The sequence below is a fragment of the Denticeps clupeoides genome, chromosome 5, assembly GCF_900700375.1.
Source record: "Denticeps clupeoides chromosome 5, fDenClu1.1, whole genome shotgun sequence".
Classification (NCBI taxonomy): domain Eukaryota; kingdom Metazoa; phylum Chordata; class Actinopteri; order Clupeiformes; family Denticipitidae; genus Denticeps; species Denticeps clupeoides.
Genome location: NC_041711.1, coordinates 2,900,177 through 2,971,280, shown reverse-complemented (window position 1 = coordinate 2,971,280; position 71,104 = coordinate 2,900,177). Strand labels below are relative to the sequence as shown.

The following is a 71,104-nucleotide window of genomic DNA, read 5'->3' as shown; positions in this document are numbered from 1 at the left end:
ACAATATGTATGGATGTGTCATGACAATACATGCGTGTTTAGTCTCATTCTCATTGGCTCATGTCCCTTGTCACATAAATTAAATGGATCTAAGATGTAACAAATATTTTATTGCTAAACCCAAACCATAGCAACATCAAAGGTCCCCCCCCCCCCCATCCTTGCCAAAGTGATCCAGATCTAGGATACAAAAGGGAAGGTAACATGCCACTCAGGGAGTCACTGCATTCAGTTCTCCCACACATGCAGCGGTTATTAAGAACTCTGCTACTTGTCTTTTTATCCACTTTTTATCCATGCTGTGTGTTACATCTGTTGGGTATGTTGAATTGATTTTTTTTTATCTTGTATTTGGAAAAATTAGGGAATCTTATTTACTATCGCTGTAAAACTGTGAAGATTATGTATGATAAGAATTGGAAATATTGATAATCTCCAGTCTTATTATAGAAGATTTTCATTATTATAGAAGATTGTAAGTGGTGGTGGTCACTCTGGATAAGGGAATCTGCCAAATGTTCTGTTCATCATAGATTAAACCCCTTTCGTGACGTTGTGCAAATGAGTCCTTCTTCTTCGTCATGTCTTGTCATCATCTCAGATCACCTGCCTCACCATCCCAAACGGCAGAGACAAAATGTATCATACTAAAGCAGAATCTCAACTTGGTTTACTGACAAGAAGGCAAATGCATTTATAAACAAAAATATATTTTAACTTTTCCTGGAAAGGAAAATCTGACTGGCCTATGGAGGTTCAAGATAAGGAGTCCCTGTGGACTCCATTTCTTTCCATCAATACGTTATTACCCAGTTGAGCAATCAATCCCCCTTGTCCATACACTATAATTCCCATAATAAGTTCAGCTTCTTCTATCGGTGGTGGACAGGGGTCTGCTGGGGGATCAAACCAGGTATCCTAGCCTTTATAACCTAATCTATGACAGGTTATTTTTTTTCACTGAGCAATTCCTTTCACAAATTTAGTTCATATTGATAGAGTGCACACAATGTGAGAACAAGTTTAATTAAAAACAAGTAATAATTTCAAGAAAATGAAAGTCTAAAGATTCTGAACATCACAACCCATTCCATGAATCATCCCTTGCAGTATCTCATTATTGCCCAGTTTGTCACAAATGACTCTACCTTTCACTATGTATATACTGTATACTATAAATCTAAAGAAGCCACAGAATATTACATTTTTCACCTGTTATAATAAAGGAATGGTCCTGGTTACTTACAGCATTATGATAGCATGATGATACTTTGCTGACTTACTCCAAAAGAATATGTCAACCATAACATCATCTAATGACCTGCTTCTGGTTGTCACATGCTTGAAATCCCAGGGCCGATTAATGCTTTTGCAGCTATAGCACTGAATCTCTGGAACTCTTTACCACTGTACATCAAACACTCTCCATCCATCTTAGCCTTTCAAAACAGCTGAAAACACACCTTTACACACAGGCATTCTGAGATTGAGTTTGTTTATTTTTTTTATTGTTAATAATTAGTATTATTAGTATTTTTTGTTCATCAATTTTTATTACTGGTTCTATCATTTAACTTTTTTTTTTTTAATTACTTGTTTTTACTGTTTTACTTTTATCCTCACCCATTGCTTTTATTCAGTGTATTATTACAGTTCTCTTTTTTTGAAACTGTGCTTTATAAATAAATGTATTATTATTATTGTAATATTATGTAGGTGATGTGTTAAGCGTATAATGTATAAGTACAGGTTATGTAAAAGTACATGTAATCGCTGGACGTCAGTGCACCATGGCCAACATTCAGCAGACGTTCTGGTGGCCAGGCCTGACCTCAGATGTACAGGCATACGTCGCCGCTTGTAACACCTGCGCCTCACACAAGGCTGACATGCAACAACCCCAAGGCCTTCTCCTCACCCCCATCACCCATGGTCCCAAGTCTCCATGGATTTCATCATGGGACTGCCACGATCTCTTGGGATGACCACCATTATGGTACTCGTGGACCATTTTTCCAAAATGGCCTGGTTCGTTGCCCATCTGGGACTCCCTACAGCTGCCCGAACCACCGACGTCGTCCTCCAAGAAGTGGTGCGGCAGTTTGGAGCTCCAGTAGACCTCCTCTCTGACTGCGGCCCCCAGTTCATCGGCAGGTTCTGGCGTCACTTCTGGGGACAACTGGGGGTGTCGTTCAGTCTGTCACCGGGGTACCACCCCAGTCCAATTGCCAGACCAAGAGAGTCAACCAGGAGGTGGAGACCTACCTTCGCTGCTACTGCTCGGCCCGACCCACCTCCTGGTCCCAACACCTCCTCTTGGTGGAGCTCGCACGGAACCAGCACAGTTCCTCGGCCACAGAGCGTTCCCCATTCGAGGTGGTCAGTGGAATATTTGGTGGACTGGGAGGGTCCTGGGTTCCCCGGCAGGCTATCCTGGATCCCTGCTCCTGAAGTCAGATCGGGGCAGATCAGGATTCGGACTGGCAACCTTCTGATTACGGGGCCGCTTCCTTAAACGCTAGGCCACCACTGACCACGACCCTCGTCCGGCTGTACTCGCTCTCGCTTCCCAAGCGAAAGGCGATGGACGTGGCGATGACATTGAGTTTGCCTTCCCCTTTTGCCCAGACGATCTCCCATGTTACCCCACCTTCCTGCCACCCCCGACGTCCTCCAGATTAGCCTCCTTTTCTTCGCCTCCTTCCCTGCTACCCCCACGGAGCCCAGGTTCCCTCCCCGCCGCCCTGCGGCGCATCCACGGCTACACTCCCGTCCCAATTCACCTCCGTCCTCCCTCTCCTCGACCAAACACCTCCAGTCCTCCTCCCCAGCTCATCCAGTGTCTACTCCCCGTACGACGACTTGTCCCCTTGCTCCAAGCATGCCTGAAAATGCGTCCCCGAACTCGGCCAGTGACAACTGGATATGTGATCACTTCTAAGAGTGACAAACCATTCAGAATGCACTGATTTGTTGATCTAAATAAAAGTGAGTTATATGTGATGTTAGTGATGTTATATGGCATTTAGATGTTATATGATGGAGAATAAAACATTCAGGAGATAGAATGCAGTTCCAGGTAGTTTGTGTATTTGCATGTTCTCAGTACATTCCTCCCACCGTCCAAAGGTATGTACACCTCATAATAAATGTGATATCTTTTTTCATTCTATTGAACGTTGCTCCAGGGGGGACTGTCCCTGTAACTACTGATTGTAAGTCGCTGTGGATAAGGGAGTCTGATGAATGCTGTAAATGTTAAATGATGTCACTGGATTCTGATGGAACGCCTAGAACAAACAACTTGCTACCCCACAACCAATTCCTCAAACTGAAGGTGGATGAAGGTTCCAATAAAGGCAGCGATGCTTTAAAAGGGTTTTTAGGGTTTAGGGTTTTTGGCCACACCCTCTGTTATGTACAGTTCAGACACACCCAGATCATGTGATTTTCAGAAATCCACAGTGTGATAATTTCAGGTGAAAGCATACCACGTTTGCCCTGCCCAGAAGGAGAAAAAAACAACATGCTTTTTAAAATTATTTTGATGTATTGCAGGAATTCGTCATATAATAACCTAATAATTACAAATATTCAGTCACCATTAGCAGTATAAGCAATGTCCATGGATGGATAAGATGCATGGGTGCTTAGTGTGGCTTTTGTGCATGGACAGATTATGAAGCAATGTGCAAATGTAAATACTATTTCTTCAGGAAATAGAAGTCAATGAGTGAGACTCTTTATTTCTTAAATACACTTAAAATGTAAGATACTAAAGCAGATCTTCTCCATGCATCAGAATCTCAACTTGGTTTACTGACCAGAAGGCAAATGCATTTATAAACAAAAAAATATATTTTAACTTTTCCTGGAACATGTAAATATTCATGAAAGGAAAATCTGACAGGCCTATGGAGGTTCTAGATAAGGAGTCCCCGTGGACTCCATTTCCTTCCATCAATACATTCACCCTTGTCCCTACGCTATGATGCCCATCATCAGTTCAGATTCTTCTATCGTAAGAAAAGCATCTGATGAAAAAGATCTGAAACAATCAAAGTCGTGAAACATATGCCTGAAGCCAGATTCTTCACCATGATGATACTGATGGAATTTCCTTCTGTTGTGCAACACCTAGAACAAACAACATGCTCACCCACAACCAGTTCTTCAAACTAAAGGTGGGTGAAGGTATAAATAAGGAGGCAGTGATGCTTTAAGCAACTTTAGGAAGTTGTTTCTGATCTGGACCATCACCCAGAGATAAAAAAGTTCTTGGAAGATGGAAGACACTGACAAGAATAAATCATCTCAGCAACCAGCTGCTAGTTACAAAGACCAAGGCTCTCAGACTAGCCCCGGTGGCACGGATTCATTACGAGACAGTATACTGGCCCGCCTGAGAGGTATCGATACATCTTTATGTGCCCTCAACGATATGAAATCATCCTTTTCTTCCATCAGTGATTCTATGTCTTGCCTGTCCAATACTGTGATGGGAGTGGAGAAATGCTTAGAGAAGGCAGAAGGCAGGATTTCATCGTATGAGGCGGTGCGCGAAGCTGCCGAGCTCTCCTCTCTACAGAACACCGTGGACCAGCTGCGCGCAAAAGTGGATGATCTGGAGAAACGGGATCGGCGCAAAAATCTAAGAATCGTGGGATTAGCAGAGGGAGAGGAGAAGAACATCCCTCTAGCTGTCCTGCTGGAAAAAATGCTGCCCTATTGGCTGAGCCTTCCATACGACTATATACCGCTGAAAATCGAATATGCATACAGATCCCACCCCACCATGCCGGCGCCTGGTAATCCACCGAGAAGCGTCTTGGTGCGGTTTTTCAGCTATCCACAAAAAGTGGCAGTTCTGAGGGCAGCGCGGGAGAAAGGTAACATTTCCCACAATGGCTCCTGGCTACGCTTCTACTCGGATCTTTCTAATGAAGTGGTCAGAAGGAGAAAGGAGTTTGATGAAGCCGTTAAAGCCTTTTCCAATCGGAACATGTACAGAGGATTCGCATATCCAGCGCAGCTCCGCTGCCTGCATGAGGGCAGGTTTTACCTGTTCCAAAGTCCCGAGGATGCGAAAGCTTTTCTGGAATCCATCCCATAATTGCCGCGTTGTGGAACCTTGTGCATTTTTGACGGTGGCCAGTCGCTTTTCGGACTGGGATGTAGTGCAGTTTACCGAAGCCAAGTCCAGATATATTTGTATAATCGGGGGGTTGTTTTAGCTGCAGTCTGGTCTTTTACAATTTTGGAAAGTTTCAGAATCTTTTCTGATCTTTTATTTCTGGGAGCACTAGTGCAGCCAACCAAATATATCCATACCTTAATATATTGTCCTACTTCTGCTACTTGTCTGCCTGGTTTGTCTAGTTTGTCTTGGCCATTTGGTGCACAATGTCCTTTTTCATGATTTGTTTTGTGTGTTATTGCATTTGAACTGTCTTTTTGCACACTTTGTACACTGTGAATTCCTGTGTCTCTGTGTACTTGTATATGACAATAAAGTTGACTTTGACTTGAGTTGTGATGGAAATTATCTTACAGAGGGAACAACTGGCTCTTAGTAACAAATTCCATGAACGTGTGGAAAATGGTGTGTTCTTTAAATTGTGAAATGGTCAGCAGCTCTTCTTTTGCACTCATATCTCCAATAACCATTCTGATCAACACACAGAGCTGCCCACTGCATGTCCATCCATGATCTCTATTTTATTTTGAGCCAGTGAACTTTAACAACCTCACAATCCTTTAAAAATGTCCTGATTTAGCAAGACACATTTACATTTACATTCACAGCCTTATCCAGAGCAACTTTCAATCAGTAGTTACAGGAACAGTCCCCCCCTGGACACACTCAGGGTTAAATGTCTTGCTCAGGGACACAATGTTAGTAAGTGGGATTTGAACCTGAGGTTTCTGATCATAGTTGAGTGTGTTACCCACTAGGCTACTACCACCCTATCTACTACCACCATGTGACTATTGTGTTGGCTATTGTACTGCTGTGCTGCTAATTGACTTTTCACACTTTTCTTCTGCGATTGTCTGTTTTAGAAGCGGGAAAATCGGGTCCCATAGCTTTTGAGCATCATTTTAAAATGCCGCTCCTTCTTCAGTAAAACCTCACATTGCATATAAGACACACGGACTTTGAATTTGAGAGGAAAAAAATTAACAATATTCAGCGCCACTGATTTAACCCTTTAGTAAATGCATTTGGTGGCAGGATACAGCATGCTGGAAGTCCTGCGGCAAAATAACATTTACAAAAAAAAATTGTACTAACAAAATTTGTACACACAAGGTACCAAAGGATTCGGGCCCTCACTGCCAGACTGTGCAATAGCTTATTTCCAGGGGCCATTAGACACCTGAACACTCAGGAACTTTCCACTCTGGTCTGACACATACACATTACACATCTGTTATATTGACTAATATTATCTATCTACTGGCCAGATTTTGTACTGGAAGTTCCAGAGTTAGTTATCTGCCCTACACCATGGTCATGTAAAAGGGCCAGATATGAACTGCAAAAAGATGACTCGCTCAAGGTCATTTCTAAGTGCATAGAGATATGCAGCAACTCTCCCCAGCCCAGGTCATGCTCCAAAATATCCTTTAAACCAGAACAGCAAGATGCAACATGTCTATGCAATGCAAAATCATTCCAGATGACAAATCAGAAATCTCAAGGCCATAGGTAAATGTGTGGTCTGTGTTCTCTGTCATGTTTGTGTTTTTTTCCTTTTTGTAGGGGGAGCCTGTAATTTACGTAACTCCTCCCAGACCTGACTGATCTGCGCTCCCGTTGGAGTGAGGCCATTAAAGATGGCATGGGTCTGCTGTGACAAGGGGAGACAGGGGAGGAATGTGAGAATGGGAAAATACGCCAGACAGATGCCCTGTTCCCATTAGTCTTCCCTGTGCTTTTTTCGTGGCCTGACTGTGTTTCAAAGCGTGACTTGAACTGTTTTGTTTTATTAAAATCACCTAGTTCTAACATTTGTGGCATTTCCCTCCCTCTTTCTAATTGTTCCTGTTCCTGACCTTAACCAGGACGTAACAAATTCGGTCAATTCGGTAATCGGGTAGACGTTACGACGTTAAGTTGATCAACATGGCTTTGGAATTCATGGGATTTTCTGAGAGTCTGTCTGACAAATTAATGGACAGTTTTACCAAAGACCAGTTAGAAAAATTCCATTAACTGGTGGGGATAAACGGTTAAAAGATACAGTGTTAAAAGCTATAAAAATCGTCCTGGTAAAGCAGGGTGTCATTGATTCCAGTTCTAAGTCTAGTAACCCGCCTCCAGTGGAGGAATCATTACATTCTGCAGCAGTGTAGAGACCAAGATGCAGTTAAAGGAAATGTCACTACAGGAGAAACAAATGCAGCTTGACGCTGCCAAATTACGAGCCGAACGGGAAGCTCAGGCGTTTTGTGAACGGGAGCTGGAACATCAGTCTCCCGAAAAACAGTCTCCAGATCTTTTGAGCCTGGTGACCAGGTTTTAGTTTTATTGCCTATTCTTGGATCTGCTTTGCAGGCCAAGTTTGTGGGTTCATATGTGGTGGATTCAAAGTTGAGTGAGACCGATTATGTTATCCATATGCCGAAAGGGAAACGTAAAACTGGGGTGTGCCATATCATCATGCTGAAAAGCTATGTTGAGCGAGAGAATGTGGTGGTACAAGACAAGACTGAGAAACAGGGAAAACCTGTTATCTCTGCAGCATCCATTTCTTTACCTATTGCTTATTCTCCAGCTGAGGATGGACTGTATTTGTCTCATTTACCTGCACCAGACCTACAAGTTAGTAGGATAATTCAGTCACATGCTGCTTTGTTCTCAGACGTCCCTGTAGGTACGTCTGTCATGCAACATGATGTTGATGTTGGTGGTCATTCTCCCATCAGGCAGCACCCGTATCGGCTGAATCCAACTAAGCAAGCGGTGATGCAGTCTGAAGTGAACTACTTGTTGGAGAGCAAGCTGGCTGTGCAGAGTTGCAGTGCATGGAGTAGTCCCTACTTGTCCCTAAGCCGGATGGGACTGACTAGTGATTCTGTACTGACTACAGAAAGGTTAATGCGGTCACTACCTCGGTTGGAAGACTGTGTAGACAAGGTTGGTGCAGCCAGAAACATTGCGGGTTTATTGTCAGGTTCCGTTGACTCCTCGTGCTGCTGAGATCTCTGCCTTCATTACACCTGATAACTTTCTGCAGTACTCAGTGATGCCATCTGTGTTACGCAATGTGCCTGCTACCTTCCAGCGCGTAATATGTAAGGTGCTTGCTGGAGTCCCTTGTGAAGCCTTGCTGTGAAGCCTGTCTAGATGACATTATAATCTACTCAGCCACTTGGACCCAGCACCTTGAGACACTGTTAAGCGCCTTCATCAAGCGTCACTCAACCTCACAAAGACCAGGATGTAACAATGGAGAATAACTTGTTCACTAAAACCCACTCAAAGGTATGTAGACTTCATAATAAACGTGTTTTCTTTTTTCATTCTCTGAAAAAACGAAAGTATGCCTAAAGCCAGATTCTTCACAGAACAGGCCATCATTCATGATGTCACTGGGTTTGGATGGAACATCTAGAACAAACAACATGCTACCCCACAACCCCACAGTTGCTCAAACTGAAGGTGGGTGAAGGTAACAATAAAAGCAACAATGCTTTAAAAGGAATGTTTCTGATCTGGACCATCTCCCAGAGATAAAAAAAAAAATCTTTATTTTTGTCCCAATATCAATGTGGGTTTGTTTGAATGAATTGTTTAGGGTTTTTTGCCACACCCTCTGTTATGCTGTCAGACATGTACAGTTCAGACACACCCAGATCACGTGATTTTCACAAATCCACAGTGTGATCATTTCAGGTAAAATCATACCATGTATGCCCGGCCCAGAAGGAGCAATTACAACATGCTTTTTAAAACTCTTTAGACATGATGCCGGAATCCATCATATAATAACCTAATAATTACAAATATACAGTCACCATAAGCGGTATAAGGTATAGACATAGTTGTATAGGATTATGAAGCAATGTCCATGGATGGATAAGATGCATGGGTGATTTGTGTGGCTTTTGTGCATGGATAGATTATGAAGCAATGTGCAAATGTAAAATTTCTTGTGTGAGACTCTTAATTTCTTATATACACTTAAAATGTGTCATGATCCGGTCTGAAAGGGGTTAGGGGATCCTGACCGGAGTTTCATGTCTGTTCACTGGGTCATTGTTACAGGTTACCTGTTACTGAATGTCTCCCCTGTCCTGTTCATGACGGATTAAACCCCTTTTTCGTGAAGTTCTTCCTCGTCATGTCTTGTCATCATCTCAGATCACCTGCCTCGCCATGCCAAACGGCCGTGACAAAATGTAACATACGAAAGCAGATCTTCTCCATGCATCAGAATCTCAACTTGGTTTACTGACCAGAAGGCAAATTCATGTATAAACAAAAATATTTTTTAACTTTTCCTGGAAAGGAAAATCTGACAGGCCTATGGAGGTTCAAGATAAGGAGTCCCTGTGGACTCCATTTCTTTCCATTAATACGTTATTACCCAGTTGAGCAATCAATCCCCCTTGTCCATACACTATGATGCCCATAATCAGTTCAGCTTCTTCTATCGGTGGTGGACAGGGGTCTGCTGGGGGATCAAACCAGGTATCCTAGCCTTTATAACCTAATCTATGACAGGTTATTTCTTTTCACTGAGCAATTCCTTTCACAAATTCAGTTTATATTGATAGAGTGCACACAGAGTGAGGTCAACATTAGATATGGATGGAGTTATATTATGGAGAATAAAACATTCAAGATCAGGGGATAAAATCCAGTTCCAGGTAGTTTGTGTGTTTGCATGTTCTCACTGCCTTCCTCCCACCGCCCAAAGGTATGTACACTTCATGATAAACGTGATTTTCTTTTTTCATTCTCTGAAATCTCGAACGTCAGGAAACGTATGCCTGAAGCCAGATTCTTTACAGAACAGGCCATCATTCATGATGTCACTGGATTCTGATGGAACGTCTAGAACAAAGAACTTGCTACCCCACAACCAGTTCCTCAAACTGAAGGTGGGTGAAGGTACCAATAAAAGCAGCGATGCTTTAAAAGGAAGATGTTTATGATCTGGTCCCAGAGATAAAAAAAATATATATATATATATTTTTTTTGACCCAATATCAATGTGGTTTTGTTTAAATGAACAGTTTAGATTTTTTTGCCAGAACCCTCTGTTATGCGGTCTGACAGGTACAGTTTAGACACACCCAGATCACGTGATTTTCAGAAATCCACAGTGTGATTGTTTCAGGTGAAATCATACCACGAATACCTGCCCAGAAGGAGCAATTACAACATGCTTTTTAAAATTCTTTAGACATGATGCCGGAATCCATCATATAAAAACCTAATAATTTCAAATATACAGTCACCATAAGCAGTTTAAGGTATAGATATTCTGCCTTGTGCAGGCAGTAAATTGGCCTGTGGCGCCCTCTAGTGGCTGTCTCGTCATATTATTTTGGTTACTCTGAAAACGGGAGAATAAGAATCCAAGATGCTTGAACATAGTGCCGTCCATGTCCATGGATGGATAAGATGCATGGGTGCTTTGTGTGGCTTTGGTGCTTGGATAGATTATGAAGCAATGTTCAAATGTAAATACTATTTCTACAGGAACTAGGACTCATTGTGTGAGACTCATCATTTCTTATATACACTTAAAATGTAAGATACTAAAGCAGATCTTCTCCATGCATCAGAATCTGAACTTGGTTTACTGAGCAGAAGGCAAATGCATTTATAAACAGTTTTAACTTTTCCTGGAACATGTAAATATTCATGAAAGGAAAATCTGACAGGCCTATGGAGGTTCTAGATAAGGAGTCCCTGTGGACTCCATTTCTTTCCATCCATACGTTATTACCCAGTTGAGTAATCATTCCCCCTTGTCCCTACACTATGATGCCCATAATCAGTTCAGCTTCTTCTATCGGTGGTGGACAGGGGTCTGCTGGGGGATCAAACCAGGTATCCTAGCCTTTACAACCTAATCTATGACAGGTTATTTCTTTTCACTGAGCCATACATTTCACACATTCAGTTCATATTGATAGAGTGCACACAATGTGAGGTCAACTGTATTACTACAGTTCTCTCTTTTTGAAACTGTGCCTTATATATAAATACATTATTATTACTGTATTAGGGAGGTGATGTGTTAAGTATTCAGAAAATGTATAAGTACAGGTAACTGCTTATTAATTAATATAGTTGAGGAAATAAAATGTTTAAGCCACTGGATATGTGACCACTTCTAATGGAGCGACAAACCTTTCAGAACGCACAGATTTGTTAAATAAAAGTGAACTACATGGGATGTTAGTGATGTTAAATTGCATTTAGTTGTTATATGATAATCCTAAACGGCACATTTTTCACTGAAACATTCAAGATCAGGAGATAGAATGCAGTTTCAGGCAGTTTGTGTTTTTGCATGTTCTCACTGCCTTCCTCCCACCGCCCAAAGTTTCTCAAACTAAAGGTGGGTGAAGGTATAAATAAGGAGGCAGTGATGCTTTAAAAGGAAGCTGTTTCTGATCTGGACCATCACCCAGAGATAAAATCAGAGATAATAACCATACATAGATTTACCGATTTCCTGGCTGTAGTTCTAATAGGAGAAAAATCAGAAACAAAAAATCCAGTGAAGACATTTACATTTATAGCATTTACCAGACACCCATATCCAGAGCGACTTACAATCAGTAGATACAGGGACAGTCCCCCTGGAGCATCCTAGGGTTAAGTGTCTTGCTCAGGGACACAATGGTAGGAAGAGGGATTTGAACCTGTGACTCAGTCATCTTCTGGTTCATAGGCGAGTGTGTTACCCACTAGGCTACTACCATCCCAAGACCAGCTTTTTCCCTGTATAACTTCAGTATTGGAGACAATGCCCAATTATTATACACTTGTTAGTTCTCTCATATAACAGCCCTTGTTGAGTGCCATTACAATGTCTGTCCACAAAATACACCATCAAAACTGTAATCGCTTTTAGGGGGTTCTGGGGGCATCAGGAGAAATCTCAAAATGTTTAAAATCTATTCATAATTGCAATACAAATTTTAAACCGCTGAGTGATGATATTAATAGAGGCTGTGAAGGGCTATAATCAAGGTATTAGTCATTTGAAAGATATCTTTTTGTATTGAAGACAAAAATAATGTTGGCCCGCAAACTGAACTTATCAATTTGTATAATAGCGACTCGCTGTATCAGTGCTGAACCAAGTTCTGCTAAATCAAATCATGCTGGCTGAGAGTTGCTGGTGTTTCTTTTTTATATAGAGAACGAACTATGAGGAGCAAAAAGAGCAAACATTTCCACACATAACACACAGACACAGAAAATATGACACTCCATCAAAACAATAATCTGCCATTTTTATTTGTGTAGAATTTAAGGAAAATTTATCATATCAAATCATCTGTAGAAAAAACTGGAAATGACTGGATTGTACCATAATTGTACAAAAGGGACACTGGGCCTGAGCGCAGTCAGCCCTGACAGAGTTCGCAGCATCATTCGATGGAGCTTCTCTTCTTCTACTCGAGAGGGTCTGTCAGGAGCGCATCTTCTCCCGAAGCCTCCTCTTCCTCGTCGCTCGCCTGATGCACCGCGGCTCGCTTCAAGCCTCGCTGGTTGGACAGCGCTGCGGCGTAGCGCAGCGAGAACACGTTCCAGTCACAGCTGGGAAAGAGAGAGAACGAGATCACCGTTAAAAACTAATTCTCGTGAGAGTGGAACGGTTGTCCCCAGGATACTCACAGCTTGGACAGGTCTTCAAAGTGCCTCTGGACACTCTTCTGCAGGGACTGGACTGTGGGCAGCATGGCAGCAGACCTGTTGCATGAAGATCTGAGTTACACGGTGATTAACGTTCTACAGAAGTCACACGATGTGTGTGAGGGACAGTAACTACACTTCTTCAGCCGCCAGTCCAAAAATAACAGAATAAACAAAAATTACATATACGTAGTTTATGTAGGTGTGTGTGTGTGTGTGTGTGTGTGTGTGTGTGTGTGTGCGTGTGTGTGTGCGTGTGTGTGTGCGTGTGTGAAAATGTCTGATTTACCTGTTCTTCAGTTTCTGTCCATGTGTGGTCAGCAGATTCTGAGCCCAGGTCAGGTAGAACTGCAGGTGGCTGGACGTCTCCAACGTCGCGGCCACAAACGCCAGCAGCTTCTCAACATAGACATCTGGCAACAAGCTGCACACCACCGCAACTGACACACACACACACACACACACACACACACACACACACACACACAGACCACTTAATTACACATCAGAGGCATTTAAATCATCTGTCTGAATTACAACATGTCCAACACGTCCGAATGAAGTGGCCGGTTCGTGATTGTGTTGTAGCTTGTCGATTGATTGTAATATGATTATGTGGGTGGTTGTTGGGGTTCATGCAGAAACATTGACGCGGATGCTCCTCGCTCAGCGTGTGTAAAAATGGACCATGGGTCCAAAACAAAGTCATTGGATATCTGCCAGAGGTGCATTTCGGTCAAATCATCTGCTAGCAGGGTGTGTTTTTAAAATGCTACCAATGCTAAATTTAGTGTTCAATACATTCCTATGTGCATTGGACCCTGTTTGAACATTCATAGCTCAGCTAAGCTAATTCGTAACGCTTATAAATGTAAAAGCACATCCCACACCATTAATTTATAGCGCGCTGGTGTGCATGCTCCGGTACAACCTGCCTTGTGTGTCAAAAACGACTGGTTGTATTAAAGACAAATATAATGTTGGCCCGCAAACTGAACTGATCAATTTGTATAATAGCGACTCACTGTATCAGTTCTGAACCAAGCTCTGTAAATCAAATCATGCTGGCTGAGAGTTGCTGGTGTCTCCTTTTTATATAGAGAACGAACTGGATCGGGAAATTATGAGGAGGGGGCAGCACTGGGAAAATAGGATTTTCTTCGCTTTTCTATGTGACATCTCCTCACATAACACACAGACACAAAATATGTCACTCAATCAAAACTCCATCCATTCTTAGGCTGAATTGCATCCCAAATGGGTCCAGGGATACAAATATAATGATAAGCCCAGATGCAGGGCTCCAAGTGTTTTACACACATTTGTTTGTTAAAATTACATTTTGCACAGGATATACAGAGATGTTTTCATGCACACAAGCATGTAAAAAGCTTCACAATTGCTATATGAAAGTTTAAGCTATAAGCTGAGGCCTGTATGTTCTTTTTGTTACATAAATAAGCATTTTTAGTAGTATAGATGCATGTTCATATGTGATATTGAAACAGCCAAAATCAACTACTAAGAGAGATAATTACTTGTTGTGTGTGTGTGTGTGTGTGTGTGTGTGTGTGTGTGTGTGTGTGTGTCTGTATATTAGGGCTGCACGATTTGGGGAAAAAGACATATTGCGATTATTGAGATCAATATTGCGATATGCGATTGCGATATGATAAAGGACACTTGCTTGTATATCAATGAAAGTCGCATACTAATAGTGAAATGTTTAATTTAAAAGTGAAACATATAACAACCTGAAATGCCCAGTGCTTTCAAAATACAATATTCTACAAATACAAAATAATCACAAAAAATATTAAATAATCACAAAAAACTATTTACATTACAGTCGAACGACAAACCCTGGTAAGGCTAAACAACTGTTTTGATTATATTTGGTCATTATAAAATCCCGTATTATAGTTCTTACGTTTAGCCAAAACGTTGTTTGGAGGCTGACTTGAACACAGGAATGCATTGCTTCGCTAGCTTAGCCTAGCTTAGCTAAGATTAAGACTTATAAAACGGGATTTTATAATGGCCAAATATATTCAAAACAATTGTCCCGCTTTACCTATGAAATGTAATCCCCCGGGATCTGGTTTGGAGCGCACAGCGGTTTGTACAGCCCCAAGCAGCACAAGAGTGAGGCATTTTTATGCACTTCTCTCCATAGACATGTATATGCTTCACGCCACAGCAGAGCCTATCGCAATATGGCGGCGACGTTGACGTACGATGCAGCGCATCATGCGCAGTCTAACCATATGTTTCCAAATCGAAAGTCATGTGACCAAACACGTCACATCCGACTGAGATGTGAGACGTGAGACTTCAGTCAGCTCGCCAACTTTGAGAGAATGAGAGACTGGATCGGCAACATATCCGATCCAATCCATGTACTAATCATTTAAATCGCAGCTTTTTGCGTTCATGTAATCGCACAGACTGACATCGCGATTACGATTAGATTAATCGTGCAGCACTAGTATATATATATATATATATAAAGTTTAAAACTATAAAACTTACTCTGGTCATGAGGAACCGCTTCAATCACCTCCCTGATGAGGGCGCTCTCATTCAGACGGAAGGCCAGCAGAATGGCCGACGCCCACTCCTTCCTCTTCAACTGTCGGCGCACACTCACCGGGGTCACGTCCAGTGAGAGGTCATAGGGGTCAAACACCAGAGAGGCATCCAGAGAGTAGATGAGAAGCCCCTCGGTGGAGGTCGCCGCCCAGCTGCGACCTGATTGGAGGAACGAGAGCGTGAATGATGCTGGATTCTCCGGCTTCAGGGGAAAACACACGATGCGTGTTGATGCCAGATCGCACCGGGTGTCCAGAGGGATACTAGGAACTCACCGGTTGGGGAGAAGCGCAGAGAGGACACGCGGATTTCTGGCTTAAATCTCCGAGAGCTCATATCGCCTACAGAACAAGGATTCAAAAGAATGATGGTTGTATAATGTATTCATTCATTCCACACAGAACGATACATTTCAAGTGTTTATTATAATTCAATTTTGATGATTATAACTGACAAATAATGAAAACCCCAATTCAGTATCTCAGAAAATTGGAATATCGTGAAAAGGTTGGTAGGCTGATTTGACAGTTGTCCACAAGACAACCATTGACACCTTGCACAAGCAGGGCAAGGCGTCAAAAGGTCATTGCTAAAGAGGATGGCAGTTCATAGAGATCATTAACAGACAGGCGAAAGGAAGAAGACAAAAAACACATACAAGCAATAGGGACACCCGCACCCTGGAGAGAACTGTGAAACAAAACCATTTAAGAGAAAAAAGGCGTGGACTGCGGCTGGGGTCAGAAGCACTACGCTCGGACGTATGCGAGACTTGGGTTTCAGCTGTCGCATACAGAAGCGTCTCTCCTGGGCTACAGAGGAAAAGGACTGGACTGCTGCTGAGTGGTCCAAAGTTCTCTGACGAAAGTAAAGGCCCAGTGTAAAGTTTCCACAGACAGTGATGGTTTGGGCCGCCATGACACCTGCTGGTGTTGGTCCACTGGGTTTTCTGAGGTCCAAGGTCAACGCAGCTGTACGCCAGGAGCTTTTAGAGCACTTCATGCTTCCTGCTGCTGACCAACTATATGGAGATGCATTTTTTTTCCAGCAGGACTTTCCAACAGTGCCAAAGCTACCAGTACCTGGTTTAATGACATGGTATCCCTCTTCTTAATTGGCCAGCAGAATCGCCTGACCTTAACCCCTATACCCCTAGAAAATCTATGGCGTGTTGTGAAGAGGAAGATGCGATATGCCAGACCCAACAAAGCAGAAGATCTGATGGCCACTATCACAGGCTCTCATAAGACCTGAGCAGTGCCATACTGAACTGGGGTTTTCATTATAATGATCAAAAATCAAAACCTGAAATATAAATCAGTCTGTGTGGAATGAATGTAAGCGTTATACAAGATTCACTTGTAAATCGACTTTTTGAAGATATTCTAATTATTTAACCAGCACTTGTAAATCTAAAGATTCTCAGCTGTTAAATAAACACACAACTACAGGTGTAAGTAAGTAAGTAAATAATTCCTTCCTTTGCAGAGCTCTAGCTGTTTGTATCTGCCGTAGTATCATCTTCTTCAGGGTTTTGATCATCTAGAAGAGTCGTAGTTAAAAACAGGGTGGTACGGTGGTAGTAGCCTAGTGGGTTAGACACTCGCCTATGAACCAGAAGACCCAGGTTCAAATCCCACTTACTACCATTGTGTCCCTGAGCAAGACACTTAACCCTAAGTTGCTCCAGGGGGACTGTCCCTGTAATACTGATTGTAAGTCGCTCTGGAAAAGGGCGTCTGATAAATGCCATAAATGTAAATGTAGTATCAGCCATACTATTAGCAAGTACGAGAAGCTGTGGTGCGCCCCTCTTCTATCATATTTCCCGTTTTCCTTTATTATGCAAGACGGGCGCACCACAGCTTCACGTACCTGCTAATATTACGTGCCTGCAAGAAGACTCCTCCTTTTTAAGGGTTTCCAGTCCTGTCTTGTCATATATATCAGTAAACCTCAGTAACTGCATTCCTGTCTGGCCCGCACACATCATTTCATCTGCCAGACCGATGGATGGAGCCGGCACGGTCGTTTTTTTCACCAGACGCTGCTGTAGTCACATATCAGGCCTGGCGTGATGATCTGCAGATCTCTGATCTCACCGTGCTGGAACTACGGACAGGGCGAAGACGCACCTCTCTTAACGCCAGGCAGGCTGAGCTGAACTTCATCTCCATCACCCGCCCCCTCGTCCACCAGAGACAGACTGCCGAACTCAGTCATCTTACGTCGGTCCAGAAACTCCTGGAAACGCAGGGACATTTAGGAGGAGATTCATGTTGTCTGTGTTCACTCAGAATTAAACTGAACACCAGGACTGGACGTGGGTGTGCAGAAGTGACGATGGTGGCATTAGACTGTGTTCTGTGATTTAGCAGGAGAGGGCACCTCCATAGCGTCCAGCGACAGGTTGCAGGAGATCTCGAACTTCTTCATCAGCACCTGATCTCTGATGCTATAGATGCAGACAAACTTGGACTGGCCGCCTGCTAGGATGGACTGGCCATCAGCAGAGTAACACAAGCAGGTGAAAGACCTATACACACACACACACACACACACACACACACACACACACACACACACACACACACACACACACACACACACACACACACACACACACACACAAAAGCATGACAACCAGACATGTTGAACCCAAAATAAAAAGGGGAGGAGTCTGTCGGCGTGACTGACAGCTCTCACACAGCATAGCGTAGTGTCCTAATACCCCTGGACCACGCCTACTACCGACACCAAGTTGATGATGTGGGGGTAGCTAGTGTAAAACCACACCCACCGAAATTTCGGACGTGGTTTATGATGCTGCCGTCTGATCGAAAACGTAAAGATTTGAATGCCCACTCACTTTCCCTTGGCTGTCTGCTTGGCGGCGACCTTGTCGGTGTCCTTGCGTCCGGTCTGCAGGTCGTGGCGCCCGGCGATGGAGCCGGTCTGCGCGGCAGACTGAGGGTTCCAGAAGGAGAGCTCGCCATCCAGCGTTGCCACGGCGAGCTCCTCGCCGTCCGGCCGATACGCCACCGCCAGACCTGAGAGAGTGAGCGAGAGACAGAGAAGAAAATGTGGAAACTGTGGAAATTTTCACTTCATGAATAACAGCTGATGCCAACTGGATGAACAAGCTGCTCAAAAAGGCTGGTTCAGTCCCAGGTGGATGATGCTAAAAAAGCTCCCCTCTCACCCCACGCTGCGCCGCAGGAAGTACGACTGTACATCTCTTCCCCATTCTGTAGGTGATCTTCTCAGGATCAGTATTAACGTCTGGCTTTTCGTGGGACTGTGAAATTATACCCTCCTGTATGATGGTCCAGTTACGTCCAACCCAACATGCTGCTACCGCGCTCTCTATTTATGGCACAAAACTACTTTATTCATATCTCTTGGTGAAGTGAGGTGATTGTCATTGTGATACACAGAAGCACAGCACATTGTGCACATAGTGAAATTTGTCCTCTGCATTTAACCCATCACCCTGAGTGAACAGTGTGTGGGGACGGTGCTTTGCTCAGTGGCACCTCGGCGGATCGGGATTCGAACCGGCAACCTTCTGATTTCGGGGCTTCCTTAACCGCTGGGCCATCACTGCCCAATCACTGCTTGATCTAATTAATGTCACTTTACTATACCGGGCATAGTTATTACTTTTTTATTTTCTGCACTATTACTACTGTTCTGTTCTTATCTTGTTGCTCTGAACATGCTTTTAGGACAAGAAAAAAAATTATTTTCTTATCTTATACTCACTAAACTAAATACTTTGGCTGATGAGGCATTTCGAATATTTCATGGAATGTGTACATTCAGAAATATTTTTCGAAAAATGTGTTTTAGAAATAAAGTATAATTTCAAAGCTCTCTCCTGATCAGGTGACCCCACATTTTATACTGTTGTGTGATGTTGTGTGCTACCATCAGCAGAGAGTCTCAGCGTCTCCCTGGTCTGCCAGCTGTCCAGCATGTCCCACAGCCGCACCGTCCGGTCCCATGACACGCTGGCCAGCACGGACCGTACCGGAGAGAAACACAGGCAGCTCACCGGACCCTCGTGTCCACTCAGAACCTGGACAATCATGAGCGATGTGGAGAAATATTTCAGGTGGCTTGTCAGGGGACAGAAGTGCTGCGGGAAAGAAGAAATTCCCACGGTCTCTCACCTCCAGCAGACGTCCTGTCTGCATGGACCAGAGGAAGATCTCGAAGGAGTCCTGTGCGCCCGCGCATACCAGCTCCCCACTGCCATCTACCGCCAGCGAGGAGAACTGCGCCGGCCGCGGCGACGTCAGAGTCCGGAAGTTTCTGTACCTGTTTGAAAAGAAGACGTGTTGGTGACACGTCTCAACTAAATCAGACTTTTTGACCCGCTGCCCTCTGGTGGAAGATATAGACGCCCGCAAGATACATGACCGGCCGACGCAGCAATGGTTTCCTTGCCCTCGCGGTCCTCATCCTAAACAACTAAATCACCTACAACATTACAACATTGTAATGTACACTGTAATCCTTAGATTTTATAGGGTGGAAGTAGCCTAGCGGGAAGCTCACTCCCGATTCGGGGTACCCTCGATTTTTTTCCCCTTAAATTTAAGACTTTTTAAGACCACGTTAAATTAAATTTTAGTAAACGTTAAATAAGCATCCTCAAATTTCACAGGCATATTGAAGGTGACGCCCCGGTCACAGCCATGTAAAATATTGGCAGTGTTATATTACGCCACCAAGTGTTCACAGAAAGTGGTAGTAGCCTAGTGGGTAACACACTCGTCTATGAACCAGAAGACCCAGGATCAAGTCCCTCTTACTACCATTGTGTCCCTGAGCAAGACACTTAACCCTAAGTTGCTCCAAGTTGCTCCAAATGTAAGTGTGAGTTCGGTCGTGCTTGGTCACTGTGCATCGAAATCATGTGACATTTCGGCAGAATGACTTAATGCCGACATTTCAAACAGTGTTTTTTTCTACCTGTGGAAAGACTTTACTTTACTTGGCAGACGTTTTTATCCAAAGCGACTTCCAAGAGGAAGACACCAGCAATTCTCATTCGGTTTCTATAGATTTTGAGTTACAAAACTAAGAGCCCTGATAAGGCCGAATGTGTCAGAAAAAGAATATGCAGGGGAATTGTTAAGTGCTAGACAATTATTATAATTTTTTTTTTTTGTGAGTGTGTGTGTGCATGTGCGTGTGTTAGACTCGTCTCAAATACTTTTTGAACTGCTCCTTAAAGGGTGTTGGTAGTCTTGGCTAGTCGAATGGAGCCAGGCAAGTTGTCCCACCAGCCAGGGACGACAAAGGAGAAGAGAGTCTATTGGGATCGGAGACCCCGTGAAGAGGGGATTTTCAGTCTCAGACAGTTTAGACAGTTTAACCTACATGCACCAAACCTGGTATACATGCGTGTCGTCTTATGACCGAGACATTTATAATTGACGTCCCTGCGCTAAAATGCATACAATTTTTTTTTATTTGTGTTTTCTAATGTCCTGGACTTTTATGCCCAACTCTTCAACACAATATCCCATAAACACCCAAATTGCTGAGCATCAGGACAAGTTCAGCATTCCACTTGTCAAAAATCTTATTTCAATCTTGAAAGGAACGGCTGTGAAGATGCTTTAAACTGACCTCTTGTATTCACCTCTGAGGGGACGGAGTTTGGTGACGTGTCACTTCCTGGTTTTTATGCGTCTGAAACTGCCTGCGTGTCGCCGATTATGGTTAAAAATTAAAAAAAGGCTTTTCAAAGCCTTAATTTCTGAATACAAAATAATGAATAAGACTAAGATTTTAAGAGCCCACAGTACCATTATGTCCCTGAGTGTCTCCAGGGGGACTGTCCCTGTAACTACTGACTGTAAAGGGCTCTGGATAAGGACATCTGATAAGTGCCTTAAAATGTAAATGTAAATAGAACTTGTACTTTTCTCTATGTAGATTTTTACTATATTGCTGTAGTTCTTGAGACCGGAATCAAATTCCTTCTACGCGGTCACTCACATACTTTGGCTAAGAAAAGAGATTCTGAAATGTCAGATACAAACAGCTGAAATGTTAAGACAGTTATCATCCTCCAGCGCAAAATCAAATCCGGCTTTACCTATGCAAGTCAAAGGCCCGGACGGTTCCATCCAATGAGGCGCTGACGATGACAAAGCCGCTGGAGGTAAAGGTGACGTTGGTGACACAGCTAGTGTGTTCGGTGAACGTGACGAAACACAGACCGCTATTTGTGTTCCACACTTTCACCTGGGAAACACACACACAAATAGGGTAAAGTATCGAGGACCAATAAGAGAAGAGGCAGTCGGGGCAGGAACCTGAAGACTCACTTTCCCATCGTCCCCTCCGGTGGCGATGTACTGGCCATCTGGAGAGTAAGCCAGGGTGGCCATGTTGTTAAAGTGGCCCTGCTGCTTAAAGACGTACGATTCGCTCTGCCACTCCCACACCAGCAGCTGGCCCATTCCTGTACGAGTACGCACGCGTTAGAAAATAGAAAAGCTCATCAAGTCACCATGAACTTCACATCGACAGCTAGCGTCGTTACCAGAGCAGCCAAACCCGATCCAGTCGCCGGTGCTGTTCCAGGCCACCGCGTTGATCCTCTGGTCGGAGATGCTGCAGAAGAACGGAGGAGAACAGGGATCGGTCGGGACTCGAGGGACAAGGTCTACTCCGTGCTCGGCCGCCTCCGCAGGCCTCACCTGAGGGAGTGGATGAGGCTGAACTCCGGGAGCTCGTGCAGGTGGAAGATTCCCGAGGCGAAGCCGCTCACCAGGATGCGCGTGTGCTTGTGGAAGGCGGCGGCCGTGAGTTTGTTGAAGTCGCCCTCCTTGTTGAAAAAATGTCTGGTGGCGGTGATGAGACAGGACAGGAGGCTCAGTCCCCGGTGCGATACCGACAACCGAGCTTTTATCCGACCTCGGTGCAGAGCTACATACGGTTCAAACGTCCGATTCCCACGTGCACACTTCAACATTTCAAACGCCGAAAAGAAACTTTGCTGTATATTAAAATGATATGTGTGTGTGTGTGTGTGTGTGTGTATATATATATATATTTAAGTTTTAAACGGCAAACACTCAGATCACGCAGACAGACCAATGGTCCTGGGTTAGATTCCGCCAGCACGGCCATCGCCTCTTTAATTATCCATCGGTGAATGCCTGTTTGTGCCAATTTTTTAAATGACGACTCGGTTGACGCACCGGACTGTTGCGTCCTCTTAACGGAGAGAAGTTGCAATGGACTGAAATACTCTCCATTTTTTTTTTATTTTACACTTTTTTTTCCTAATAAAATTTGAGCTGGATAACTGATCCCTTGGCGAGCCACTGAGAAACGACATGTTGGAGACCCCGGCTGTAGACCACAGACAGAGATGATCACCTATAATCATACCTAGAATCATCTTGCTCCCAAAACTCCACAGTAACACGGTGACTTTCTGTTAGTATTTTCCCACAATGCAATGCAGTAGTGACGACGACGTGGAACATGGTGATGATCAAGGTTGGAATTTAAAGAGTCGGATGCCTCTTACTTGCTCGTCTGTTTGTAGCGAACGTTCTTGACCCCCTCGACTTCTTTTGGGGCCTCGGCACTTCCTCTAATCACCTCTGCTCCATTCTCCCCGTCCTCGCCTTCCTCTCTCTCATCCTCTTCCTCGTCCTCCCTTCCTCCAGCGCCACGATTTCCCATCTTTTTCCTGTCGGAGTATCTGGGACCTTTCTTCAGATCCGCCAGCTCTGAGTCCGTCTCCCACACGCAGAGGGCGGCGTCCTGACTCACCGTGTACAACTGCGAGCGAAAAACACGAAGATCGCCGCTTTTATATCGCCATTTACGATATTAATAAAAATCCCCCAGGACTGACTCACATTTAAACTGTCCTTCTCGAAGAAGCAGCCCACCACCACGTCCTTGTGGCCACCCAGCGAGTAGTAGATGAGGTTGGCCCAGCGCTCCGCCCCGAACACCCACGTGCTCATGTCTTTACTGCCCACCGCGAAGCACCTGAAGGGACCAGTGAAGACGAGAACAGGACAGAGAGACATGCGGGGACACAGGACAGAGAGAGAGGTGGTTTTAATCGTGGCTGATAGAAGCCAAGTGGGTAACACACTCGCCCGTGAAGCAGAAGACCACAGGGTCCCACTTACTACCACTGTGTCCCCAAGCAAGACCCTTACATTTACAGCATTTATCAGACCCTTATCCAGAGCGGCTTACAATCAGTAGTTACTGGGACAGTCCCCCCCTGGAGACACTCAGGGTTAAGTGTCTTGCTCAGGGACACAATGGTAGTAAGTGGGATTTGAACCTGGGCCTTCTGGTTCATAGGTGAGTGTGTTACCCACTAGGCTACACCACTCTACTTAACCCCAAGTGTCTCCAGGGGGACTGTCCCTGTAACTACTGATAAAAAGGAGGTAAAAAGGAGACAGCACCCCCACCTGGAGTCGTCGGTCCAGTCGATGCAGGTCGTCTCGTCGTAGGGGCCGTAGAAGCTCTTGTCCAGCTGGAAGGCATTGAACTCACGCCTCTTGCCGGGGGCGTGGTACAGAAGAGCCACATTTTCCTTTGTGACTACAAATTTCCTGTAGCGAAAGACACACACACACACTCACATTTAGTGCTTCCGTATGAAGGAAGTTAGTCCATGGGGGGGCAGTGGTGTGGAAATGGACCCATAAACAGAAGGCTGCTGGTTCGGTTCCACTGAGCAACGTACCGTTCCATCTTAAAAAGCTTCATATACTGTCCCTGAAACTACTGATTGTAAGTCGCTCTGGATAAGGACGTCTGGTAAATGCTGTAAAAGTTCATTTTTAGGTGTGTGTGCGTGCAAGCGAACTGACCGGCCATCTGGAGAGAACCTCACGCTGCTCACTGGTTTGTGGAAATGGTAGTGGTGCAGCACGGCCCTCGTCACCAAGCTCACCAGGACGGCGGCTCCGTCTGCACGAAGACGGCGGAGGAGCTGGAATCAACAGGCACACAGCGGAGCCCACCGCCAAAAAAAAAAACCCACAGCCGCCTTACCTTCGTCCACAAGGACAGCCAGGTGTCCATCGGGAGACAGTGCCACGCAGGTGATGTTTTTCGTGGTGGACACTGGGAGCGTCTCGGACTTGTTGCTGATTTAGTAATTAGACAGAAATGGGGGGGGATCAATACACAAAAGCTCAAGTGAGGGGTGATGGTGACAGAGGTGATCCTTACTTCTTCAGGTCGAACACGGAGACGCGGTTGCCTACAGAACTTATCACTGAATTCCCATCTTTGGAGAAATTTAGGTTTCCGTGGCGATAAACTGCTCCCAATAAATTGGAAAACTGAAAAGAACATGTGCAGAAACCCACGTGAACAGAGGAGAGACACGTGCGATCACAACATCAATCTCTACGAGTTTTCGACTTCGGTCAACGTTCCGAAAAGACGACTTTACACACGTCTGCGGCAGACACGCACCCTGTACGCGAACTTCATGGCGCTCTCCGCTCCCGAGGAATCAAACCGGTGAAAAGTCCATCAAGACCGCTCGTCTAAGCTTCACGTGTTCCACAGCAACACAACGATCTGCTTCCGGGTGATCGCCGCCACACGGTTTCAAAATAAAAGTCGAACATAAATTAAGCCGCTTGTGTTGTTCACAGGTTAATCGGGCCAATTTGACTTATCGCTATATTGCTTTGCGGTAAATATGTATATTATGCATATTTATTTAGCTTTTTAAAAAGCCTAAATACTGTTTGAATTAAAAAGAAACACCACAAACTATTTTTACTCGAATGCTTTACTTTTTTTTTTTTTTTTTTACTTTTTTCAAAATAAGACAATGGCTCCCCGATCACCACAGGGGAATTTATTTGGCTTTAGTTTTACATATCGAAACTAAACTGTGTTTAGACGTAAACTTTTTTCCACTGGTTTTTCACGCATAGGAGTTTTAACAGAAAAGTCAGGAATTTGTTACACTGAATAATAGAACAATTGACTGTTTTTAATACAGTAACTATGATTTTGTGACAATCACTTCATATTTACCTTTGTCAATTACGACATATAAAAAATGTCCTTCTTATCAAACGTCTGTTCCGTCCACAGCAGCAGCAGAATACACGAGCCAATCGGAACCGCATTGTGGAGTCACGTGATCCAAAAATACGTGACGACATTTTCCTGCGACGACAACCGGCTCCTCCATGCGAACGTCGCGACGATTCCGACTTCTTCCTGGTACATGAGGTACGTTCGCGATCTTGTCGTTGCAGCGTGTTGCTCTTATGACATTGCGACATTGTACAAGGTGGAAATGAGGACGAGAAATGTTTCGAGGTCGGTCATTTTTGCCGAGAGCCGCGGCTTGCGACCGGCAAGGTCACCTCCCCTCTCCTTCCACGCCGTGCAGCGAATATTCGATAAAAGATCCACGTTCCGCGTCGCCTGCAGCTGTGTACAGCTGTGAAAAATATAAAAGCAAAAAAAAATCATGTTTGGTCATATCACATATTAATACCATTCCAGAGTAATAAGGCTTTTATCTAATATCTGTTTAATGCGTTTGGCATAATTAATGAAGCCACCTCTGCTCGCCGCACGATGTCATTTCCGGGTACTTCTTGTTTTACATTTATATTTACAGCATTTATCAGACTCCCTAATCCAGAGCGACTTACAATCAGTAGTTACAGGGACAGTCCCCCCTGGAGCAACTCAGGGTTAAGTGTCTTGCTCAGGGACACAATGGAAGTAAGCGGGATTTGAACCTGTGTCTTCTGGTTCATTGGCGAGTGTGTTACCCACTAGGCTACTACCAGCCTTATGGCTTTCCCTGTGTGTATGGGGTGGTAGTGGCCTAGTGGGTAACACACCTGCCTATAAAGTAGAAGGTTCAAGCCCCACTTACTGCCACTGTGTCACCAAGGGGACTGTCCCTGTTGTCTGGTGAATGACAGAAATGTGTCATTTGCAGAGGTGGGAGTGTCCCTTGCATGTGTGTTTATATTCGATGTCTGGATGAGAGAGAGAGTGCATGTTCGTTTTCTCAGCCGTTTTTCTTCTTCCTGTAGAGGTGATGTGGCTCCGGTAGTTTTCCGAGACAGTGACAATGACAGCCAGGCTGTTGAGCCGCTGGGCCCGTCTACTCCCTCGCTGCCCCCGGCGAGCTGCCCGCCTCCAGGGCTCCCCGGTGCGGCCGGTGGAGCCGCCGTGGCCCCGCGCTCAGGTGCGGCCTGCCGCGAGGGCTCTATGTGACAGGAGCGGCCTGGCTAGGCACGAGGAAAGCGGCACCGCGTTCAAGCGCACGCACCTGGACGACCTGCTGGGCCGCGCGACGTCTCCGGAGGAGGTGCTGCAGCTGTGGACGGAGAATGGCGGCTCAGCCAATCAGGCGGCGGCGTGTCTGATCCAGCTCAGCCGACTGGCCGTGGAAAAGGGCGGAGTGGGGCGCCAGGAGCTCCTGCAGGACCCCAGGTGTGCCGATCTCCTCGACACCGTGGGCTCTCAGGTAAAAACCACACGCATGCTCACGGGAGCCTCGGGGTCCCAGGCAAAATGGACCAGGGGGACCCTACAAATCCGAACCACAAACTGGACGCCTAAAAGCCAAAACATACTTTCTGTTAATGTACAGCCGCGGTCCGTTTCCTGCGTTTTCGTGCACATACTCCAAAATTGCCGTAACGGATGTGGATGCAATACCTGCATAATTTTCTAGGGATCTGTAATCACATGAACATTTTAAGATTCCAGTATTCATTCATTCGCTGTGCGACCTTGACACTGACCCCCGGTGGTAAGGTGTACGCACTACAGATTAAATCGCGCAATACTGATATCCACACAAACGTTAACAACGCGACTGGGTACAGATACGCGTTTCTGGCTTTAGGCAGAAAAAATGTTACTCCCTGACCATAGAAAGCTACTCGCATGGACACAAGACCTGAAATAATTGGAATAGCTTGTAGAACGTTTCAGGAAGTAGAAGTGAATATCATGTCAGCAGTTATTTCCGTCTTTCTGGGATGCCAGCTAATTGATTTAATGACCTGTTTCTACGGTGATGAACGTCCATGACTAACGATCGCTGCTACTTGCAGCGTCTCCATCTTTGTTTTGGATCCAACATAAGCATGTCATCCACGCCCTGTGTGTGTGTGTGTGTGTGTGTGTGTGTGTAGGTTTCGACCGTGTGGAATGGGACTCTGGTCAGTGTCCTGCGATCTCTGTCCGCGCTCGGCGCTCAGGCCGACTCCGCAACGCTTCGCTCTCTCCAGACGGAGGTGCTGTGGCGCGTGCGCCGCCTCTCCTACCGGCAGCTGGCCTTCCTGCTGGAGTGGGCCGTTGTTGGGCGGAGCCGAGGTCAGCCGTTGCAGGGGGGTGGGCTGCCGCTGACGAATGAGCTGCTGAAGCAGCTGGACCTGCGGTGGGCGGAGCTCAGCGACCCACGGACGGTGGGGGTGCTGATGGGTCAGGCTGCTCACCTCTCGCCTGCTCTGATGGAGAAGCTGGAGGACAAGGTGAGATGCGTCATTTTCATCCATTGTGCGTAAAACCGGACATTTATTTTCAAAATTTTATTGCGTGTGCGTTTTAGGCGCTGGAACTTGCCGAGCGGTTTTCAGGTGAGGATATCCGCAGGGTGGCACTCGCGTTGGCAGCGCAGGGTCGGAGGGCTGTGCCCCTGTTGAGGGCGCTTTCCTACCACCTACATCAGAGACCCACCAAAGAGCTGCATACACCACTGCTGCTGGACATCGCCTTCGCTTATGGTGGGTTCACACACTTCTCCACACACACACACACACACACACACACACACACACTGTATTCACTTTGGGGAATTATGGGACGGGTCAGACCGTGATGGGCGTGGGTTATGAGCCTCTGAAGGCACCTCTGAATTGGGACCACCCTGTCAAGCCACCTGTGTCACATTTCAGTCATTTCAGAGTTCTCTGAAGGATCCACGGCACACAAATTGAGACTTTTTCAAAACAGTAAATAGTACTAAAACTGTAAAATTGATAAAATGAACTATTTGATCATATAAACAAGCGTCATGGGTTCTGTCAGATATCCACCCGCGGAAGCAAAAAAAACAAACCTGTTTTATTCACGCTATCCATGCTGAACGCCTCAGCCTGTGTGAAATAACGACTTACGTTTTCTTGTCAGGTAAGCTGAACTTCCACCAGACGCAGGTTTTCCAGCGAATTGCAGCAGAGCTGTTGCCACGGTTACCAGACTTGAGTCCCACTGACGTCACTCGCTGCGCCAAGTCCTTCGCCTTTCTGAAGTGGCTCCACCTGCCTCTGTTTGAGGGCTTTACGGAGGTAAAGTCTGATTTAAAATGCGCTTTAACGTTTTTTTAACATGGCTAAAGTCATGAATTTTTTTGTATTTATTGTTCAGATTAGGGTGGTGCAATATGCCATTAAATTCATATTGTGATATAAGTTAAACCATAGATTGTAGACTGTATATATTGTGGTATATAATTGGTATATAAACTGTTTGCTATGGGTGTCCATAGCAAAATCACTGCAGCAGGAAGTCTTTTTACAGATACATCAAGAGATAGCTTAACCGTATACCAGATAAAACGATATACGGCCAATTCTACTGAAGGTGGACTTTCTGGGACACCCGTAAGACCAGTGGAATACTAGATATTTGTATGATACGAGTGATTACAGAAAATCCAAAAATTGTATATATTCAGCCGTAGAGTTAAAAATTAGTCCAAAAATATTCAAATAACACCGTGCTTGTTCATATTTTATCATGCCGTCCCTCCAGGATTCCAAGATTTTGTTTTGTGATTTTTTTAAAACCATAAAGACTTTTTTTTTTTTTTTTTTTTTTTTTTTTTTTTTTTTTTTGCACAAGACACGAAACAGGCTAGGACCGCCCCTGGTTATTTCCATGGCATTTGCAATTTCCAAATTCTGACTTTTTAAAGATCCGCGGAAACCCTGCCGTGTGCTCTGGGCTCTTGCCCAAACTTAAAGCTTCGTGCTGGAAGTAGGCGTGGTTTCACGCAGGTGATGCGACTGTCATTTCCACGAGAAGCGGACATTTCTGCGGTAGGCCGGTATAAACAAAATCTCTCCCATTGGCCAAAATTTATATTGCATACCGTCTATACCGCACAGTCCTGAATCAGATTTTGACTTGGTATTATGTTTTATTATATAAACACGGTGCACCTTTTCTATGGAAGGTGCTGTATCAATAAAGCTGATCATCTTCTCCTCCGTCTCTGTCTCAGCACTACATCGCTCACGCTCAGCGCTACGGGACTCTCCAGCTGTCTAACCTGCTGATGTCCCTGGCCAAGCTCAACTTCCAGCCCAGTAAAGGGGACGAGTTCTTCAAGAAGGTGAGGCTTTGTGGGAAATTTTGGATCCTCGCTTTGCTGTATTAACGATGGACGCGCGTGTGTGTGAACAGGTTCACTTGGCCCTGGACAACTCGTGGCGCGGCCTGGAGCTTTTCCTGCAGGTGGACCTGGTGTGGTCCCTATGTGTGCTACAGCAGGCCAAACCAGAGTACATCGCCGCACTCGCACAACCCGCTTACCACGCCAAACTGTCAGGTAGGAGTGTGTGCACGAGTGTGGAGAATGTTGGCAATAGACATCCACCTTCACAGACGTCCACTTTCACATCCGTTCTGCGCGGGGGACACAGAACGGTTACTTTCTAAAACAGGTTCCAGAGTGAATTTCTCTTTTCCGTATATATCCGGCAAAGCGTCTTTTTTGAGAAAACTTGGACCAACCTCTTAGCCCATTTCATACAAAAGACCACATTCACGGTTGTGCTGCGGCAGCTACAAGAAATCCTCTTAATGAAAAGACGAGGCCATGGAACAGCGACGAGTTTAACTCATTGCGGAGGAGAAGGTGACGGGGAGTTACAGCGCCACTTATAGGTGTGGAGGGGGTTTAAAACCGTCTCTGAGTGGACCACCTCCACTCAGGTGGTCGCAGGTTTTTTAGAAAATGAACACCCTTTTTTAGAGAAAAAGACCTCAGTGAGAACTGCCAAGTAAGGAGGCTTTTTTTGATTCCTGGAGCTCTGACCTTCGGCCCGTAGGTGGCAGCATCATAACCGGGTCCTGTGTCACTTTCTCCCAGCAGAGGGCAGCGCGTCACGGGCGGAGAGCTACTGTCTGAAGCTTTGTCAGATCTCAGCTGAGGGCGCGTTGGGTGGCTCCGGACTCTCTCTCCCGCCCCCTGTCTCTCTGGCCACGCCCCCGGCGGCCCCTCCCACCCAGCTGCAGACGCAGCTGCACACGGCCTTGATGAGTCTAACAGATGGTCGGGCCGGAGCCCTCCACACCTCCGTCTCCACTGTGTACGGCTGGACTTTAGGTCAGGAATGGTGGACGGAAGTGAACATGTTCTCTCTGATATGATACATCCTGGTTGACACAGATCATATCGTGTGTGTCTGTGTGTGTGTGTGTGTGTGTGTGTGTGTGTGTGTGTGTGTGTGTGTGTGTGTGGGAACAGATGGTGAGCTCGTGTTAGATTCAGAGAATAAACCACTGAGTCTGGAGACACTGACAGCCCCACATTTACCTGGAGATGGAGGATCTGATCACTTACCTGAGGGAGCAAGAAGGTAAAATGCAAGCGTTGTAACACACACACACACACACACACTTATTTTACCGTTTTGTTTTGTGTGTGTGCTCATTTATAGGATGGCATTTGTAGCGTGGGAGTTTCCTCATTTCTGCAGCAGGAGTAAAGACCTGCAGGGTCGCTATGCCATGCAGAAACGTCACCTCCAGCTGGCCGGTTTCCTACTGGTGGAGGTAAGAGGTCAGAGAGAGAGGCTTTTGAATGGCTCAGGTGGAAATGAAGCAGACCAGCATAAACGAGTGAGACATGGCTCCTGCTCTCTGATGTGCTTGGAGTTAAAGTGAAGTGATTGTCATTGTGAAACACTGCAGCACAGCACACTGTGACATGGTGAAATGTGTCCTCTGCTTTTAACCATCACCCTTGGTGAGCAGTGGGCAGCCATGACAGGCGCCCGGGGAGCAGTGTGTTGGGAAGGTACTTTGATAAGTGGCACCTCAGTGGTTCGGGATTCGAACCGGCAAACTTCTGCTTATGGGGCCGCTTCCTTAACCGCTAGAACCCCATTCTATCATTGATTATTGCGATATGACATGGTTCTCCGCCGCTTAGCTGATGTCCTGTAGCGTGGTTTGCAGTGCTGTTTATGATCAGTAATCATAAACCTGGTGTAGACACGCTAATTTGTTGTGGACCACAAATTTTTTTTTTAAAAATGTAAAAAAAAAAGGGCCAAGGTACTGTTGGGCTTTAGTTTGACTCATTATTACCGCTTTCCTGCCCACAGGTAATGCTGAGACTGTAGTCCCCCCCCCCCCCCCCCCCCCCCCCCCCACCTATTTTCTCGGCGCTGTAGCTCATAAAATATAGCAGCTGTACAGGAATGAACTCATCTGCTGTATGTAAGCCAGACTTCTTACGGTCTGTCATCGTCCTGCTATATCCGAAAACAGGGCGGAGAATAAGGTAAAATCATTTGGGGAGGAAAAAAACGATTATCTTCAGGAATAACATTTTCTTTGTTACCCTACAGGTCCCTTACTATGAGTGGCTGGAGCTCAAATCGGATTGGCAGAGAGTGGCATATCTTAAGGATAAGATTGGGAAAGCGGTGGCTGAGGAAATGGCCAAGTGAGGCTCCCAGCTGGATATCGTCTGGAAATAATCCACCAATAATCTTCTCTAAAAATCTGGAAAGCCCAAGATTTACAAAGCAAACTGGCACAGCTTGGTTTCACTTTCACAGTCACACCGAGCTTATATGAAACCCACTGGTTCCGGAACCAGCAGGCCGTACCTTACGCTACAGAACAAGACTGTCATTCTGGGAGAGCACTCCAGAAACGCTAAACTGAGTCCAATCGCAGAATAGTGCATCTGGCTAGACAACATGTCTATTAATTCCGGGGGTTCCCTGTTGCCAAGGAGACTGCTGTATGGACCTTCTGAGAGAAGGTGCTGAAAGAGCCTTCCAGATGGAGCGAATGGCTCCCCTTGAGACCTGAGCAAGTGAAGCCCAAGATGCAGATTAAAACATATTTAAAACCACCTTGTGTCACATCCTGTGCTTGCGCCTTACAAAGAAACCTGTATGACAAGTAAATTCAGGTTTTGCTCTATTCTGCATGGACTAAAGGTATTAAAAACTCCCTCTCTTCCTGGCATCGGCAGAATCTGTCACTCGGGCCTTGTCCTGGGTGCTGGGCAGGTAGGGAGGGACTGCAGGTGCTCGGCGAGTGATGGAGGAGTGGCTTTAATTATTATTGTGCAGTCAGCGTTGACAGTGATGGCCTGTCCCAATCTGAGGCGGGCGCCAGAGATCACAGGGGGGGAGAACCCAGAAGTGCATCTGCGTTGAGGTTACCAAAATTCTTTTTGTAAACATTAAATCAGTCCCTCCTGGAGTTTACGATGTTAATGATTGGCTGAATTTGCGTTAACTGTTGCAAATGAATCAATCAGCGTGAATTTTTGTGTTTTGCACTTTTGTTGAATTACTGCAACTTTTTTTTGCAATTTGGACCTATCGCAGCACTTGCTTCGGTTTGCATCACTCAAGCGTAATCAGTTTCACTTCCGCGTTACCGAACATGCAGACGTGTTTCACCAATGATCATGCAGAACACTTGAAAACGTGGGAGTAAACCATTGTTTCCTTACAGTGGCTGCTGCGGCCAGGCGTATAGTCACTGGGGACCACACGACAGAAATTTACTGGCCAGTCGCATAGTGCAGAACATCAGAAGATTGATGTCAGGGCCGGCGAATTGTCTGTTACTCTCACACTTCCTGTTACGCTACTTTGTACCAAACGAAACGAAAGTTGTCAACTGAAAAACATTTTACTATCACAAAGCACTGATGGAGAATTGCAGACGAGGCAAATCACCGCATCTTTCGCCCAATAAAAGTGCCTACCAGTATACAGTACAGGCCAAATTTTCATGACCATGAAAATGCCTTTATTTTCGTGACCATTTACATTGGTAGATTCTCACTGAAGGCATCAAAACTATGAATGAACACATGTGGAGTTATGTACTTAACAAAAAAAATCCTTATTTTTCATTTTCAGCCACATATAGTAATATATCATTGATGAAATTTCTTTCAATATATTGAATATCGTCGATATCGCGAATCGTGATATTATCAATACCGTGCACCATATATCGCCACAGAATTGAATCGTGAGTTACCTGTATCGTCCCACCCCTACACTAAATGCTTATTATTTTTTTGTGATTTAAAATATGTTAAACAAAGAGACAGAGAAACAGAGAGCGTATGTGTCTGGAGGTGAAGGTCCAGCTCATGTGGCGCAGAGGCTGCATTTGATGCAACAGTCACACTGCCTCCTACTGATTAGAGAGAGAACTGCAGCAGCACCTTGCAGCACGTCTGCAGTGGATGAGGGCCAGGGTGTGTGGAGTCACCAGCATTTCTCCCACCTCTACCCCTATGGTTTCTGCTGCTGCCAGGATGGTTCGATGGATGTCTACAGAACGTATGCATTGTAAGGGGAAGCGTCAACCAGGTTGTGGAAGAGTGCCAGAGACACAGAGACAAGCCTAAACACAAAAAATGTTCATGACACACTGATTTAATTTTTATGCTTTATTTTACATGTTCATCATTGAGACAATAACAAAAATGGCACCTACTTTCTCAAGGTTATCAACACCTCCTTTGCATTTGAAATTTTTCTTGACCGGTAAACACCAGCCAAAATGGGCAGCCCAACACAAGCCTACAGGTTCTCTGCGTTCATGTCTTGTCATCTCCAAAATGACACACACACACACACATACACACTTATAACCTTGTTTTGTCCAGTTTCTTTGGTTCTCGCTTCTCAACCTGACGTAGTTAATAACTATAACAACTTATATAGCCCAAAATCGCACACAGTATGTTACAATGGGCTTTGACAGGCCCTACAGTTGATACCCCCCAACACACACACACTTGACTCTTTTTGCACTCAAGGAAAAACAAGACTAAAAACCACGTGTGTTCATTCCTAGTTTTGATGAGAATCTCCGATGTAAATGGTCATGAAAATAAAGAAAACACATTGAATGAGAAGGTGTGTCCAAACCTTTGGCCTGTACTGTATATATACATACACACTCACACTAATAGACCATGCAGTTGCAGAGATATTCTGCTTAATTTTGAGTCTGTCCATTCAAACAAGGGCCCCAGGGAGGAACAGGTTACTATAAAGTGGAGGTGGATCTACCCTGTGCATTCTGAAGTCCAGGATGATCTCTTTCATTTTATCAGTGTTCAAAGCCAGGATATTTTCAACCTCATCCCTGTAGGCAGACTCATTCCCACCGGAGATCAGTGTATCATCAACAAACTTGTCTTTTTTGTTGCTGATGTGGGTAGGCCCGCAGTCCGAGGTGTACAAGGTGAACAGCAGTGGGCTCAGCATGCTCTGTTTGGGGTTATATCTTCAGCTGGAAATGAATAGGTTAATCACTGTGATTCAATAGAAAAAAAATTAAAATATATATATATTAATGCATGGAACACCACGGCATTCGATTGTTTCTCCCTGGTGCCAATACAACCGTCACGTTGGCTGGACATGGCAAGGAAGGAGGACGCATACACAGAACGTCACAGAACAAGGGAAACATCACCAGACAATGACCTGATGGCGAACAGACACGATCAGGATAGTTTTATACAATAATACACAGGTGATAACAATCAGGGAACATTACACAGGACTAACATGAAACTCCGGTCCGAACTCCGGATCCGGAGTAACCCCTGCCGGACCGGATCAAGACATCTCTGCCTGAGCCTCACTTGTCCCACACTTGTCTCTGTGATAGTTTCAAATATGCATTATAGCATGCTTTAGTCTATTTAGTCTGAATCACTATTCATTCATTGTGTGATTAATTCACGAATTAATTTGCAGTCGGCTGACGGCCCTAATTTTTAAATATGTTCTGTCCTCCATGAGTCATCTGCCATCGTCCACCTTTTACCGAGGCAGCAGCAGCTCATGTTCCCTGGTCAGCATGTGTGTCAGCTAATGGGATTCCTGAGGGAGATGGGGGTGCTGGTGGGCTTGTTTGGCCCCCCAGCTGCAGTGGCCCCAGATGACCAAGCCTATAACCGCGTTGTGTAACTCCCCTGCACAGCCCAGCATACTGCATAAATACTGTCCATGCACTCTAAACCCGGATTTTCCATTACTTAATCTGCAAACTAACCTCATTACAAAATCAAATTCACCGTTTGAAATAACACACTTGCCTATGAACCAGAAGACCCAGGTTCAAATCCCACTTACTACCATTGTGTCCCTGAGCAAGACACTTAACCCCGAGTGTCCCTGTAACTACTGATTGTAAGTCGCTCTGGATAAGGGCGTCTGGTAAATACCGTAAATGTAAATGTAAATGCAATCGGTAACAGGTTCTTGTGAGAATGCAATGAAAGTGGAAGTACTATGAGTTTACGTCTGATAAAAGGGGTTACCTCTTAAAGCATTACTGGTTAAAACAATGGGAGCTACAGCAGAAGTGTACCATTTCCTTGCTTGAACCAATAATTTGTGTGCGCATTTAATTACATTAATGCACTTAAGGTCCATTTTTCTAAGATGCACCAAAAATACCAGGATGCACAACTATGTGAAACGAACCAACTGATATTTCACTGTCAGCCTTGTGATTTTTCTGCGCCCTGCACAGAAGCAGGTTTTGTTGCTCACACATTTAAAAGTTAATCACAGAATCCAGTGTCCATATAAAGGATGCGATTTTCATACACATGTGTCCTGGACACAATGCACATAGACGAAGAAAATCTAAAAAGAGAAAATTAAATCTAGTGCAGCAGAGGATTCACCAGAGAGCAACGTTGGGGTTCTGATTGATTTAGTAAATAATGCATCAGCTCCGTCTCTCTTTAATGGTGCAGAGCTTCATGCAGAACAATCCCGGAAATGATAAGTGAATAATAAGTAAAGATTAATATTGAATACAGGTTTTAAAATCAGCCCCTTAAAATGTTTTAAACTAAAATTGACCAACATTACCAATGCCTTGCCAGTCACATTGATTGGTTTTTGAATTCACATGTTGATCAGGGGCATTATGAGTTTCTGCAGTAATTGTGTGGGTGTGTGTGTGTGTATGTGTGTATTCCAACAATCCGAAACAAGAGTCCAACGCTTACTGGAAACGGAAACAGAAAGTTAAAGACCCGGGTGAGAGGAAAGACCCTGAGAGTTGCCTGGACTGGAAGCCCCCCGTGAACCTGATCTCTGCTTCTCTTTGTTCCCCGGAGCTGTTGCCAGGGCAACCTTGCCTTGGTTCTCGTTGCGAGCCTCTGCAGTGCCGTTCTGCTCTCACTCGGTGCCGGGCTGTGTTCGGGGAGACGCTTTCCCTCCGCGCACACACACGCAGTGTGTTAAGACCACGAAAGCCCAGCCAGTCTGATGTAATCAGATTAAATTCCCACTCACTGCGGCTTTAACTGGCTGGCGGATGAGTTAAAGGAGCAGCGTGTTGTCTGGATCCCATGTCATCAGAGCTGCAAATTATTATTTAAGTTATCACAAGTTTGCATGTTTTATTCAGTATTTCAGCACGAGCACACGCTCCGCGATTGCGGTCACTGTATTAACCATGTAGCAAATCATTTATAACTAGCTTATAACTACCCAGCAAACAGTGACCGTCCACCAAATGTTTACCCCAATACGTTGGAGACCTGATTCACTGAGGGCTCATGTAAGTGCCGGTTTTTGAGGTGACTCCTGGTTTTACCCCAAATTGGTCACAACGGGTTACCTGGATGTCCGCAATGTCCACATCATTGGTCCTTGTTTGACATGCTGAATGACATTCAGAGAATGTTTCCAATTGCTTCTCATATAGATCTCCGGACACTTGTACAGAACAGCCAATTTTAGGTCCTGCGAATGTTGAGAGGATTTCACTACCCAGAATGCCTTGTGTGAGGACTTTTCAATGACAGGCATTCCAAGACTTTAATGTTGTTGTGCATAGTTGATTTGTGTAAAGTTGCTAACACCAAAAAAAACCCCACATCAACCATAATTATTATTAGCAGTAGAAATAGTTCTTCTATCGTTAACCCCAACGTCCCCAGAAGGTTTAGAAAATGCTCCCCCAGTGTCCCCGTAATGCCCTCGGGATCCTGATTAATGTCCCTGGGACAGAAAGGTAATGTCCAGAGAGAGGAATGAGCAAAACCTGACCCTACCACAAAATACGGTCCTCGGTAACCCAATGAACATCTTTTGCAGTTTGAACGAGGAATGAGGACACAACATGGGGACATTTCTTCGCCTCCCTCGTTCTCCGCAGCAGCGGCGGGGGTCTCGCTGCCGAGATACAGCAGAATTGTGCTGACATCATCGCAGGCATCCACTCATGATCTGCGAGGAGGGACGGAGGGAGGAGGAGAGGGAGGAGGAGGAGAGGGAGGCTGGGAAGACAAAAGAGCGAGGGAGGGGGGAGTCAGGGATGGAGAGATGGTCCCTGTAACCAGAGAGAATACTGCAGACGCACACACACACACACACACTCGCGGCGAGCGGAGCCGTGCTGAGCTGCGCACGGTGACGCCGACGGACTGTAGCACTTTCTCTCCTCCTCCTTGTCCTCCTCGTCCTCCTCCTGCGTCGTTCAGCAGCCATGCCTGGAGAGACGGCACACAGAGACGGCACACATGCGGACGCCGACACCGGTTTACCGGGACCAGGTAGGAGCAGAGACATACAAGCAGGACGCCTTCGTGTGTGTGTTTTGAGCGCGTGTGTGTTTGACGCATGAACTCAACGCTGATGTCAGGCCGCACCTTGCAGCATCTCCCCGAAAGAGGTGTGTTCTGAGCTGAGGTTGCACCCTCACACACACACACACACACACACACACACACACACTCCCCCGCCTCCCTGGACGAACAGGAGCATGACACAGCATCGCTGTCAGGACCCCGCCATGGGAGAGAGGACATGGGTGTCTCACGTGTGCCGGAGTGCAATTACAACACCCAGTCGGCGTCCGATTCTGTTTGGCTGCACACTGCGCGGAATAAACTTTAAACTGGGCCGAGCACAATGCTGACCTTTTATTCCCCTGAGAAGCATGGACGGAGGTGAAGAACAGAGCACATGGCGCGTGTGTACCTATCTTTAGTGGGGTAATCAGCTCTCCTCAGTATTTTGGCCTCTGGTTAGCGTAACATGCTAATAGTCGTTTTCCCAGACTCACCTCCCGGGATTAGCGCTGAAAGCTAATTACGCCGCTTGTGATCTTCGCTCACGCTCATGGTTTTCTCAAAGCGGACGCTCTTCCCGAGCTGTCGGTAAAAAAAATTCACTGGTTTCCCAAAGCTAGACGTTCTGTGAAGTGCCTCTAAACGTTATGTGTAGGGGAGGCCATGTAGCTTGTGAAAATTCTGCAAAATTAGCATGAACCCGAAGACATTTTCTGGGATTATGTCTGAATTTTTTTTTCAAAATAGTTTTATTCCATGCCTACATCATTTCTACATGATGCAGGATGTGAGGAAATTCATTTGATCGTTGGGCCCCGTTGCCCTTCTCCATTCCCATAATTCTCCTCCATTCGCACCAGTCACAGAGCAAACGCTGAATCAGAAAGGCAACTCTGGGTCAGGCGGTTATGTGGGGTCTAAAAGGAAATGGACGTTGTTAACGGTAACATGCGAACTCACTAAAGAAGTGTCATGAATATAGAGCAGAATTGTATGCTTCAGGGTGTGTACGAGTTGCCTGCATTGCAGTGTGTCTCCTGACAGTGTAACTTGTCTTCATTTTTGGATTATGGTTGATGATTCTATATTACCATTTGGTGGACTACATCTGAAAATGTCAGAATTAGAGAGATGTTAGACATCATGCAGTCTTCGGTGCTCTAGGTTATCAGCATTATTTGTATATACATGTATTTTTACTCTTATTGTCTTGGTATTGCGTCTGCAAATCTAACTCTTACACAATGCATTATAGTTCCTGGCTTTTGGAGATCATTTTCTCACTGAATGGTACTAGCTTTTGGTTCCAGGTAGATGTCATATTTATCTCCTTTTCGTATGTATCACGCTGCTACATGAAACATCTTCAGTGTATTGCCCACAAGGCGATGCTGAACAGTAGTGTAGCTTGGCTGTTTATGGCGGGCTGGTCTAGGAGACGGTGTAGATGTCAGGACCACCCACTCATGTCCTGGCCTCATCCAGGCAGCTCTCTGCCATCCAATGCTGTCAGTTACTTAATGGATCAAGTTTCAGCTTTCCCGAAAGATGTTTAGGACGATCTCTTCAGAAGAAATATAGGCTCTTTTCTGTTCATTTAGGTTCTTGCAACAAACAAACATATTAGCAGTACAAATGTGTCAATATTGAGTGCTTATTCACTCATTACATTATATTTCAACGCGGCCTCACTCGGGTCGGGTGAATGTTGAAGTGAAGTGGGCGGAGCGACACGTTGGAATCAATTGACGACCCTGACGAGGGCCCTCGTGCGTCAATAAACGATGTGGAAGGGTCCTGACCACGCGCTGGGAGTGAGATGTTCCATCTCTCTCCACTCATTAACACTGTGAGGTAATCTCACACTGTGAGATTAACAAGTGCTACTGACGGCGTTAAGTGCAAGGTGCACTCGTAATGGTAACCTTGAGTATCACCATGCTGCCGGCTTTGGAAATCCTGGTGCACAAATCCCAACCATAAACAAAGTCTTCTTTTTTTCCACACCATACACATATAAAATAGATTAAATGAATTTCAGGTTTGCCATCATCATCTCACATCAGTGACAGAAGAATGCAGACAATTCATGAGTGTGTCATGAAGGGAAATGAGGGCATTTAACACCCCAAGACACACAACCCATAGACATGATACACAAACACAGCTCTGATCTGATCACAATGTCTTTGTGTTTCATTTCTGATGAACAAAGGTTCTTTCTTCACATACTCGCACACACACACTGGCTTCCTAGCGCAGGAGGTTGGAGCGATATCATCAACATGTGCATCGTGACTCAGCACAACAATGGACACACACATGCACACACAGCACAGAAATATGGAGAGCAAAATTTGACGACGTGACACACAAATCAATAAAAGATGAGCCACGAGGCAGAGGAGAGGAAAAGATGAAGGACAGGAAGGATGACGCGCACTGGAGCCTGAGGAAGGACAAAGGGATGGGGGTGTGCCCCCACCACCAAGCCTTCACAGCCAATCAGCATGCAGAATGAGGTCATCGTTGTGATGCATCGTGTGTGTGTGTCCGTGGTGTCGGGGATCTGTGTAGCTTGACAGTAAGTCTGGTTGTACAGTGTGCGTACAGTAGCATCCTCTGCCCCTTCTTGTCTTTTGCTCACTGCCACAAATAAGCGTGCAGGGAGCTTGACCTCGAGGCTGGAGTTGGTTATGTAATGTCTGTGGGGTGATGCACAGTGTGAACAGGCACAGGTTACAAAATGGCCAATGTCGCTACAGTGGGAGCTTGCTCTTCCTGAAGAAGAAAAAATAAATCCACAGTGTCCTCACTGTTCCAGGACAATATTAGACTCAGGTTCTGGGTCAACGTAAAAAAAAAAACCCAGCAGAGTGCTGAAGTGCAGGAGCTCCTCTATGAACACATCTGACAGCGCAGCAGGGACTCAGCTCGGAGGAGAAATGGCTGAAAGCTGGAGTTTGGGACAGGCTGCGAGGTCATGTCCCTGCAGCGCAGCCATGATCCAGAACGTTCCACTGTGTTCCGTTATTACACAGTATGGACAGTATACACACTCATCATTTGGTTCCGTGATCGTACGAGTCTGTGTTTGTCCCCCCCTTTGTTTGCAGGATATACGTGTGTGATCCCTTTTCTGCTGAATGTGCGCTGCCCCTGTCAGTCTGAGTTTCATCTGGCAGCTGATCAGGCTCTCAGTTCTCAGAGACATCCAATTACCTCTCAGACGCAATCTTCACCCCACGACACACAAAAAAACCTTTCTGTCTCACACACAGAGACAACCCACATTACAGAAATGAAAGCAGTCCGTCATGAAGATGCTAATTAAGATAGCATTAAGCCTTCACTCTATTAGTTTAGGATTAAGAAGAGCTAAAGCTGCATTGCAGACAACAGTATCTTTTTTCATGGATGATGTAAGTTGCATTTATTTATTAAGCACAATAATAAGCTACTGTGCAAAATACACAGACCTAGTTTTCTTGAAATAATTGCCGGTGTGAAGTTTGTCAGAATCTAACCAGACTGAATATTTAATAGTGACATTTGGGTGACATTATAAGGTTTACATAAGCATGTCTTGCAGCATTGAAAATGCAACAGATTCAATGGCCTTGAAATGAACAGAAACACATGGCATCTCTCCTCTTCATCGCTCCCTACTAAAAAATAAGAATTTAGGTATAGTATTATACTGACTGACTATTGTTCGATTGGTTGGCCATATTATCATCCTAGATTGCTATCCTAGATAGCAAAAAAGAAAAGAAAAGAAATCTAGGAAATACTGTGGCAAGACAACAAGCTCATATCTTTTTTTCTCCCTCTCTCTTTCAGACATGACCAGACATCCTTCCAGTTCTTCTGCCTCCACACCTAGCGACTGTGGGTCCATTCCTTCTCCCAGTACCCCTCCACAGCTGTCCTCGCCACAAAGCATTTCTCCATTTGGGCCCAGGCTCGTTATGGCCAAACCCAACACAACAGCTTGCCGTCCACAGCCCGAAGGGGCAAGTTCGGACGGACGCCCTGGAACGGTGGGCCGTCTAACAGGCCATTTTGGCAAAGGGCCCTGCCGACGTGGCCCTGTGAAGATGGAAAGAATAAAAGTGCTGACAGCAGCAGAGGTGGAGAGTGACTATCATGAGCCTGACAGCATGGACACTCGGGTGGTGATGGGGCAGGAGGCTCTTCTGAGGAACACAGAGAAACAACGCAGGGCGCATGCATTGGATCCAGCAACTGTGGAGCCCAGGCCACTTTCAACATTTCATTCAGACGCGGTGCAAGCAAAGGGTGGACTGGACACTGGACAGCTGGGCTCATCTCAGGGCCATGAAACATGTCTTACTTCAGAATTGGAGGAGGAGACCCTGTTGGAGTGCCCAGTCTTGGAGGCCAAAGGGGCTGGTTTTGTAGAATTGGCAGACAACAGCACTCTGAACAATGAGCAGGTAGAAGCCCTGTCTCTGTCTTTTTCTCAGGGTGAAATGCCTTCGTTGTCATTTTCTGAGCCGTCCTATGTGGTAGACCCACAGCGGGTGGGCATGCTCCCTGGTCTAGACCCTGATCGTTACTACACAGCTCCGTCCACACCCATTAAAATGGCCTACTGTTCACACCTTAAGAGCCAGTATCACCTAGGGCCCCACAGCCCTGGACCAGGTTCTCCTACTGATGAGTCGGACCTTTGCTCTCCTCCCACATCCCCTTCAGGATCCTACGTTACAGCAGAAGGTGGCAGCTGGACCTCCTACACATCCAGCACCTCCCACTCCTGCTCCCCAAACCTAATGGGGGAGGCTGAGCTACAGGAGGCACCAGCTTGCTATGTGGGTTCTCTGTCAGAGATTGGAGATGAACTTGGGGATCCCGAAAGAGAGGCCTGTCTGTATAAGTCTGATTTGGATGTAAGGTTCAGGGATACCATGCTTTTTGATGATCAAGAGGATGAAGAAGATGATCAGATGAGGAGAGCTAGTTGCCATCCTCCATGGGTCAATGAAGATGCGTTATCACATCACAAGAACAATCAAAGGACCACAGGCTCACAGGAAGAAGAATCAGAAGAAGCACTCGTGTCTACAGGGAGCCAGGGCAGGGGTGAAATTGCCCAGGCTTATATGGAGGTGGGTGATGATCCAAGCCAACGTCTGGACCTCAATGCTTTTGTCGCAGAGTACTTTGCAAGGCCAGATGGTCCTCTCGGGCCGGAGGAAGACTTCAGTCCTGGCATAATTTCTTCATTCGGCTTTGAGCACCCGCTGGCCACTGATGCTTCTACTGCTGTGGATACCGGCAGTTTGACTCCTGCCACATGTTCCTCAGAAGTCTCTGACAATGACAACAGCTTATATGGAGAGATGGGCTCATCTGCTCTTCTTTTTCATGGATCATCCAGGGATGATGGGCCAGGTGGAGATATGATGATCCCTGCCTCTATGCTTCCATTCAGCGCCAGTCTGATCTTCCAGGCTGATTCCATGGAAATAACCCTTTTCCCTACAGAGGATGAGCCAGAAAATGAGGGGGCAGCATATGCTGCAGGGGAGGAGGAAGGAGACGTTGATGATGATTATGATGATGAAGATGATGAAGTAGAGAAGCAAGATGAGGATGTGGAAGAAGAAGCAGTGGCAATGGCACATGCAGAGGAAGCAAAAGTGTTGGAGGATCCAAATGAGGAGGACACATCAGCTTCCTTCTTGAACTCACTCTCTGAAAATTCCATCAACGAAGGTGTGGACGAGTCATTTGCATACCAGGATGACACGGAAGAGTCTGTGGACTCAGTCTCATATAACGGTGATGAGGATGAACAGTTGTACAGTACAGAGCGTCATGCTGAGCTCGCCCAAAGTTTCCCTGGACCAGAAGATTCTGAGCAGGTCCTGGCCCATGCACCGCCAGAATCTTCTGGAAGTGAGAGTGAAATGGAGATTTCCTCGGAGTCCTCAGCACCGCCACTTTCAGAGCCGAGTCAGGACGCAACGGTCATTAGCAAACCGAACTCGGGGGGACAAAAAGAACTAGAGTTTCGGCCCACAGAAAAAGAAGCATTAGCTGAGACGCCAAAAGAGATTCCAGTCCCTTCCAAGAATAAACTGAGCGCTTCAAATGAAGAGTCCCTTACGGAGGCAGGAAAAGGAAGCTGCCTGCAACATCAGACAGATGTGTTGCCGTCATCAAATCTTGCCACGGTTGAAAACACTCTTCCTGCAGAAATGGCAGGGCCAGGTATCGACGTCGCCAGCCCGCTTGATCCCAGCATCCTGGGAGCTACTGCAGTTAGCGTGGGAGACGAGCCAAACCCAGAGAACAGCGTGGAACTGGATCAGAAAAATGGCAATAACGTGGACTCTGTAGAAACATCTTTAAGACTGGATTGCACAGCCACCAATGATCTCAACAAGGGGGTGCCTTTATTGTCATACCCCAAAGAGGACTGCAGTCCCAGCAACATCCCAGTCTGTGCCTATCCTGAGCTCTCATCCGATGTCCCGGACAACCTCACTCCGGCTGACGTCTCCCCTGCGGAACGTTCACTGGACCAAGATAACCTGTCAGAAAATCAGCGGAGCACCGACGACTTCCACCAGGGTCCTCTCAACATGTACTGCTCCACTTACAGCATACTGGAAATCTCACCAAAGAAGGGGAACTCCGAGGCCAGCATCAGCCAGGAGGAAGCTTTCAGGAGGGTTCCGGGAGAATCGCTGGCCTTGAGCGAAGAATGCTGTGACTTTGATGCCGAAAGTTTCTTCATGTGTAAAATGGCAGGGTCTCTGCACAGCAGCAGCGTGCCTATAACCCCGAACATTACTCATGGAGGTGATGGCCCTGGGGATGGAGAGAAAATTAACAGTCTCTCCGACTTGCCAGACAAAATGGTCGACATTGACATCGGTATCCTAGAGTCTAATTTGTCCAGTTGGAAGTCCATTGAAGACCTCTCAGAAGCCGGAGGTGGCGAGGACGGAAGCTTGCGTTTCCCACAAGACGATGGCAACAATATTCAAAATCAAGAAACGGATTCAGCCAGGATTTATCAACCCGGAATGGACCAGGAAAATGTATCCAGTGGTCCTGAGAGACAGGACACTTCACATATTTCTGGTGCAACACCAAAATGCCTGGCTTTTAACATTCCCTCCGAAGATATAAAGAAGAATGAGCTGAGCAGAGAGCTGAACATTCCTCAGGAGTGCATTTTTAACATATCAGCCTTTGAGCCAACAGTACCAAATTTACCCGCTAAAGAGGCAGTGCCCCCCAAGAATTCAGAGAGCCAGATTTCTGTCCAGGAACTCAACAAAGAATCATCCAATCAGCTTCCTTGTAGAGATTCCTCAGATGAACCAAGCAGGGTAGTTTCTTTCACGGATAAAATTCCCACTATTTCTAAACATGATAGCAATTCCAGCGGTCAGTTTTGTGTACCTGCAAATGAAACCTTGCTCACATTAAAGGGTGGTTCCTTCGGGACTTTTAACTCCAGAAAGAGATCACGTAACGTCAAATCAGTGGAATTATCAGCAAATATCCTCCAGCCAGTGAACAAAGGCACATTAAGTGCAACGATCCAAGACACTCCAGTAGAGCTAAAGCTTGCAGTAATTAAGCCTGAGGCCAGCAGGGGTCAAGGTCAAGGTATGGGATGTGAGATGGCAGACAGACAAATCAGTGAACCAAAGAGCAGTGTTGCCTTGAATAGGTGGGACAAGAAGGGCAACGCACGAATCTCAGGGGACTGTGAGGAGGAGGGAGAAGATACACTTTTACTGACTGCTGGTCAGAATCCAGACACGGTTATGCAACAAGCTGTCGTCTCTCAGACAGAGAGGGGAAGGGAAGTGGAGAATTGCAAACAAAGTCCACTTGGCAAAATGGCAAAATCAGGTCATGGCGGTGCACCAATTGTACCTGGAGTTTCTGCCAAGAGCCAAACAGATGGGCCATCAGCAGAGGTCACAGCAATAGAGGACAAAGGAGACGCTGAGATGAACAAAGTCGCTGAGACTTTGACAACACCTGAAGGCAGATCAGAAGACACTTCACAGAGAAGAAATGCTGGGGTCTGTCCAGTGCCTCACCTTCCTATGCGGTGCAAACTCATGCCTCAAGCTCAAAGTCTAAACGTATCTTCCTCGCCTGAGGACGGGCAGATCAAAACCATAAAACAGGAAGTTCTGGATAGCCACGCCTTAGAAAGAATGAATGTGACTGGATGCACAAAAGATATAAATGATAATGATTTAAATGGCAGTCAATCTCAAAGGAGTGAATCGCATCAGCAGCTCCACCTCTCTTCCTACTTGGCTTCCACTGGCTCTCCTGGTCCTCCCTCTGTAGCCCCTCCTTCTTCTACCTCCCCATCTTCCTCCTCTGTTGACCCAGACACAGATCTTCCCACCCCTGTGCAGGAATTTCAGCCGGATCACCCAACATCCCCAGCCTGTTTTTCAGAAGCCGCCCTCCTTCGATCCCAAACCCACATGCTTCTTCAGCCATCCAGCATGATGCTGCTGAGCCAGGAACCTGTGTCTCAACCCGTCAAGGATGCCCTCAAACAAGCACATGGACCTCCAGAGCCTGCTGCTGCACCCTTTGCAGAGAACCATCTCAAAGGTGAACCTGTGAATGCAGTTGGCTAGTTTTGCTGTATGATAAAAGAAGATGTATTTGCCTTAACACTGAATCCTTCCTCTTCAGAAGCAGATCTGAAGATTCAAGACTTCTGCATTGAGTCTCCTCGTCATGTGGAGAACCTACCTAGAGTCATGGGACACAGAATAAAGAGCCCAAACCTGAACAGCGAGAGGGAGGCACCCGCTGGGCGATACACAGATGGACTGGCCCAATGCCCAATCAATTTCAGACAGAAAATGGCTGAGGAAGTGGATATCAAGAACAACAGTATGACAAAAAAGATCAATTTATCAATCTAGTTATTCAAAAACGCTCATTAAGAAAGCAATAATGCAATGCATCTCCCTTTAGGACAAGATTTAATGTGAGGTTTTCATTTGCGAGGATGATGAAATGTGGCATTGTGGGATTGTAATTTTTTTAGCCCTTTATAAGTGTTGAAAAGCAAATGGAGAGAAGCATGCATAAGTCACAATCGGTTAATTGTATATCATTATTAGATTTAGTTTAGATCCTGTTAGCTTTAAAATGTTGTACAACGTCATAATCCATCTTTTTTCCTTTCCTCAGTGGGTTCATGTAATGAATCAGACAGTGAAACATCACTTCCAGGGCTGGAAGAACCAGAGCCACTGTTAAGACCCTGTGAACCACAGGTGAGCCGCTTGCTCATGCACTCCATGGCCATTAGCCACAAAGTCTTTGATTTGATTTGGCCTTTTGCTGAAAGAGTTGGCCAGGGTGAGCGATGTTGACCAAGAACATGGTCATCATACTTGTCCATCATGCTGCTTGTCTCTAAGGTGTCCCGAGTCCAGTCCTGGTTAGTTTATTCAGCAGACAACAGCAGATGGCTTTCCCTCATTTATCCTCAGCACACGTTCTGTGCTGTAGATCTCTACTAAATGAGAGCTTTTAATAAATCATTTCTTATTTACTGTATATTCATACCTCCATTTGTTTAGCTTGAGCTACTCTTTACAAAAGTCTTTGAAGATGACACAAATTGTGACGAGCTTCCTGCTCTCTCCTTCTGTCAGTCCCAGCTGTCTCCGGCGAGATCTCCTGCGGACGAGTGTCTGAATAAGGCCAAGCAGAGCCGGAGCGAGAAGAAGGCGCGCAAGGTCAGACGTCAACCTTCAGACAGAAGGTGGCAAATACGTAGCGGTGCTAACGTGGTGGTAAAGGAAGATCGTCTGTCTGCGTGTGTGTTCCTTCAGGCTATGTCTAAGTTAGGGCTGAAGCAGATTCACGGTGTGACACGGATAACCATCAGAAAGTCAAAGAACATTCTGTTCGTCATCTCCAGGCCCGACGTGTTCAAGAGTCCTGCCTCCGACATCTACATTGTCTTTGGAGAAGCCAAGGTCATTTTTTCTTATTTTAATGCTTTTTTTTCCATGTGGGAATATTGCAACAGGAATAATTTAAGTTTTTTTAACAGTCCAACTGCCACACAAGTAAACTGTATGTATTTCAAATATATTCATGCAAATTAAAATGTATAAATTAAGATTTGATGTAGGTCTGGGTGTGAAGGGCCTTTTCTGTTGTTTCAACATACTTTGTACTCCTCTCTGTCTGCCAGATTGAGGACTTGTCTCAGCAAGTCCACAAGGCAGCAGCGGAGAAGTTTAAAGTCCCGCTGGAACCTTCTCCGCTCATCCCTGACATCACTCCCAGCCTCACCATTAAAGAGGAGAGCGAGGAGGAGGAGGAGGTGAGTGAGCCTTCGTCGGCCCAGCAACCATTCATGTCATCATCGCGACGCTAAATGGCTTCTTCTGACGTTCAGGTGGACGAGGCGGGACTGGAGCACCGAGACGTAGAGCTGGTCATGGCACAGGCCAACGTGTCTCGGGCCAAAGCCGTTCGCGCGCTGCGCCACAACAAGAACGACATTGTCAACGCCATCATGGTGAGGCCAGCGGCCAACGTTTCATTCGTTTCCATGTCGACCGGCTAAACAAAACGATAAATATATATTTAAGCGTGAATTCTTCTCTAGTTGGCACCCGCCATTAACTCCTCTGCACCCCTCTCTCTCTCTCTCTCTGGTTAGGAGCTGACCATGTGACCTGCTTGAGCCAAACCCTCGACAGCCCCACCCGCTGCCCGCTGCTACAGTGCTCCCCGCCACCGGTCCCTGCTAAATAAAGAGTTATAAACACTGACCTGTGTGTCCTGAAGAGACCAATTTACTCTGATACTCGCTTTAGAAATGATCTACTGTGGCCCACCCTGCTGTACTCAGTCAGGGAATCAACCTTTGACTCAGATTTTCTGATCAAACATAATTAGAATAAACAAATGTCTGGGTAGAAAAAAAAACTGCCATTACTTTATTAAAATTCTAAAATGCATAAATTACCACAGCCGCACCCAGTAATCAGTCATAATTGCTAATCTGTACACAATACTGTTTTGTTAAAGGAAACAATATCCGGCCATGAGGTCTGTCATAACTTGGAGATCTGAGGCAAACATGGCTTTAACACTGAGGGTGTGAGTGCTGTGTGAATACAGGTCTCAGATCAGATCAAGTCTTTGTCCCTTTCGGCTGACCCTGGATCAGCTCTTGGCCGGCAGCACGTTGGCCTCGAAGTGTCCCTGATTGGTGATGTTCCCCGCGGGCGTGTATCGTGCCACCACGAATGTGGAGCCATCGGAGGCCGTGGCCTTTCCCACGCCGAGTTTCTTGCAGCTCTTCCACACCATCGCGGTGAAGTGACCTGGACGATGAGCGGGAAGCAGAGATGAGTGAAAAACAATGTGACCTCGCTGTTGCGGAAATGGAGAATTCACGAATGTTCAGTCAGTCGGTCTCGCATGTATCGTGTGAGAAATCAGCTTTATGAAAATTATTATTGGACATCACAGAAGAGGGACTCAAATTGGAACGTTCTGTGTGTGTGTGTGTGTGTGTGTGTGTGTGTGTGTGTGTGTGTGTGTGAGTTTTATTTAAACTCTGCTGAACTTCAGTGTAAACTTATCATATAAACTAAATATTTAGACGACAGGATCCGTGAGTGATGGGGGGATGAAAAAAGCCTCCAGCCTGGAGACCAGGAAATCTGACCCCTCGCACATACACCCATCTCCATTAACCTAAGCCTGGAATGTTCCGGAAGAGTGTGTCACCTTTGGTCCCTGCGTGTGTGTGAGATCACATACTCACCCGTGCCAGAGGTGAATCCGGGGCGATTAAAGTTGTACTGATTCACCTCATTATACCAGCGATCGCAAACATCTTTTCCTGCAACACACACAAACACGCCATGACACATCAACTGTGTTGCTGTAGTATTCATGTTCCTGTTCTACTCAGAAGTTCCACCATCGGCTGTCAGGAGTGAAACCTGCTACGGATCTTCTCAGCACCGCAAATGGAAGAAGTCTGGCGTCTGTAGGCATTCTTTTAACCTTAATCATCTACAACACACACACACACACACACACAGGGAGAGGGAGAGAGAGAGATACGGAGAGAGAGGGAAATGGGATCCAGCTGGACAGTTTGTCTTCGTACCTGATTGGTCGTATGAAGCCCACGCCAGATTCTCTCCACACGAACCTCTGCTGGACTCAACACTGTGCTTCAGAATCCGAGTGCTGGCCAGACTCTCCGCATACCTGCACACACACACACACACACACACACACACAGTGTTAATCTGAAGTTTTCCGAACCGCATCAGAAGCCAACGGGACCGAGGTCAAGCGGGCTGACCTGGTGGCCTGGCTGCAGAGCTTCTTGCTGAGCTTGAGGGGCGGGGCCTGGTGCTTCCTCCTGTACTCGTTGTGGATTTGCAGCACCTCTGCAGAGAACTGCTTCGAAGCTGTCGGTGGGGGAGAAGAGGGGGCGCGGTTACACATCAGAGATCCGTGACCGGTCGCGAGGGTTCCCAGAAATTCCCCGATGACGCCAAATCCGGACCTCTGTGTGTGTGTGTGGCTGTTTAAATGTTTCAGAGGCTGATATGGAACGTTATAAAAACAGGGTGACACACGCTGTCACCCAGGGTGACACACACTGAGGACCTACCAGACACTGGGTCTATTCTCACTCACACACAACGCTTCCCTTCACACAGGAAACCTCACACCAGTCACGGACCCGGACACCATGAAACACAGGGACAAAGGGAGCGAGATGGTGACTTCGCACGAGAAGAAATAAAACGTGTTCACAGTAATCGCCTGTCAGTAAATTACATTTACATTTACAGCATTTACCAGACGCCCTTATCCAGAGCAACTGTCCCCCCCTGGACACACTCGGGGTTAAGCGTCCTGCTCAGGGACACAATGGTAGTAAGTGTGGTTCGAACCTGGGTCTTCTGGTTCACAGCCGAGTGTGTTACCCACTAGGCCACTACCACACTAATCCACATGGATTTACTCTGAAAAGTGGGCTGAGAAGTTACGAGACGGTCAGACGTCAGGGAACTAGGTCTAGCAGGTCAACATCTCAGCAAGGTCTCCTACCTGATTTCCCCATGATGGACAGAACCTTCCTTCTGCTGAAGATTCAAATCCTCTCCTTCTCTTCTTCTCTGTAGTTATAACTGTGAGACGGATCTTCATGCAGACTTGATTTTAATTTCTTTCTTTCTTTCTTTCTTTCTTAGTCGCCTGACACGCACATGCTTGATCTTCCTTCTGGCTCTCCCTATCACAAACACACCCTCCCAGCTACTCTCTCTTTCTCTCTTTCTCTCTCTCTCTCTCTCTCTCTCTGTGAAGTAATGGGCTGCCCCAGCTGATGACATCATCAGCATGAGCCACATGGCCTTCTATGGGGCTTGGATTTCTGTTTTACACCAGAGGGCAGAGAGAGAGAGGAAGAGAGAGAGAGAGAGAGAGAGAGAGAGAGAGAGACTTCTGTTCCCTACACACCATTTCAAGCTGGGAAAAAAACAAGATTTTCCCCTCTTCTGAAATATGGCTGGGGTGATAGTTGCCACATTCACCTATGAACCAGAAGCGCACAAAGTCCCAGGTTCAAATCCCACTTACAACCATTGTGTCCCTGAGCATGGTTGGGCCTTTTTGCTGCTTGACACTAGGTGGCGCTGTTGAACTTCATATTGGCTTTCAAGCTTTGTTTCGTTGAGATGTAACGTCACACTGATTACTTTAAATGTGTGTCTTTTATGCACATCATGCATCATTTTAACGTGTGAATTGTGTCTGTGGGAGTCCGGCCTGCCCTCTAAAATCAGATGCCCTCACTGACCCACGATGGTCCAGTCCAAAATCCAGCCCAGAACCTGAAATAATCAAAATAATCCTTCATTGCCTTCAGCACCAACTGATCGACAATTAGCGCTTCATTTCACAATGAACAACCATGAGCAGACTTTGGGGTTTAATATTATCATTATAATTAGGGTTTTTTAAAGATAATCAGCTGCAAACATGAACAACGCGATGCCTAATTTAACCAAGTTCTAACTTGATTATTAAGACAGTTCCAGTGAGCTCGCTCCACAGAAGCCCTGATTGGTTTCAACATTATTTCATTTCATTAAGTTTTTTATTGATTTATGAATTTCCTTCCTATTTTTCTTCCCATTTATCTGACTCCAGAGAACTCCAACTGTATGTCATGTTAATTTTAAAACGAGAATGTTACTTTACAATCCTGTCAATTACTATCTGATACTAAAATGGACATGTTGTCATTATTTTAGAGAAATATGCAACGTTCTGCCTGTCTGTGTAAGAGGCGGGTTGAGACAAGTCCTCAGAGATACTGCTATCTCTCTGTCACACTCACTCGCTCCTTTCCTCATCAGCTCCACAAAGTTGAGGGTGGAACCTGCCAAAGGGCGCTGCCAGACTTCTTCAGTCTGTGAGTTTTGGCAAAATTAAATTTATCTCATGCAATGACGTGGAAAATAAATGCCTGTAAGAAAAAAAGAATAAAAAAGTTGTTTTTAAAAAGCAGTAACCATTAGAAATGAAACTTATCATTTTATGACACAACCCTCTCTATACAAGCTTTAAAAAAACGCTTTCATCAGGCCACCAGAGAGAACCCCGTCAGATAAAGCCGTCTTTACCTTCAGCGGACACAGACCATTACATTCACGTGTCATTGACGGCACGCTAAATTAATGCTGTCACTTGTGTCACTTTCAGGCTTAAACCATGTCTGACAGTTTTGAGGAGGTGTGCTTTTGTGTGATGTAGGTTAGTGTAATGTTGGATTAGAATGCGAGTAGTTTGGGGGGCAGAACTTGCCCTGACGATGTATATGTGCCATATACAAAATATTACGTTCAGGTATTCTGGTCACACAAGTGTGCCCTCAAGAAATATTTACATTTTATTAATACGAGATTTTTTGTGCATTGTACTTTACACGGGAACATAAACAGAACCCCAAAAACCCAATTCTGCTTCCCCTCCTCCCCTTTCACGTTTGCATGTTTGAAGGAAGAAGTAGAAAAAACACGTATGGAAAAGGTTTAGTTTAATAGGGAATCATTCAAAATCATCTTTACTTCTAATGTCAGCCGTCCGCTCATTCAGAAGATTAAACTCTTCTGCTTTGACCTGTTCATGGTCTCAGGTCGTTTAAGCAGTCAAATCTGCTCCAGAAGGTTCTTCCTCTTCGTCCCCCACTTGTGATCTGGGTTCTATGACAACCTGTCACCTTGTTTTGACACGTTCCTGCTGTGTTCTCCTGATTCCCTTTGTGTGCGGCAGACAGGAAGTGAGTGAAATCGTGAACGGGACGGAGAGAAAAATCCGGTCGTCTCAGCATGCACATCCCCGCATTCAGACAGAAGGCAAACCGACAGTTCCGGGAAAAAAGAAAGTATCATGGAAGGAAAGGACCGTAATTTTCCCCTGTTGTTCCCCTGCAGTTTAACTTTCATTTCAGAGTAAATGAAACCTGGGTGGCAATTTTAAACTCAAACATTCTGCCCCATAATAATAATCCTTTTATTAAAGATAAGGGGGGTACTAACCCTCACGTGCATGAGAAATGAAACGCCTGTCTATAAAGCACAAAGTCCCAGATTCAAATCCCACTTACTACCATCGTGTCCCTGAGCAAGACGCTTAACCCTGAGTGTCTCCAGGGGGAACTGTCCCTGTAACTACTGCTCTGGAAAAGGACGCCTGATACGTTCCATACATGTAAACAATGATGAATGACTAGTTGACACTAGGTGGCAAGCAACCAAAGGGGGGAACGAAAGTTCTGTGCACGAGAAACGAAACTTCTTTTGTGATGTGTCATCATTCCTGGGACACGCCTGTCTATAAACTGGCCTGGAACTACAGCAGCACCAATTCCTCCAAGCCGCCACCAGCCCTCAGACTCCCAGACTCACCACCATCTGACCCACTTTAGTTCAGCCGACGCTCAGAACCCAGGTACGGGGCAATCCGACTCTCTCAAAACACAGGGAAACAAAGGAAATGTTCGAAATGTGACAACAGAAATCATTTTCACCAGCCAAGCGACGTGCAAAGACGTGGTGGAGCAGTAAAGGATGCAGGAGAGGTTCAAACTAGTGCGACAGAGACAAAAGCTGGTTGAGAGTGAGGTGGTAGGACGTGAGTAAGGTGTTGGACATTTTCAGCTTTACAGGACTCTGACTCCCTGAAGAAAACTGCTGCTGGGATGTCTGGAAGAGCTGGGAGTGATCAGAGTGAACTAAAAGAATAGGAATTAAGAATGTAAAAAATAGCCTACAGTTGTGTGTGTAGATAAAAGGGACACGTGCCCATGGGCAGCAAGTAAATGTGAATTTTTATTGAAGAATAGTATTTTTATTTAATTGATTATATGTAGAGTAACTGGGAGCTGCTGAACTCTGTATTTCTGTGTTGAACAGGTACAGACCATGCAGGAACTGCAAACCTTGCATAATTTGGACCAGCTGAAATCGTCTAGATTTGGAAGACCCGATCCAAGACATGGGCTAAGACTCCTGTACTGGTTTGCAAATGCCTGTGTTGAATTTGACCAAAATGGCAGAATGGAGGCCCTGTGTGACCCTACAGAGGAGGAATCTGGATTCAAATGGTTTGGAAATAGATGTAGAGACGGTGCTCTTCTCCCTGATGTTGATGCCACACACTACGAAGTGGGAAATCTTCATGATGATGAAGAGCTCCCTGAATACGTTAAAAGGAACTACAGAGACAACTACGGTGCCAGTAACAAAGACCGCATCATTGTTAGCTACAAGTCGGGGTATTTTGACCGTGTTTATGTTGCAGAACACATTGGTCAGGGAGATTTTGACCATAGCCACACGTTTCAAATAAGTCTCCTTCGCACAATCAAGAAGACTGAGCTGACCAGGTTTCTGAACCAGATGAATGAAACCATCAGCATTCAGAATCAGTGTGGTAGATATTCATCATTGGCTGAACCACAGAAGGATGAAGGATGGTGGTGCACCATCTTGTAGATCGCAGCCGCGTATTATGCACTATTTAGGTTGGTTTTTTTTTTACTCACCTTTAAAATGTGTAGATAAACACACTATTATTGCTCTTTGGTTTGTTTTATGTGTATCCCAGCCACCAATTCCCCTTCCTTCATCACCCACGTTCACCCCTTAACCTGTTGTTTTGAGACATGAGTGGTTGGTTGGCAGGATGTAGAAAACCGAGTGGATCGGCTGTATCAGCAAGCACCGATCTCCATGCCTGGACATGCCTGGGGACGTCAGCTGATGAACAGCCAGTTTGCAATAAATTGCAGCCTCTCAATTAATAAATTGCAGAACCTTAAATCCTGTTCAGATCCACCAGTAAAAAATTAGGTTGATCATAATTTTTAGAGTTTGCTCAGAACTCTATCGTCACATTTCAGATATGACAGTTTTGAGGTACTGTACCCTTGAGTGATGTGTGATGTAGGTTTGTGGAATGTAGATTTGGAAGCCAGTAGAATGGGGATTAGAATTGTGATTCATTGTGTGTGTAGGTCGGGTTACATTAAAACCATAACGCTGATGCTAAAAACATTGTATACCATTCAGACCTTTGTGTAAGCAGCAATTTACCGTTTACCATATATGTTATTGAGACCTAGATGTACACAAAACACTGTATTTCATATTCAAGCATTGTTTGCATTCTGGTCTCAAAGAAAATATGTATTTACACAGGTGTGTCCTAATAAAATTTTCTTTGCATTAAACTTTACACGTGAAATAAAAGTAAATTCTTCTCTTGTATAATTGCTTTGGTTTTTTATTTATTTCATACAGAAAATTCCAAATGCTTTGATCGAAAACTTGTCTGCTACATGATGGGTCTTGCATGAATTTATAAAAAATCTGGAAAAAATCCCACATATGTATATATATATATTTTTTTAGAGCATAGCAATATTCTCAAAAGGTTACAAAAGAAAACAGCTCAAACTCTCAAACCTAGACAACCAAACAGAAGAAAAAGGATAATAATAATAAAAATATATATATATATATTGATACATACATACATACACATTCAGATATTACACCCAAAAAAATAAAAAAAAAAAAAAGGAGGGAAAAAAGAAAAAACACAAAACAAACCAAAAGAAAAAAAAACAGAAGCCTACAATCCACCCCACCATCAACCTATACAAAAATAAATAAATAAGTAAATAAATTTAAAACCACCTCTGCAGAGCTCCACCGAGATGCGGACTGTATCACCCAGGACCAGAAGGGAAATTCTTATTCTTAACCAGATCAAGGAAAGGACCCCATATCTTTTTAAATGTCTTAAGGGAACCCCTAAGTGAAAGTCTTATCCTTTCCAGTTTAACAAAATAAAGAATATCTCGTATCCAGTGAATTTGGCTGGGAGGTTTCGAGGATTTCCAGTTTGTTGTAATTGGTCTTCTTGCCAGTAAGGTAGAGAAGGCCAGCATGTCCCTATGATGAACATGGGGGTTACTCCGGTCCAGGATCCGGACCGGAGTTTCATTGTCATGTGTAATGTTCCCTAATCGTTTTCACCTGTGTTAATTGTATAAAGCTGCCCTGTTCGTTTCTGTCCGCTGTCAGGTCTTTAAAGTTATGTTCCATGTTCACCAGTGTCTACGTCTTGGATGTCTCCCCTGTCTTGTGATTCACAATTAAACCCCGGTTTCGTGATGTCAGGTGAAAGCGTCCTTCATTCCTCGTCTCCTCGTCTCTCTTCGTCCCCCTCTCCGTTCACCCGCCGCGTCATGCCCGCATGGACGTGACACACAAAGGATCTTTGCCCTTTTTTAAAAGCAGTGAGATGGTGGCTTGTGAAAGGGTTTGAGGAAGGCGGCCAGAGTCAAACGATTCATTATACATGTCTAGCAGTAATGGAGCCAGTTTATCCCAGAACTTTCTATAGAATTCACAAGGAAATCCGTCAGGTCCAGGACATTTTCCACTTTGCTGAGACATCAGTGCCGATCTAAGTTCTGCAATGGTGATTGGCTTCTCTAAATCCTCAGCAATGGATGCGTCTATGGAGGGAATATGCAGTTTGTCAAAAAAATTATCAAACTCAGCAAAAGAAGATGTAAGATCAGAGGAGTAAAGAGACACATAGAATTCCTTAAAGGCTTTGTTAATTTCCAGGGGATCAGAGGTTTTGCCCGAGACTGTTTGGATCTGTAGTATTTGACGGGAAGCTGCTGTCCGACGTATCTGGTGTGCCAATAACTTGCTGGCCTTGTCTCCATGTTCATAATAGTTAGCTCTGGATTGAAGTATCACTTCTGTAGCTTGATGTGTCATAAGAGTGTCATACTCTGCTTGCACAGAGAGACGCTCCTTGTATAAGTCTGGGGATTGATTGATGGCGTATTCATTATCTAAATGAAAAATATGCTGCAACAACTCTGTCTCTTTTCGCTTTCTAAGTTTTTTCTCATAGCCTAAGTAAGAGATAATCTCCCCCCTTATATAAGCCTTCAGGGTTTCCCACAACAGAGACGCTGATATATCAGGGGTTTTATTGAAGCTAATAAATGAGTCAATCTGTTGTGAAATGAACTTATTAAACTCTTCATTCAAAAGAAGTTGAGTATTAAGCCGCCATGGTGCTCTAGTGTGATTAAATTTCTTGAAAAATATATTAACCACATATGTATATTTAATATAAAAAAAAATTCTAAATAATTTTTATCTCTTTGCCCACTGACATCAGTTTGACAAACCGGTTTGATCTGTTTGTGGGGCGGGAGAGTTCGCAGCAGCGGCGATTCGGACCTAAGCCTTGGAAACGGGCCGATACTGATTACTGCATAAATTCCTGCTTTGTAGGAATTCCTGATGTGGCAGACATCATAAACGAGACGAATAAAGCAGGACACCTCAGCATAAAGCGAGCAATGTTTTTCTATGAAATATTCTGCTTCATAATACAGATCATCATTTCATGACTTTATTTATTTTTATTAAAGAAAAGGGGGCTACTAAAGTTCTGTGCATGAGACGTGATTTGTCATTGTTCCATTGTTTGTCACACCTGTCTATAAAGCAGCCTGGAACTCCTGAAATCCTTACAGCAGAACACGTTCTTCCAAACCGCCACCAACCCCCAGACTCACCACCATCTGACCCGCTTTAACTTCAGCTGAGACACAGATACCCCAGGTACTGCATAACTGTATATCATACTTCTCTCTCTGTCTTATTGTTCTAGATTTCAGAGTAAAAAAATGCATTACTCTTGAGCATTTAAGAATGCAAGAGAAACGTTTGATTCAGAGGTTTGAGAAAAAATATTTAGTTAGTGCTACACAGACAATGATCTTGATATGATCATGGATGGAAATCTTGACTTCAGTGAACATATTAAATCTTGATGTCAGCATTTTGGCATCTTAAAGGTTCCCTATTATGAATTTTATTTGCCTTTATATCAGTCTTGTTGGTCCCCTGATTCTGCATCTGAAGCCTCTTTCCGAAATTCAGCCTGGGTGCAGAATTACAGCCACTTTGATCCAGTCCCACAATGAGATGTCCCAGGACGCGCCCTTCCAGTGTCTGTAGCTTTAAATGCTAATGAGTAGGAGAGAGGCGGGACGAGGTGTAGAGTGGCCTATAGAAGATGATGGGCATTCGCAGAAATTATGTCATCAATACTTCCTGTTTTGGACCGTCTGAGCTGCTGCTCTCTGAACGTTGAAGCAGAATGACCAAAGCTTTCTTTACACCTATCACCATTTCAAGCCACTGCAGGACCATAGACAGTCTAATAGACTGTAGTAATGTTAAATAATCTCACAAAGTGAAAATTTCATAATAGGGGGCCTTTAAAAACATAGCTAAAGTCAAAGATGTTGTGTCCCATAAAGATGATGTGATTGTGATGCAATAATCACCGATGAAAAGAGATCACAGGGTGGTAGTAGCCTAGTGGGTAACACACTCGCCTATAAACCAGAAGACCCAGGTTCAAATCCCATTTACAACCATTGTGTCCCTGAGCAAGACATTTAACCCTAAGTTGCTCCAGGGGGGACTGTCCCTATCACTACTGATTGTAAGTCGCTCTGGATAAGGGCATCTGATAAATGCTGTAAATGTAAATCACATCACGGTAATTTTCAATTCCCTGCATTACCTTCTAGTTCAGTACAGAATTCATTTAAAAGCAGTACTAATTTTGTACAAGTCATGGAATGAGTTGGAACGAATTACATTTCTGATATGGGTCCCTTAGATCTGCAGGCTCAGGCCAGTTGGTCGTGAAAAGAACTGAAACTAAAATGGTGTTTGGCCGCTGGAATGAACTTCTGTTTAATATCAGATCTGCCCCAACTGTAACAGATTTTAAATGGAGGCTAAAAACATTTCTCTTTTCTCTTCTGCTCTACTGCTGAACAAATCCAATATTTTAAATCTTAATATCTGTATTGTGCTTGATTGATATTTATTTAATACTTTTTTAAATTTTTTTTTACTTAAAATTTTTGGTAAAGCGTATTGAACAACCCCTGTGTATAATAATGGGCTCTATAAATTAACTTGACTTGCCTTGCCTACACTTATTATTCTGTAATCCTTGTATGATATTACACTATATTGTATATTGTTGATGTTTTATACTGTTAAGCTTGAGAGACCCCATTGGCCGAAATCAGTATGCAGATGCCTTCTAAAGTCTCAGTTTATTTGAAGAACAGACTACAGTTGTGTGTGTAGATAAATGCAAAATGTGTCCATGGGCAGATTATTATTATTATTTTTCAATTTATTTAATTCGAAAAGTACCTGGGAATTTCTGAGCTGCTGAACTACGTCTTTTTGTGCTCACAGAACATTTAGGTTTCTATTGAACAGGTACAGACCATGCAGGAACTGCTGAAATCGTCTCGATTTGAAAGACCCAATCCAAGACATGGGCTAAGACTACTGTACTGGTTTGCAAAAGACTGTGTTGAATTTGACCAAAATGACAAAATGGAGGCCCTGTGTGACCCTACGGAGGAGGAGTCTGGATTCAAATGGTTTAGAAATAATTGCAGAGACGGTGCTCTTATCCCTGATGTGAATGCATATTACTACGAAGTGGGAAATCTGCATGGTGATAAAGTGCTCCCCGAATACGTTAAAAAGAACTATGGAGACAACAGTGCAAGTAACAAAGACCGCATCTTTGTTAGCTACAAGTCGGGGTTTTTTGACAGTGTGTATGTGGCAGAACACATTGATCGGGGAAATTTTGACCGTAGCCACACGTTACAAATAAGCAAAGGTCTTCTTCGCACAATCAAGAACACCGAGCTGACCAGGTTTCTGAGCCAGATGAATGGAACCATCAACTATCTGAATGGGAGCCATGGATTTGCACAAAGACCTCCTCCAGTGATTGATTTGACCTCGGAAATCACCTGGAGTCGACCTCAGAATCAGATTCGCAGTGTTATACCACCAGAGACTGACCCAATATGCTCCTGCACCATCTTGTAGGTCGCAGTTATTCAGTTTTTCATCTTACCAAAATTATGACAAAGTTGAGGCTGGCCCTGTGTAACACAGAAATAAAAACGGAAACCTTTCTCACTGTGTTCTTTCAACACAAGCAGCAACCATCTCTGTTCAACAAGATGCACCTTCCATTCAAATATTTTTAATGTAGAAACTCTAATTACCACCCACAACTACACACATCGAGAATATCATTCTCAATAAACATACTAAATAACTGACATGCATGCAGACCTGCACACATTTTAATACATGCATACGTTTTAAAAACCAGGCCCTTGGATATAATAATGTAGTGAAATTGTGACTTCTTAAAAGGTGACTTCTTGTGTAAATAACTGCATCTGGTGTATGCAGTAATTCACCACCACCCAGGGTTAAAATCAGTAGTAATGACACAATGGTAGTAAGAGCGGTTTAATGTTAATATTGAGGACTGAGCTGGGGGAGATACTGGGTAATTTGCGGGGATCTGCATGAGTCAAATTGTTTTGTTTTTTTTGTTGCAGAAGTTACTTCAAATTGGAAAATCTTTAGATTGTGATATGTTGACAAGTCCAAGTCCTCCATTGGGGCAGCGGTGGCCTGGCGGTTAAGGAAGCGGCCTCGTAATCAATTCGAATCCTGATCCGCCAAGGTGCCACTGAGGTGGTGGGGTGGTAGTAGCCTAGTGGGTAACACACTCGCCTATGAACCAGAAGACCCGGGTTCGAATCCCACTTACTACCATTGTGTCCCTGAGCAAGACACTTAACCCTCAGTTGCTCCAGGGGGGGACTGTCCCTGTAACTACTGATTGTAAGTCGCTCTGGATAAGGGCGTCTGCCAAATGCCGTAAATGTAAATGTGCCACTGAGCAAAGCACCGCCACCACACACTGCTCCCCGGGCGCCTGTCATGGCTGCCCACTGCTCACCAAGGGTAATGGTTAAAAGTAGAGGACAATTTTTGTTGTGTCAACATGTGCTGTGCTGCAGTGTGTCATAATGACAATCACTTCACTTTCACTTCCATTTACATTCTGCTGCTCACAGGTCCCTACGATTGATACGTATTGGATTAGGAGTAGGAGGACAAGTCCTCTTGGGTTTGGATGACAGAGGACAGAGGAGGTCAACAGATGGAGACAGTGATGAGATGAGAGTGTCTGTGGCGGATTCAAGCAGTAGGGAGGAGAAGGATTTGGGATGGGAAGAAGTGAGAGGCCATGCAAAGCAACTGATATGGGTACTAACCCTCACGTGCATGAGAAATGGAACGCCTGTCTATAAAGCACAAAGTCCCAGGTTCAAATCCCACTTACTACCATTCTGTCCCTGAGCAAGACACTTAACCCTGAGTGTCTCCAGGGGAGACTGTCCCTGTAACTACTGCTCTGGAAAAGGACATCTGATACGTTCCATACATGTAAACAATGATGAATGACTAGTTGACACTAGGGGGCAAGCAACCAAAGGGGGGAACGAAAGTTCTGTGCACGAGAAACGAAACTTCTTTTGTGATGTGTCATCATTCCTGGGACACGCCTGTCTATAAACTGGCCTGGAACTCCTGAAATCCTTACAGCAGCACCAATTCCTCCAAGCCGCCACCAGCCCTCAGACTCCCAGACTCACCACCATCTGACCCACTTTAGTTCAGCCGACGCTCAGAACCCAGGTACGGGGCAATCCGACTCTCTCAAAACACAGGGAAACAAAGGAAATGTTCGAAATGTGACAACAGAAATCATTTTCACCAGCCAAGCGACGTGCAAAGACGTGGTGGAGCAGTAAAGGGGCAGTAAGTAGCAGTAAAGTATTTAAGGAGCAGTAAGGTATTTCATAAAAAGTAGATATAGTTATTTATAAATCACAAACAAATCCACAACTTGTACAATAACACTTACCACATCCTTGCACGTTGTTGTTGTTGTTTTCTACTTTGTACTTGAGAGACACCATCTACCGGAATCAAATTCCTTGTATGTGCTTGCACTTACTTGGCCAATAAATACGATTCTGATTCTGAGGAGAGGTTCAAACTAGTGCGACAGAGACAAAAGCTGCTTGAGAGTGAGGTGTTAGGACGTGAGTAAGGTGCAACAAGGGGGTGTCCGACATTTTCAGCTTTACAGGACTCTGATTCCCTGAAGAAAATAGCTGCTGGGATGTCTGGAAGAGCTGGGAGTGAACAGAAGACTAAAAGAATAAGAATAAAAAAAAAAATAGCCTACAGTTGTGTGTGTAGATAAAAGGGACACGTGCCCATGGGCAGCAAGTAAATGTGAATTTTTATTGATTCAGAGTAACTGGGAGCTGCTGAACTCTGTATTTCTGTGTTGAACAGGTACAGACCATGCATGAACTGGAAATCTTGCATCACGCCAATTTTCAGTTTCCTGCATTAGCTTCCAGTTCAGCACAGAATTAATTTAAAAGCAGTACTAATTTTATACAAGTCATGGAATGAGTTGGAACGAGTTACATTTCTGATATGGGTCCCTTAGATCTGCAGGCTCAGGCCAGTTGGTCGTGAAAAGAACTGAAACTAAAATGGTGTTTGGACGCTATGCTGCCAAAAGCTGGAATGAACTTCTGTTTAATATCAGATCTGCCCCAACTGTAACAGATTTTAAATGGAGGCAAAAAACATTTCTCTTTTCTCTTCTGCTCTACTGCTGAGCAAATGCAATGTTTTAAATCTTAATATCTGTATTGTGCTTGATTGATATTTATTTAATACTTTTTTACATTTTTTACTTTAAATTTTTGGTAAAGCGTATTGAACAACCCCTGTGTATAATAATGGGCTCTATAAATTAACTTGATTTGCCTTGCCTACACTTATTATTCTGTAATCCTTGTATGATATTACACTATATTGTATATTGTTGATGTTTTATACTGTTAAGCTTGAGAGACCCCATTGGGCGAAATCAAGTCTCAGTTTATTTGAAGAACAGACTACAGTTGTGTGTGTAGATAAATGCAAAATGTGTCCATGGGCAGATTATTATTATTATTTTTCAATGTATTTAATTCGGAAAGTACCTGGGAATTTCTGAGCTGCTGAACTACGTCTTTCTGTGCTCACAAAACATTTTGGTTTCTATTGAACAGGTACAGACCATGCAGGAACTGCAAACCTTGCATAATTTGGACCAGCTGAAATCGTCTGGATTTGGAAGACCCAATCCAAGACATGGGCTAAGACTACTGTACTGGTTTGCAAAAGACTGTGTTGAATTTGACCAAAATGACAAAATGGAGGCCCTGTGTGACCCTACAGAGGAGGAGTCTGGATTCAAATGGTTTAGAAATAATTGCAGAGACGGTGCTCTTATCCCTGATGTGAATGCATATTACTACGAAGTGGGAAATCTGCATGGTGATAAAGTGCTCCCCGAATACGTTAAAAAGAACTATGGAGACAACAGTGCAAGTAACAAAGACCGCATCTTTGTTAGCTACAAGTCGGGGTTTTTTGACAGTGTGTATGTGGCAGAACACATTGATCGGGGAAATTTTGACCGTAGCCACACGTTTCAAATAAGCAAAGGTCTTCTTCGCACAATCAAGAACACTGAGCTGACCAGGTTTCTGAGCCAGATGAATGAAACCATCAACTATCTGAATGGGAGCCATGGATTTGCACAAAGACCTCCTCCAGTGATTGATTTGACCTCGGAAATCACCTGGAGTCGACCTCAGAATCAGATTCGCAGTGTTATACCACCAGAGACTGACCCAATATGCTCCTGCACCATCTTGTAGGTCGCAGTTGACATTAAGTCATGGTAATGTCTTTTATTCAGTTTTTCATCTTACCAAAATTATACAACATAAAATCTGACAAAGTTGAGGCTGGCCCTGTGTAACACAGAAATAAAAACGGAAACCTTTCTCACTGTGTTCTTTCAACACAAGCAGCAACCATCTCTGTTCAACAAGATGCACCTTCCATTCAAATATTTTTAATGTAGAAACTCTAATTACCACCCACAACTACACACATCGAGAATATCATTCTCAATAAACATACTAAATAACTGACATGCATGCAGACCTGCACACATTTTAATCCATGCATACGTTTTAAAAACCAGGCCCTTGGATATAATAATGTAGTGAAATTGTGACTTCTTAAAAGGTGACTTCTTTTGTAAATGACTGCATCTGGTGCATGCACTAATTCACCACCACCCCTGGTTAAAATCAGTAGTTACAATGACACAATGGTAGTAAGAGCGGTTTAATGTTAATATTGAGGACTGAGCTGGGGGAGATACTGGGTAATTTGGTGGCCTGGCGGTTAAGGAAGTGGCCCCGTAATCAATTCGAATCCCGAACCGCCAAGGTGCCACTGAGGTGCCACTGAGCAAAGCACCGTCCCCACACACTGCTCCCCAGGCGCCTGTCATGGCTGCCCACTGCTCACCAAGGGTGAATTTTCGTTGTGTCACTGTGTGTTGTGCTTCCATTTCCTTTCTGCTGCTCACGGGACCCTACGATTGCTACGTATTGGATTAGGATTAGGAGAAGAAGTCCCCTTGGGTTTGGATGACAGGGGACAGAGGAGGTCAACAGATGGAGAGAGTGATGAGATGAGAGTGTCTGTGGCTGATTCAAGATGTAGGTAGGAGAAGGATTTGGGATGGGAAGAATTGAGAGGCCATGCAAAGCAACTGATGAGGTAGAAACCAAGTTGAGTTCACGTCAAGTGAGGTGATGTTGATTGTCAGTTTTTGGTGGAGAGGATAAGGTAATACAGAAGGAGAGGATCAGAGTGATAAGAGACACAAAGTGGGGTGGTAATGAAGTCTGTAGTTGAAGATGGGCGACTGAATATGAAGACCAGTTACATTTACATTTACATCTAAGCCATTTGGCAGACGCCCTTCTCCAGAGCAATTGCAGATTGATGTAGTGGAGGAGAGGAAGAATACAGGACTGGAGCATGTCTTGTGGATGATTGAAATTTTGGAATTGATTGGACTAAATGCAAAATGACAAAATATAATTCATTACTGAACTAATGTGTTTTTTGGGTGTGTATACGTAAACCAATTTTTTTTACGACAAAAGATTTCAAAATATATATTTTTTATTTTTTGATGGTGTCAAATCATTAATTGGGACAATTATTAACCGATTATCATAAAAATTGGCTGCTCTACAAACATGTGTGAGGGTTAGCATGTAAACGCGACACCTACAACTTCACTGAGCACCGCCCCCCAACGTCACACATGTAATATAGTGAAGGATCCAATTTTTTATTAACAGAACATCCAGATGTCACGAGAACATCCTAGTGTGGCCTGACTAAGCAACATCTTTGGCCTTGCAGAATCTTCCTATTTACATCTGCATGGTCTTTTAAGTCAAATGTGTAGAACTCTCTCATCTGTTAATCCCTGGATGAAGCTCACATGATGAGGCTGGAGCAGTGGTGGCCTAGCGGGAAAGGAAGCGGACCCAGAATCATAATCCCGAACCGCCAAGGGACCACTGAGGTCCCCTTGATTGAGGTACCGTCCCCACACACTGCTCCCCAAGGTGTGATGGTTAAATGCAGAGGAGAAATTTGTTGTGCTGCAGTGTATCACAATTACAACCAGTTCACTTTCACTTCACACTTTGTCACTTTGTAACAATTGTTTTTCATGTAATAGATCATAAAACTGCTAACCGTTTATTGGCCTTGCTGCATTATTTTGGCCAGAAAAAAAAATTAATGCTGTGCATGAACATCATACATTAGTTATCTACCCATAACCTGTTGTATTGAGACATGGGTGGTTGGTGGGCAGGGCGAAGAAAACCGAGTTGATCAGCTGTTTCAGCAAGAACAGAACCCCATTGCTGGACCAGATTAACCACATGCCTGGGGACAGTGACTAAAGCTTTTAATCAGCTGATGAACAGACAGCTTGAGTTTAAAAGAAGTTTTCAAAAAATTGCAGACTCTCAATAGATGAATTGCAGACCTGTTCAGATCCACCACTGTGAAATGAGATTAGTGGAACATTTTAGTCACATTTAAAAAATGACTGACAGTTTTGAAGTGGTGTTCCCTTTTCATGGTGTGTGATGTAGGTTTGGAAGTCAGTAGAATGGGGATTTGAAATGTCCATTGAAAGTGAATGTGAAGTGATTGTCAGTTGTGATACACAGCAGCACAGCACATGGTACACACAGTGAAATTTGTCCTCTGCAATTTAACCCATCACCCTGAGTGAGCAGTGGGCAGCAATGACAGGCGCCCGGGGAGCAGTGTGTGGGGACGATGCTTTGCTCAGTGGCGGATGGAGATTCGAACTGACAACCTTCTGATTATGGGGCCGCTTCCTTAACCGCTAGGCCACCACTGCCACTATTGTGATTCATTGTGTAGGCTGTGTAGGTTGGGTTATATTGAAAGTACCGTGACCAAAGTGACCAAAACATCCACCAGAAAACACAGGAACTGAGAAGTGGTCTGTGCCATTACCTCCAGGACCACGCCTTTATTTGAGAAGTCTTGCTAATTGCCTTGAATTTCCACCCGTTGGCTATAACATCTGCACAACAGATGCACAACAGATTGACAACTGATTGTCAATAAGTGTTGCCTCCTAAGCGGACAGTTTGATTTCACAGAAGTTTGGTTGATTTGGAGTTGCATTGTGTTGTTTCAGCGTTCCCTTTATTGTTTCAGCAGTGTATGTTATTGAGACCTAGATATACAGCAAAACACTATATTTCATTTCCATATATTCTGGGCTCAAGGTAAATATGTATTTACACAGTATACTTACATGTAATACTTACAGTCATCATGCAGTCATGATTCGAACCCAAGCCTTAGAAATGGGATTATTCTGATTACCGCAAAAATTCCATATGGGCAAAACCGGACCGCTCTGATTCTTCATGGAAAAATGTTGATTCCAGGCATGTCTGCCCCAGCCGGTTCTTTCTCTATATCTGGGTTCTATGACAACCTGCCACCTTGTTCATGCTGTGTTCTCAAGTTGCCTTTGTGTAGCAGACATCATAAAAGAAACAACTAAAGCAGGCCGTCTGAGCAAAAACGAGGTCTAAAGCTCCCTGCATCCAGTTAGAATACAAAAGAAAATTCCAACAATGGGTTTTAGCATTTTACGAGTGCAAGAGAAATGAACGGTTTGGAGCTCCATAATAACATGGCAAACCAGTGCAATTAAAACAAAGCTGTGTGAGGGTGAAGTGGTAGGACATGTGTACAATGCAATAGGCGGGTTTCCAGTGGGCGTGGGACTTGTCCGTTTTCACTTACTTACAGTACTCTGCCCGCCTGAAGCTGGAAGCGCTGGAATTGAACAGAAGACTTCTTAAAACTCGTTTAATTTCAAGAAACATTTGAAAACTCACTTGCTCCAAAGTATTGCAAACAATTCTAACACATGCACATGAACACACAAAAAAAAATTGTCTAGCACTTAACAATCACAATCTATGGAAACCAAATGAGAATTGCTGGTGTCTTCCTCTTGTAAGTCGCTTTGGATAAAAGTAAATTAAAGTAAAGGGGTACAGTTGTGTATGTGTGAATAAATGAGATGTGTCCATGGGCAGCAAGTATATGTATTGTCACGATGGGCTGGACATGGAGATGAAGGAGGACGCATATGCACGGCATCACAGGACAGGGGTTTAATACATGATGCACGCAACAAGGGAACATCACCACACAATGACCTGATGGCGAACAGACACGAACAGGATAGCTTTATACAATTATGCACAGGCGAACACAATCAGGGAACATTACTCAGGACGAACACTCAGGATCCGGAGTATCCCCTGCCGGACTGGATCATGAAATGTATTTATATTTTTAATAATAGATTCAATAGATTTATTTATTTGATACAATTCAGAAAGTACCTGGGAGCAACTGGATTCACAGAACATTTTTTTATTTCTGCTGAAGGGGCAAACGTTGGATCATTTGGATTATTCCAATCTGATATCATCTGGATTTGGAAGACCCAGTCTTTGGATTTAAATGGTTCGTAAATAGATGTAGAGGCATCATTCCACTTATCCCTGATGTGACAATAAAATGCATGACAATAAAATGCTCCCTGACTTTGTCAAAAGGAACTGCAGCCAGATATGATGAAAGCAACATTGTTACCTACAACTAACAGTGTTTATGTAGCGGGACACACTGATACATCAAAATTCGATCATAGCCACGTTTCGCATCAGCAGAAGTCTCCTTCACACAGTCAAGAACCTTGAGCTGAACGCCTTTCTTTATCAGATGAATAAAACCTTAAACCTACAGAGTGGCAGAAATGCACCAGTGACTGAACCACAGAGGACCAAGGATGGTCCTGCACCATCCGGCAGATCGCAGCCGCACATTATGCACCATTAAAAGACATGGGAATGTCTTTATTATTACTTTTCTGTCATAATGTCTTTTAATCTGTTTTTCATTTTATTGCCACTATATGGCGCTATAGTTGTGACGCTGTGTAACATGTAAATAAAACAGAAACCTTCTGTCTCTGTGTTCTTTTAAGGGTTCTGTAGCAGCAGTTTGCTCTGTTCAACAAGATGCACCTTCCATTCAGACATATTTAATAAAGATACTCTAATTACTGCCACAACATCACACACACTAAACATACTAAATGAATGACACGCATGCAATCTCGACGGTGTCATCAGTCTTGCACACTTTTTAACCCATGCATACTTTTTATAATCCGACCCTTGGATACAAGAATGTTCAGTCTGTAGTGAAATGTATAATTGTGTTGGTGATAAAGAATGTTGAAGGTGACTTTTGTGTAAATGCCTGCAGTAACTCACTCCCGCGTCTAGGGGGCAGAAAAACACTAAACCACAGACAGTTAGTTGGTATGATTTAAAGCATTTACCAGACGCCCTTATCCAGGGCACCTTACAGTCAGTAGTTACAGGGAGAGTCCCCCCTGAAGACAATCAGGGTTAAGTGTCTTGCTCAGAGATTCAAAGTTTCGATTCTGTGTGAGTATTTTTTATTACCATTTTTTTGGGACGTGGAGAGTTTCACTCTTAAGTCATCCACTGGACATGCCTCAGTGGGAAATGAGCCAGAAGATGATGACCACAACTTCTTCAGTTTTCAGAGTCCACAGGCAACCTGTTCTACAGTGGAGGATCAGGTACAGAAGTATCTTCAAGATTCAGATAAGAATTGGCCTCATTAAAGGCAAATCCAGTGATCAGAGCCCTCTTCTTAAAATACAATACGACTCTGCCGTCAAGTGCTCCTGTTGAACGTCTCAGCCCCGAAGGACTTGTTTTCACCCCACACCGTAACCGCATGACAGACAAACACTTTGAACTGGTGCCCTTGCTGCGTTACATCCGCCTTTACTGGACTGTAGACTAAGTGGAACAGATGTAGGTAGGTTGTTCACTGATACGGCTTGTAACCTCATTCTTTTGCAAAAAAGTTAGTGTTTGTTTTTTCAAGCATTATAAAAGCAGCACCTTATATGTTTATGGCAATTGTTAGACAATTATTGGGTTTTTGTGGGGGATTTAAGTTTTTCAACCAAACAGTTCAGCACTGACACAATAGTTGGTTCTTGTTTCGTGCCTTTTTTAAATGGCCATGAAGTAATGTTGCTGGGTTGCATTAAAACATCTATTGTCCTGTGTTATATCTGGTGTCAAGGTTTAAAGTGCATTTTGTCATTGTCACATCAGGTTTGAAAATCTGATTTGTATTGAAGGATCTTTAGTATTTTGAAATTATTTGTGGAAGAATAATATTGACAGTTAATGGCAAAAAAAGTATATTTTAAATTTTTGAGAATTGTTACCTTTTTTGAGGGTAATTGAAAATTGAATTTTTTTATTTTAATTAAGTAGATATTGGCAGAAGATCCTTTTTTAGTTAGAGATGAGTGACAAGCACCTGATGTGAATATGATGCATGGCTGATTGAAGTATATTAGAAGATATGCATTATGAATGATGGAAGTTTGAAGGCCTACACATAGCTGTGTTGTTATGGATTGGAAGTTAATTTTGGGGTTTAATAAATTTCGTTCGATTTAATAACTTCCAGTGAGGTCAGAGATCTCCAGGGCCAGGTCCAGGA

General features: G+C 44.6%; 4 protein-coding genes across 5 annotated transcripts; 2 read left to right on the top strand and 2 right to left on the bottom strand.

Moving 5' to 3' along the window:
- Positions 1-12,468: 12,468 nt before the first annotated feature.
- pwp2h (PWP2 small subunit processome component) lies at positions 12,469-25,087 on the bottom strand. The gene is made up of 21 exons (XM_028979230.1): positions 24,977-25,087; positions 24,728-24,840; positions 24,548-24,642; positions 24,364-24,463; positions 23,959-24,102; positions 23,383-23,518; positions 23,046-23,302; positions 22,207-22,350; positions 22,050-22,120; positions 21,832-21,968; positions 21,600-21,748; positions 19,660-19,807; positions 19,415-19,565; positions 18,354-18,534; positions 17,873-18,020; positions 17,620-17,728; positions 15,760-15,825; positions 15,425-15,643; positions 13,182-13,332; positions 12,875-12,949; positions 12,469-12,796 (listed from the first exon to the last, which is right to left on the bottom strand). Exons 1-21 carry the CDS (start codon positions 24,992-24,994, stop codon positions 12,652-12,654), a joined length of 2,757 nt encoding a protein of 918 aa, XP_028835063.1. The 5' UTR covers positions 24,995-25,087; the 3' UTR covers positions 12,469-12,651.
- Positions 25,088-25,685: 598 nt separating this feature from the next.
- On the top strand, positions 25,686-32,654 carry tbrg4 (transforming growth factor beta regulator 4). 2 transcript variants are annotated; one of them, XM_028980837.1, is made up of 11 exons: positions 25,686-25,753; positions 26,578-27,014; positions 27,691-28,029; positions 28,107-28,281; positions 28,688-28,845; positions 29,784-29,894; positions 29,966-30,110; positions 30,657-30,890; positions 31,032-31,143; positions 31,225-31,339; positions 32,140-32,654. In XM_028980837.1, the coding sequence occupies exons 2-11, from the start codon at positions 26,616-26,618 to the stop codon at positions 32,239-32,241; spliced, it is 1,890 nt and encodes a 629-aa protein (XP_028836670.1). In that variant the 5' UTR covers positions 25,686-25,753; positions 26,578-26,615; the 3' UTR covers positions 32,242-32,654. The 2 variants fall into 2 exon arrangements, with proteins under 2 accessions (XP_028836670.1, XP_028836669.1); XM_028980836.1 differs by having other exon boundaries at positions 30,654-30,890.
- A 5,451-nt stretch (positions 32,655-38,105) lies between these two features.
- nacad (NAC alpha domain containing) lies at positions 38,106-49,216 on the top strand. Its single transcript, XM_028981536.1, has 9 exons — positions 38,106-38,369; positions 42,231-47,021; positions 47,106-47,309; positions 47,613-47,698; positions 48,083-48,166; positions 48,263-48,409; positions 48,631-48,762; positions 48,838-48,960; positions 49,105-49,216. The coding sequence occupies exons 1-9, from the start codon at positions 38,303-38,305 to the stop codon at positions 49,117-49,119; spliced, it is 5,649 nt and encodes a 1,882-aa protein (XP_028837369.1). The 5' UTR covers positions 38,106-38,302; the 3' UTR covers positions 49,120-49,216.
- A 141-nt stretch (positions 49,217-49,357) lies between these two features.
- Positions 49,358-51,748, bottom strand: glipr2l (GLI pathogenesis-related 2, like). Its single transcript, XM_028981068.1, has 5 exons — positions 51,531-51,748; positions 50,773-50,881; positions 50,572-50,675; positions 50,221-50,298; positions 49,358-49,774 (listed from the first exon to the last, which is right to left on the bottom strand). Exons 1-5 carry the CDS (start codon positions 51,541-51,543, stop codon positions 49,614-49,616), a joined length of 465 nt encoding a protein of 154 aa, XP_028836901.1. The 5' UTR covers positions 51,544-51,748; the 3' UTR covers positions 49,358-49,613.
- Between the last annotated feature and the right edge of the window lie 19,356 nt (positions 51,749-71,104).

What these genes read in the sequence shown, in the direction of transcription:
- nacad (XM_028981536.1), top strand. Translation starts at nt 38,303, where the DNA reads ATGCCTGGAGAGACGGCACACAGAGACGGCACACATGCGGACGCCGAC. An exon ending in CACCGGTTTACCGGGACCAG is followed by an intron (nt 38,370 to 42,230) that starts GTAGGAGCAGAG and finishes TCTCTCTTTCAG; the next exon opens with ACATGACCAGACATCCTTCC. An exon ending in AGTGGATATCAAGAACAACA is followed by an intron (nt 47,310 to 47,612) that starts GTATGACAAAAA and finishes TCCTTTCCTCAG; the next exon opens with TGGGTTCATGTAATGAATCA.
- tbrg4 (XM_028980836.1), top strand. Translation starts at nt 26,616, where the DNA reads ATGACAGCCAGGCTGTTGAGCCGCTGGGCCCGTCTACTCCCTCGCTGC. An exon ending in TCGACACCGTGGGCTCTCAG is followed by an intron (nt 27,015 to 27,690) that starts GTAAAAACCACA and finishes GTGTGTGTGTAG; the next exon opens with GTTTCGACCGTGTGGAATGG. An exon ending in TTACCTGAGGGAGCAAGAAG is followed by an intron (nt 31,144 to 31,224) that starts GTAAAATGCAAG and finishes GCTCATTTATAG; the next exon opens with GATGGCATTTGTAGCGTGGG.
- glipr2l (XM_028981068.1), bottom strand. An exon ending in GGCTTCATACGACCAATCAG is followed by an intron (nt 50,299 to 50,571) that starts GTACGAAGACAA and finishes TGTGTGTTGCAG; the next exon opens with GAAAAGATGTTTGCGATCGC. An exon ending in CGGATTCACCTCTGGCACGG is followed by an intron (nt 49,775 to 50,220) that starts GTGAGTATGTGA and finishes CTCATCGTCCAG; the next exon opens with GTCACTTCACCGCGATGGTG.
- pwp2h (XM_028979230.1), bottom strand. An exon ending in AGGTTCTCTCCAGATGGCCG is followed by an intron (nt 24,103 to 24,363) that starts GTCAGTTCGCTT and finishes CTTTCGCTACAG; the next exon opens with GAAATTTGTAGTCACAAAGG. An exon ending in AAGCAGACAGCCAAGGGAAA is followed by an intron (nt 18,021 to 18,353) that starts GTGAGTGGGCAT and finishes GTGTGTGTATAG; the next exon opens with GTCTTTCACCTGCTTGTGTT.